Source organism: Gossypium hirsutum, chromosome D08, assembly GCF_007990345.1.
Source record: "Gossypium hirsutum isolate 1008001.06 chromosome D08, Gossypium_hirsutum_v2.1, whole genome shotgun sequence".
Classification (NCBI taxonomy): Eukaryota; Viridiplantae; Streptophyta; class Magnoliopsida; order Malvales; family Malvaceae; genus Gossypium; species Gossypium hirsutum.
In genome coordinates, this window is record NC_053444.1 from 45,103,475 (window position 1) to 45,175,563 (window position 72,089).

Below are 72,089 nucleotides of genomic sequence, written 5' to 3' on the forward strand. Positions count from 1 at the left end.
TCTTTCTGAAGTTGCAGTAGAGCAGATCACGACAAGTCCTATCTCTCTGAAGTTGCAGTGGAGCGGATTAAAACGATGAATCCTATACCTCTGAAGTTGTAGTAGGTCGGATTAAATCCACCATATCCAACTTTATCTCCCTGAAGTTGCAGTGGAGCAAACTGAAGATAACCAACCTTATCTCCCCGAAGTTGTAGTGGAGCCGGTTGAGGATACCAATCTTATCTCCCCAAAGTTGCAGTGGAATAGATTGAAGCTATAAGTTACAGATCCTATCTCTCTAAAGTTGCAGTAGAATAGATCATATCAAACCTTATCTCATTGAAGTTGCAGTGGAGCAAATTGAAGATAACCAACCTTATCTCCCTGAAGTTGCAGTAGAGCTGGTTGAGGATACAAATCTCGTCCCCCTGAATTTGTTGCGAAGAAGATTGAAGCTACAAGCCGTATCTCTCTGAAGTGCAGTGGAGTGGATCGAAGCAACAAGACCCAGTGGACTGGAATGAGGCTACTTGAAGAAAAGAAGCATTAAAATAAGTCAAGACTCGGTGAGACCGGACAAAATTGGTCTTTCTTTGTCTTTGCTCAGTTCTCGTTACACGACAACGAGCAAAGAGGGGCAGTTGTACAAGCCCAATTTTTATGCCCTGGCCCAAAAACAAACTAACACTTAAACCTACCCAAACCCAATACCCCATGTCCAATTACAACCCGAGCCCAATTACAATGCACTCCCCAAATGGCCCAAAACAAAAATAGAAAAGAAAGAAACCCTAACCCTAAGTGCCCCGCACCTAGGGCCTTCTGACCTTTCGCCCACTTGCCTTGCCACCGCCGCCTCTGACGCCTCGCCACCAACTCTGCCACCTGCTCCATCAAATGTCAAATACCTGCAAGAAGGAAAAGTACGTAAAAGCAACAGAGACACAGTAATAAAACAAAAATAGACAGTGTAATAAGGGCTATATAAAATTAAGAACCGATTTTGTAAGAGGGAGGGGGGTCGAAAAAAAAACGAAAACATCAATGTAAAAAACAGTATAACAAAAGGTTTATTTCTACTTTGGCTTTAATTTTTGTTCTAATTTTTACTCAATCTTTTTTTCATTTCTTATACATACGAAAAGAAAAGAAAAGAAAAGAAAACTTACCCGACTTTCGATTTAGCCGTCAGAGTTTGAAGCAATTCGCTGCATTTTTACGGCCATCAGCGAGCCTCCAATGTGCACTAACCCTAAAATCGAGCTCTACTCAGAATGAGGAGCAAAAATGGGGCAATTTTGGCTTTTTCAGCCATCGCAGATGGCGACGGAGATCGGCGGCCGGTGCGGTGGCCGATGGCCGAATTTTGGGCCGATGCCCTGAGAAGGAGAGGGGGTTGAGAGCATTTTCAAAAATCTTTTTAAGGAAAGGGGAAAAATGATTTTTTAAAGAAAATTTCAGCTTTTATAGAAGTTCAAAACGACGGTATTTTGAGCCGCATGCCCAGGCGCCAAAACGACGCCGTTTAGTGCTCAACCCGCGCATGCAACCCGACCCGACCCAACCAGGGGATCCACGTGTTTTTGAGATTTGGGTTATTTACCCTTTTAGTCCTTTCGCTTTTTAGTGATTTTTCAATTAAGTGTTTTTTTTTGTTTTCAATTGCACCCCACAATTTGTTGCGCTTTCAATTTGGCCCTTATCTGAACGATGCCGTTTTAGAAGAGAAGGGGAAATTGCCCTGTCAGTCCCTCTATGTTATTCGCGTGTTCAGAATAGTCCCTCCCCTTTTATTTATTTATGATTTGACCCCGAATTTTGATTTTAATTCAATTTAGCCCTTTTCTTTGTTATTTTGGTTATTTTCTCATTAAAATTAATAAATTTGATACTATTATTATTACTATTAATTATTATTATTTACTCATTTATAACTTTTTAATTCCAAAATTTTGTTATATACACAAATATATATACATACATTTTTATAATATAGGTACATATTTTTATAACTTATATACATATATACATACTTATATATATTTTTATCTTTTATAATTTATAAATATATCTATATATATCTATATACATATTCTTAATTTTCATATATATATACATGCTTATATATTTTTTTATGATATCTTATAATTTATATATATACATACATATATTTTTTTGCATTTTATAATTTTATTCAATTTCTTTACTTACTTATTCATTTACGTTTTCATTATTTTTTAAAAGAATGTTCTACTTTTATTTGCTTATATACTTGTTATTTTGTATGCTATTGATTTGTCCTTTTTATTTAACTTATTTTCGCTGCTATTGCTCGTATTATTTATGCTTACATCATCGTATTCATTTTTGTTTTGTTACGCATATTGACACCGTGTTTTATTTCTACTATTTTGTGTTAGATTAATTTTATTCAATGCATAAATTATGATTTTTGAATAAACGAAATCTCGTGTTTAGATTCGAGAAGGTCATACCCTAACTTACGGGGTTTCGATTTTCACAATAAATCTAAATACACGAATCTTTTCAAACTCAAGTTTTAAACGATCCCGGGAATTAAGAAGAGATCGTGTCCTAACTTACTGGACATGATCCCTTTTTTTTCTCAAGTTTTAAACGATCTCAGGAATTAAGAAAAATCGTGTCCTAACTTACTGGGCATGATCCCTTTTTTAAATCCGAGATAGCTAAATATCTTTTAAATAAGTAAATTTTTGGCATTCAGTCGCGCATCTGGAATTCAAGACATTGTGTCCTAACTTGCTAGATACAATTCTCTTTATTGATTAATGTGAAATATGCCCTTTTCCGAAAATTTTTAACATTTCAATAAATGATCGTATTTTAAATCTCTTTAAAGTTTTCAATCTTCGACACTAAGACATTAATTAATCAACTAGGTACCAATTTTGAGCGTTACGAGGGTGCTAATCCTTCCTCGTACGTAACCGACTCTCGAACCTGTTTTTCTGAATTTCGTGGACCAAAATCGTTAGTTGAATAAAATCAAATCGTTTATTAAAAACAACTACTTTTCGAGGTGATCCGATCACACCTCATAAAAAAGATTGGTGGCGACTCCCGTTTTCGTTTTCGTTTTCGTTTTCAAAATCCAAACTGACCCCGTTTTACAAAAAAATGGTGTCAACAGTTATCACAGTCTATCACCACTCTCTGACCTCCTTTGCGCCACAACAAATTAAGTCCCGTTAAAACTCCTCATAGCTCTGCCTGCAAAACCGAGCAGGTGCCCACATTTATTGCGAAACCAGGGAAATGATCACTACAAAAGCTGAAGGACATTTCCTAATGTTCAACCAACCAAATAAAAAAACTAATGGCCGGCTGGGGAAATTAAGGACGTCGATTTCAAATGCAAAAACTAAAAGCATGATTTAATTTGCCTCCATATTTACAACAATCACTGACAGGTACAAGATTTTTAGGCCTGTCGTCTTTTGACCATGTAGATTATGCATTGTTTACACTTATTTAGTGATGGAACGGCTTATGAATCGGATTGGGAGATGTTTTTCGAGAAAGGTAAATTGAGTTCAGATGCCCTTTACTTCTTGTAAGCTTATATTCTGGGATGCGATATCCAATGCTTACATCAATAAAGAATTTTTTTTTCTGAAAGATAATAAATAATTTATTATTTTGAAGCTTAAACTTATAATAAAGATTTGGGAGCTTGTCCCTTTGGTCTTACTACGTCCCTTATTTATTCTTGATCCTCAAGTATTGGACTAGATTTGTTCTATTGCTAATATCCTAGTATAACATAAATATAATGCATTGTTGTAAAATTAAAAAGAGGATTAATATTAGTCATTTTTATTCTAGTACTGTGATCTGTCCTTGACTTTGACCGGTGAGGAGGACTAACGATAAGTATAAACCGCGACAAGAACATATATATGTAGATTGATTAATTTTTGCTATTAGTCCCAGTATTTTATGAAAATTATGGATTTAATCACTATATTTTGATTTAATCATTTTTAATCCCGTGCTTTTCAAATTTTAAAATATCATTCTTCGTCAATTGATAATTGTTAAATTCATTAAGTTCTTCTATTTCAAAAAATTTGATGCAAGAAACATATTATCATATGCGTAATGCTATGTTAACTTATTATTTTCACATAATATTCACTAAACATTGAGTTAATGCATTAATAAATGTTATTTGCGCTAAGATTGAAATTTTAACATTCGAAAAGTATAAATATTTAAAATATTTAATTAGAGAATATAGACTAAATCTACAACTATACACATATTCCAGGATTAGTAATTGAATTTAACTAAATGGATTTAATTATTACTGTTTGAATCATGACTAAAATTTTTAAATTCAAAAAATGTAAAAATTAAAATTAACTAATTCAAAATATACATAACTTAAAATTCAACCAGTTAAATTCAAGTTTTTGTAAAGTATAGGGCTCGTTTTCCGATTCCAAGCATTGAGCATTCTCATTCATATACAGTGTTTTGTGGTTGATAGCAAAGTTGACATAGATGCTGGAATCGCGTACTAATGGGATAGATTAGATATGTGTTACGTCTATATGATTAGCCAGGCATGACTTAAAGGTCAAATGGTGGCGAAAGTAATGGAAGATGAAGCTAGCGAGGTAGACAAAGGGCAAAATATATGGGGGCAAAATCCCATCTTTTCACTGAATAAAGGCGCTGGAAAAGGCTAATGAACTGACAAGGTATGAGTGGTGGCACCGCCCATTGATATAAGCAAACAACCTGTTGAGTTTCAACTTGATTGGGCCGATTGATGTTGTTTCATGTTGTTAAGGATCTGTACAATTGATAAAAGATGCTACCACTATTTGAGTTATATCAAGTTTTTCACTTTAATGATGGTTGTTTTTTAGAAAGAGGGGATGGTTGAACACGATTATTAGGTGTTTAGGGTATTTTCATGTTATTTGTTTCTAAACCTAAATATTCACTGAAACCCACTAATTTTTCTTTTTCATAATTCACACCTAGAATAGGGCATAATAAATTGTTTCAATTTAATCCATCATGGGCTATTCAATGGGTTACCAAAACCCATATTTGACATCTCCCACTCAGACACCATGATTATACGATTCCCGCCATCCATAATTTTAATTTTGTCACAAAGACACACATTAGTTCATACTAAATCATAAGTATATGGTCAGCATACCCTCTGCCACACATTTGTTAGGAATATAAAGTGGTTCTTTTGTCTAAAGCATTTGTAGAGTATGCAATATCCTAGACCCATTCTGTTACATTAAGTATCTCATGATCTCTTTGATTTAGTCGGCTAAACTTAACACAAAGTGGTATTGAACACAGAATTATATCTTATTTTCATTGGGTTATATATATGTCTTTCTTATAATAGTGTATAGGTACAATTCAAATTAACATCCATAATGTTTAACTTTGTATCCAACACTCTACATATATTCACAAGGTTTACCTAGCTTTATAAAAAACGAGGTGTACTCATAGGTATCCACCAAAAAGTCACTTATAACTTTACCTTAATGCTAAGTATAAAGTTGAGCATAAATAATCAATGATTTCTTTCTATAAGCTCAACTTGTCTTTGTCCTCATTTACAGAAATGATGGCTTGTGATAGAAGATCAATCAATTAATGTTTGTTTGAAATACCTTATAAAAGGAAAATTGTTTATATTTTCATTAAACAAGTGTAGTAAATATGGAAATAGTAAAATTTGTAACGAACCGATTTTAATGGTGTTGAAAAATTCGATTTAATAATAAAATTTTTTATTGAATAATTATGTGCCAATTATGAAATTGAAAGGTGAATCATTAATTAGTATTAATTTAAATTGATTATTAAAAATAGTACAAGAATTAAATTGTTAAGTGATCAACCAAAAAGAATAAAATTTGATTTTACATTAAGTGTCTTAAATAGCAATTAGACTAAGAATATGTTAACAATTAAACCATTTTGTATGTAGCTTAGTGGAATAACATGGCTGTAGCCATTGATTTCCACTAATTTAATGTGGATAAGATTATGGCTTTAGATTATTGTTATTATTATTATTATTATTATTATTTTATGCGTAGTTAAGGGGGAGAGAGAAATGTATGAAACAAGTTTTCATTTTGTATCTTTCTTCTCCACCAAACCAATAGAAAGGAAACATCCATTACCGTTCATCAAATCGCTTAGGTAAGGAAGACCTTTCACTTGATTTTGATGAATTTTTAACTTTTTATCTTGGATTATTAAAGCCCATGTATTAGATTAGAAAACTGATGAGTTTTAGTTGTATCTCCATTGTTGAATGTTTAAGTTTAAGGACATGCATGAATAAAGTTAGTTCATGGAAAAGTATGTTAGAAATATGATTGATAGTAGTACGTCAAGCTTTGATTATTTGATAAATTATATATTATTGAGGACCTTATTGAAAAGTGTGAAAACTTGGGGAGTTTGTAGTAGATAGTATATATAGGAAGTCTCTGTACTATATTTATAAAGTTGGATTTAATTTCGATAAGGTAAGTTGTAAGAAACGAGTGTTTCAAATATTAAGGTAAATAAGGACTAAAACAAATAACATGTATTCACATATATAATATGTCGATTTGTATTTGAATTGTGTGATTAATAAATTTTCTGTATTTGAATTTAATTTTGTAGCTAAAGACAACGCAAGACCATCCCTTTGATAAAGGAAATCCAAAACCATTGACGAACAAATATTCTAGGTTTGTGCTCCATAGCTCGAGTTAAATAAATAATTAAATATATATGTTTGAATCGATATATATGATCGGGAATGGTTAACTATCAATAAGAATGTTGTAACAGTCCATCTTCAGTGGTGTCAGAAATAATGGTTTCAGGACCACGATTCCGACGAGCAAGTTAGAAATTTTATGTTTATTTAATTTTTGTAAGGTTATATGAAAGTCGAAATTTTCGTTAAGAAATTTTAAGATTTAAATAGTTAATTAGGAAAAAAGGACTAATTTGAAAACGGTGTAAAAGTTCATTTCTATTAGTTAAAAGAATCAAATGTATGTGGAATTTAAATTAATTGACTTAGATGGTAATTATACCATATCCTAAGTTAGTGGATGTTTATGGATAGATTTATTAAAGGACAATTTGGTAATTAGAAAATTGAATCAGAAATTAAGTAAACAAAAACCATGAAACCATTTTTTTCATCATCTTCCTTCTTCCTTTGCTGATCCTCCATTAGAGAAGAGAGAAATTTTTGGTCAAGCATTATTGACTTGCATGGTATGCAATCTTAGTCCCTTTTTGGTGATTTTTATGTTTTTGAGCTCATATTAGCTTAATCTAGCTAGCCCATGTAAAGTTATTAAAAGTATAGGGACTTTTCATGGTTGATTTTGAATGTTTTTTGAATTTAATTGATAGATTATTAAATTTGGTTGTTAAATAAACATATTTTGTTAAGTGATTTTTAGTGATTCTAAGGTTTAGGGATTAATTTGTTAAAAGAGTAAAATTCATTGGTAATAATGTGAAATTGTGATAAATATAGGTTGTTAAGGAACCCTATGAAAATCAACTAGCATGAGATTTTATCAATTGTGGTTAAATAGTAAGCTTTGGGTTTAGGGACTAAATTGTAGAAAAGTTAAAATATTAGGGGTAATTTTGTAATTTTATATTAAAATTAGTTGTAAGTTAGAATCTATAAAGTTGAGCTATTTGAATTACTTAATTGAGTTAAACTATTATTTAGATCAAGAAAATAATCAACCAAACTTGAATCGAGGGAAAACGAAAGTTTCGAATTAGTTTTCGACTTTACTGTAACAACTGTTGTGATTGAGGTAAGTTTGTATGGGTCATAAAATTAATAATTATTGTTTGGATTGTATGTTATTTAATTTTATGAAAAATATAATTTAAGTTATTAATATTTTGATGCTTTGGATATTTGAGGGTTTAATAGTCTTGGTTGAACCTTGAGAATACATAGGATACAAATGACATGTCATTAGGGATTATAAGGTTTTTGGTGTTGGTCCTAGATGTCCTATCGATGGTTGAGGTCCTGCATTTGTTTCGAATTCTCCACAGCTCATGTGAGCAGTATCGTGTAGCTAACATCTCGACCCACAGCTCGTGTGAGGAGGCCCATTTCATAGCTCATGTGAGCACTATTGAAAATGTTACGGTTACATGAAAAGACACACTTTGTGTGAGAATTCCCGAATATCTGATGTTATTCTATATGGTTCAACGGGTAAGTAAAGTTTAATGGAAAGGCATACATATGGAGTTATCCGTGTTAATAAGCATATGAAATGGAAAGTTTGGTATGAGCAAATAGATAGAAAAGGAAATCAATTAAACAAGTGATGGAAGATAGATGTATGGAATTCATTTCATAATATATGATATGTTTAATGGATGTTATAATTTTAAGTTGTCTAATAACTATGTGGATTGTTGTGAATAAGAAAGCAAATTGTCTATGAGATTTAATGAGAATGGTTGAATGACTTTATCATTTTATGTTCAGTTAAGTTTGAGTTTATTATACGAACTTACAAATCATTAGTTGCTTGCGTAGTTGTTTTCTTTGTTTTGTAGACCATCAAAAGCTCGATTAGTTGGAATATTATCGGAGCTCTATCATGCTATCCGTTAACCACTTCGGTAGTTTTTGGTTATTTTGGCTATGGTTATAACTGACATGTATAAGGCTTATATGTAATAAGAGTTTTTGATTATGCTATTTGACCAATGTGATGTGGTTATGTCTATTGTATATATATGTCTTGTTTTGACTTGTAAATGCATAAGTATGTTTATGATTTTCCGTCACTTTTTAATGCATTGTAAATATTTGGCTTATGACTTATTCATATGGGATTGAAGTGATTAAAGGATGTGTGAATATGGTGATGTAAGTTTAGGTTATAATGTAGCTTTGAATGAATTGAATTGATGTGTGATTTGATTTGCCTTTTGATGGCATACTGGTTAGGCATAGGATGAGTGGATATGTGGCATGTTTTTGATGTTTTGATGTGTCTTTTAAACATGTGAATGTTGGTAGAATTGGTGTGTCTTGGTGTGCAAGATTTGGTTTTGAAATGGCTTATTTTAGGGTTAACTTATGCTGCACATGGCATGGGACACGAGTTGTCACACGACTATCTTCCACACATAGTCACCTCATACGGCCGTGTGCCACTATTATTTTTAGGTGTAGGTTTCACACGGTCTGAGACATGGCCTACGACACAGTCATGTGTCTCAAGTCAGTATGTAAAATAATCTATGACATGACAATGTGATCCAACATCAAATGCACACACAGTTTGGCACACGGCTTGCGACACGATTGTGTGGCCGTATTTTGAATACCCACACGGGCAGACACACGGGCTAGGACACGACCGTGTGTCATAACTTCAAATGTCCACACTGTCTGGGTTATGTTACACGGCCTAGACACACGGCCGTGTCACCCCTATTTTCCAAACTTTCTTGTTTTCCCCAAAATTTTTTGTCTTGTTTCAAATTGATCCCTAATTGTTTCCAAGTTGCTTTTAGGGCCCCAAAGGCTCGATTTAAGGCCCGATTATTTAATTTTACTATGGTTATATTAAGCTATATGATGTAGATATTAAATTGTATAATTATTTTTACTTTGAAGTTAAACATTCTGTTTTGTACGATAACACTTCGTAACCCCAATCTGATGACGGAGACGGATTAGAGGTGTTATATTTACTGGTATCAAAGCTACGATTTAGTCGGTTCTCAAACTGAACGTAGCATGTATAGAGTATAGAATACATGCCATTTTATAACCTGTGATAGTGTGATGCCTCCTGACTTAAATTGAATTATGTTTTCATATAAATAAAAGATGTCGTTCAATTGAGCTGATTCCGATTAAGTTGAAAGTAATGCTCAAGCCTCCGTTCAAGGTTGAGCTAGCAGTGGGCCTGTTATTGAGGGTCGAGGAAATGAGGCGAAAGAAGTCTTCTTCCATATGATGTCCGAGTGGTTTACGGATTTTGTTCGAACAAATCCTATGGATCAACGAACTCCACCCCCTTCCGTACCTCAACAAGTTCCCCCTATTTCTCAAGGTTCGAAACAAGTATGTGTAAACAGGCCTCCAGCTTATAAAATTTGTAAATATGGGGTAGAAGAATTTCATGGTACAACTGAAAATGACCCGAAAAAACCTGAATTCTAGTTAGAGAATACCATTAGAGTTTTTGATGAACTATCTTGCTCTTTTAATGATTGTTTAAAATATGTGATATCTATGTTAAAAGATTCAGCATATCAGCAGTGGAACACTTTTATAGCAGTGGTATCGAAGGAACAATTAAATTGGGACTTTTTCCAAACTGAATTAAAAAAGGAATACATCTGTCAACGGTATTTCGATAAGAAGAGGAAAAGGTTTTTGGAACTGAAGCAATGTCATAGAACTGTAGCTAAATATGAAAGAGAATTTGTACGGCTTAACAAATATGCTTGGAATGTATTTCAACTAAAGTTGTTATGTGTACCCAATTTGAAGATGGTTTGAACGGAGATATCAAATTGCTTGTCAGGATACTTGAATTGAAAGAATTTTTTATTTTGCTGGATCAAGCGCATAAGGCTAAAGAACTTTGTAAAACAATAAGAAAAGTAGATTCTAAAAATTGAGACACGGGTAAACAGTAGATGGAAAAGCCATTTTCTTTTCTAGCAAAGAAATCGAAAGAACCTCATAGTCGTATGTCAACTCCATCTGGATTTTTCGGAAGAGATAGAAGGAAGCAAGCTAGTTCGAGACCCCAGGCTACTACTGTAGCGAGTGTAGGGAGTGTTCGAAATAACAAGCTTGAATGTCAGCAATGCAATAGAAGACATTTCAGAGAGTGTCGACTAAAAGAGGGGATCGTGTTTTAAATGTTGTTCATATGATCATTTTCTTTGAGATTGCCTTGAAAGGTTTGACAAAGATAAAGCTAGAATACACAATACACACCTTCAAAAGGGAGACCATCTAGGAATAGTGGTAATGTCAGGGATAATAGAAGTGGAACGAAAGATTCTGCAGTCTGAGCTGAGGCTTGAGCACTAGTTAGGGTTTATGCAATTCGAGCTCATGAAGAGGGTTCAGCACCTGTTGTGATTACCGGTACATTTTCTATCTTTGATGTTAAATTTTATTCTTTGATTGACTGGGGTCAATGCACTTGTATATATTCATAACATTAGTTTCAAATAAGAAAATACTTGTTGAGTTAACTGAGCTTGTGGTCAAATTAACTAATCTATTAGGCTAGTATGTGTTAGTCGTTAAAGTTTGTAGAAACTGTCCCCTAAAAATTTGGGATTGCAACTTTTCGACTAATTTGATGTTATTACCTTTCGATGAATTTGATGTGATTCTCAGCATGGATTGATTGACTTTGCATGATGCTATTGTGAACTGTAGACAAAAGCAGATTATTTTGAAATGTCAAAATGGTGAATTAGTCAAGGTTGAATTAGACAGATATGAGAGTACAGTAAATATTATTTCAGATTTGTTAGCTCTGAATTGTGTTTGAAAAGGTTGTGAGGCTTATCTAGCTTATATATTAGATACCAGAGCTTCAGAATCGAAGTTGGAATCAGTTTCAACTGTTTGTGATTTTGTGGATGTGTTTTTGGAAGAGTTGCTAAGGTTACTGCTGGTCAGAAAGGTTGGATTTGCTATTGAATAAGTACTAGGAACTTCATCGATATCGATTGCTCCATATAGAATGGCACCGGCTGAATTAAAGGAGTTGAAAGCACAGTTATAGGAGTTGACAGAAAGAGGATTCATTCTGCCTACTTTTTCTCCTTGGGGTGATCCTGTACTATTTGTTAAGAAAAAAAGACGAGTCGATGAGGTTGTGTATTAATTATAGACAGCTTAATAAAGTTACAATAAAAAATATCTATTGCCACATATTGATGATTTATTTGATCAGCTAATAGGTGCGACAATATTTTCAAAGATTGATCTCCGTTTTGGATATATCAGCTTCGAGTTAAAGACTCTGATGTGCCAAAAACTATTTTCAAGACCGGGTACGGACATTATGAATTTTTAGTTATGTCATTTGGTTTAACGAATGCACCTTTTTTTATAGATTTGATAAACAAAATATTTCGATCGTATTTAGACAGATTTGTGGTCGTTTTCATTGATGATATTCTGATTTATTCCCGAGACGAAGTTGAGCATGCCCAACATTTAAGGATAATATTGCAGACTTTGCGCGAGAAACAGTTATATGTAAAATTTAGTAAATGCAAGTTCTGGCTTTGAGAAGTAAAATTTTTGGGACACGTGGTATCGGCTAATGGCATTAGAGTGGATTGAGCAAAATATCTGCTATTTTGGAACGGAAGCCTCCAAAAAATATAACTAAGATCAGAAGTTTTCTACGTTTGGCCGGGTATTATCAAATATTTGTTAAAGGGTTCTCGATGATTGTTTCACCATTGATGAAGTTACTCAAGAAAGATGTAAAATTTGTTTGGTCCGATAAATGTCAGTTGAGCTTTGATCAGTTGAAAGTGATGTTAACCGAAGCCTCTGTATTGATTCAGCCAAAGTCTGACAAAGAGTTTGTGATTTATTGCAATGCATTATTTAATGGTTTAGCTTGTGCTTTGATACAGGAAGGCAAAGTTGCAGCTTATGCTTCCCGTCAATTGAAACTGCATGAGAGGAACTACTCGACAAATGATTTAGAATTGGTAGCTATTGTGTTTTCTTTAAAAATCTTACGACACTATTTCTACGGGGAAAATGCCATATATTCACCGACCATAAAAGTTTGAAATACTTGATGTCACAAAAAGAATTGAGTTTGCAACAACGTAGATGGTTAGAGTTGTTGAGAGATTATGATCTAATTATTGACTATCACTCAGGGAAAGCTAATATTGTCGCGGATGTTCTAAGTTGAAAGTCATTTCCATTGAGAGCTTTGAATACTCAATTGACGCTTGTTGATAACAGTTCTATTTTAGCTAAATTGAAAGCTAAACCGACATTTCTACAACAGATTTATGAAGCTCAGAAAAATGATACTGAATTGATTGATAAACGAGCAAAGATTGAAAAGTTATTAGATTTATATTTTCATATTGGTTCAGATGATAGCTTGTATTTCTGAAATTGATTATATGTTTCAAAAAATTTTGTTGTCAAACAGAAGATTCTTCAGGAAGCTCATAGCAGCAGTTACTCAATTCATCATGGTAGTAACAAAGTGTACGGTGATTTGAAACAAATTTATTGGTGGCCAAGTATGAAACGTGAGATTTCAGAGTTTGTATCGAAATTTCTAATTTGCCAGCAAGTTAAAGCCGAGCATCATGTACCTTCAGAATTACTATATCCTGCTATGATTCCAAAGTGAAAATGGGAATGGGTTACTATGGATTTCGTATCAGGATTATGGTTATCTCTGAAAAAGAAATATGCCATCTGGGGTATTGTCAATCGTCTGAATAAGTCTGTCCATTTCATACATGTACGTACAGATTATTTACTCGAGAAGTTAGTAGAGTTGTATGTCGCTGAATTGTCAGGCTTTACGGGGTGTCGTTATCTATTATTTCTGATCGAGACCCACGATTCACTTCTAGATTTTGGAATAAGTTGCACGAAACTTTAGGCACTAAATTACATTTTAGTACCACATTCCATCCACAGATCGATGGTCAATCTGAGCGGGTGACTCAAATACTTGAAGATATGCTTCGTTGTTGCATTTTGGAATTTGAAGGTAGCTGGGAAAAATTTCTTTTGTTGGTTGAATTTTTGTATATAACAGTTACCAGTTGAGGATTAAAATAGGACCATACGAAGCTTTTTATGGTTAGAAATGTAGAACTCTATTATACTAGACTGAATTGAGATAGAAAAAGCTTTTCAGTACTGAATTAATTCGTGAAATTGAAGAAAAAGTTAAGGTGATACGAAACAGTTTGAAGGCTGCTTTCGATCATCAAAAGTCATATGTCGATTTGAAAAGGAAAGAAATTAAATTTCATGCCGACAACAAAATGTTCTTAAAGGTATTGCCTTGGAGGAAAGTTCTCTGTTTTGGCCGAAAAGGGAAGCTTAGTCCAAGTTTCATCGGCCCATATGAGATCATTGAGAGAATTCGACCAGTAGCTTACCATTTAGCCATACCATCTAAATTAGAGAAAAATCACAACTTATTTTATGTATCGATGTTTCGATGGTATTGATTTGACCCTTCACACGTGATTTCACCCGTCGATGTAGGAATTCAGGCTGATATGTTGTACTATGAGGAACTAATCAGAATTTTGTTTTGGGAAGTTAAATAATTAAGAAATAAACACATAGCTTTGTTTAAAGTTCTTTCGTATCGTCACGGAGTCGAGGAAGCTACCTGGGAACCAAAAGAAGCTATGAAAGTATAATACCTAAACCTATTTTCTGGAAAGATTTTCGGAGACGAAATTTCCTTTAGAGGAGAGTTGTAACATCCCGTTTTTAGTGGTGCTAGAAATAGTGGTCTCGGGACCACAATTTTGATGAGCAAGTTAGAATTTTTATGTTTTTTAATGTCTATAGGGTTATATTAAGGTTGCATTAAATTTTCGTTAAGAAATTTTAAAGTTTAAATAGTTAATTAAGTAAAAAGGGCTAAACTGAAAAATGTGCAAAATTTAATTTCTATTAGTCAAAAGGATCAAATGTATATGTAATTTAAATTAATGGACTTAGATGATAATTATACCATATCCTAAGTTAGTGGATGTTTATGGATAGGTTTATTAAAGGACAATTTGGTAATTAGATAATTAAATCATAAATTAAGTAAACAAAACTCATTAAACCTTTTTTTTATCATCTTCCATCTTCCTTTGCCAAATCCTCCATTATAGAAGAAAGAAATTTTCGGTCAAGCATTATTGACTTGCATGGTATGTAATCTTAGTTCATGATTATTATGTTTTTAAGCTCATATTAGCTTAATCTAGCTGTCCCATGTAAAGTTATTAAAAGTATAGGGACTTGTCATGGTTGATTTTGAATGTGTTTTGAATTGAATTGAATTGATAGATTATTAAATTTGGTTGTTAAATAGACATGTTCTGAATTGAATTGATAGATTATTAAATTTGGTTGATTTTGAATGTGTTTTGAATTGAATTGATAGATTAATTTGTTAAAAGAGTAAAATTCATTGGTAATAATGTGAAATTGTGAGAAATATAAGTTGTTAGGGAACCCTATGAAAATCAGCTAGCATAAGATTTTATCAATTGTGGTTAAATTGTAAGCTTTAGGTATAGAGACTAAATTGTACAAAAGTTAAAATGTTATGGGTAAATTTGTAATTTTACATTAAAATGGGTTGTAAGTTAGAATCAATAAAGTTAAGTTATTTGAATTACTTAATTGAGTTAAATTATTATTTAGATCAAGAAAAGAATCAACCGGACTGGGATCGAGGGAAAACAAAAGTTTCGAATTAGTTTTCCACTTTGCTGTAACAATCATTGTGACTGAGGTAAGTTCGTATGAGTCATAAACTTAATAATTATTGTTTGGATTGTATGTTATTTAACTTTATGTAAAATAAAATTTAGTTTGTTAATATTTTGATGCTTTGGGTATTTGACAGGTTAATAGTCTCGTTTGAACCTTGAGAATACTCAGGATACAATTGACATGTCATTAGGGATTATAAGGTTTTGGTACTGGTCCTGCATGTCCTACCGATGGCTGAGGTCTTGCATTTGTTGCAGATTCTCCATAGCTCATATGAGAAGCATCGCGTAGCTAACATCCCGACCCACAGCTCGTGTGAGCAAACCCATTTCACAGCTCATGTGAGCACTATTGGAAAGTTTGCGGTAACATGAAAAGGCACACTTTGTGTGAACATTCCCGAGTATCCAATGTTATTCTATATGGTTGAACGGGTAAGTAAAGTTTAATGGAAAGGCATACATATGGAGTTATTCGTGTTAATGATTATATGAAATGGAAAGGTTGTTATGATCAAATGGATTGAAAAGGAAATCAATTAAACAAGTGATGAAAGATAGATGTATGGAATCCATTTCATACTATATGCTATGTTTCATGGATGTTATAATTTTAAGTTGTCTAATAACTATGTGGATTATTGTGAATAGGGAAGCAAAATGTCTATAAGATTTAATGAGCATGGTTGAATGACTTTATCATTTTATGTTCAGATAAGTTTGAGTTTATTATATGGACTTACTATGCATTAGTTACTTAGGTAGTTGTTTTCTCTGTTTTGTAAATCATTGGAAGCTCGACTTGTTGGAATATTGTCGGAGCTCTATCACACTATTCGTTAACCACTTCAGTAGTTTTTGGTTGTTTTGGCTATGGTTATTAATCGCATGTATAGGACTTATATGTAATATGAGTTTTTGATTATGCTATTTTGCCAATGTGATGTGGTTATGTCTATTGTATATATATGTTTTGGTTTAACTTGTAAATGCATAAGCATGTTTATGTCTTTTGGTCCTTTTTAAATGCATTGTAAATATTTGGCTTATGACTTATTCATATGGGGTTGAAGTGGTTAAATGATGTGTGAATTTGGTGATGTAAGTTTAGGTTATAATGTAACTTTGAATGAATTGAATTGATGTGTGATTCGAGATGCCTTTTGATGGCATATTGGTTAGGCATAGGATGAGTGGATATTTGGCATGTTTTTAATGTTTTGATTTGTGTTTTAAACATGTGAATGTTTGTAGAATTGGTGTGTCTTGCTGTGCAAGATTTGGTTTTGAAATTACTTGTTTTAGGGGCAACTTATGTTGAACATGACCTGTGACATGGGCAGTCACGTGTTCATGTGTCACTATTATTTTTAGGTGCAAGTTTGACACGGTTTGAGCACGACCTGTGACACGGCATTGTGTCTCAAGTCAGTATGTAACACGGTCTCACACACGGCTTACGACATGACTGTATGACCCTATTTTGAATACCACATGGGTAAACACACGGGCTGGGACACAGTCTTGTTTCGTAACTTCAAATGTCCACATGGTCTGGGCAATGTCACACGGCCTGGATACACGGTCGTTGGATCCCTATTTTCCAAATTTTCATGTTTTTCCCAAAAAAATTATCTTGTTTCAATTTGATCCCTGATTGTTTCCAAGTTGATTTTAGGGGAGCAAAGGCTCAGTTCTAGACCCGATAATGTAATTTTACTATGGTTATATTAAGTTATTGGATGTAGATATTAAATTGCATAATTATTTTTTCTCTGAATTTAAACGTTCCTTTTGTACGGTACGCTCTGTAATCCTAATCCAACGATGGAGACGGATTAGGAGTGTTACAAATGTGTTCAATAGGAATGTTTGTACTTAATTCGATGATTTGTGATCAATTGATTAAATGAATATACATATATATTCTTGATGATATTATACAATTAATAATGTTGATATTTTCCCTATTAACGTTGTCGGATAGAGTCACAGGTATAGTTGGCATACCATAGAGTTCGTATTAATAGGTGAGAGATTTAGTTTTGTGCGTGTACATTTTGTGATAGTTCTCTAATACCCTTGGGATAAAAAAACATATCACTAACTCAAATACCCTGGTGGTACAAGCGTATTCCGGTGTAATTAGTGGGATCAATGCACTTGTGCCTAATTAGCACTTTGATGTGTATTTGGTGTGATGTTGGATTGATCCAAGTATCCATTCTTATATCCAATTTGGTTAATAGGGATTATAATGTAAAAATGATATATTGAAAATTTATTGAATTGATATAAGATATTGATCTTAACAAGAGTCATGATTTTGATATGTCAAGCTAGATACAAATACGTTCAGGGTGCATCGAAAATTATTTTGAGAAATTGAGTAAAGTATTGATAAGAATAAGATGAGATGGTAAATAAATTATCCTTATATATGTATCTTTGATATTAACATGAAATGGTTAGTTGGTTAACTTGAGTTACTATGTTACTTAAGTTATTAAAATTTTTGTTATGTTTATAATTGAATTTGAGTTATGTTAGCATCACTGAGTAACCCTTACCTAGTGCACATATTTGTTTGTTTCTTTGTGCAGGTCTCAAATAAAGGCTACAGAAATTTTGCAGTTAAGCACCCAACTCTCCACCTCAGATCAGAAGCCATTACAATCCTATTTTGTTTAAGGTCTTACGGCATGTACCTAGGTTGGTTGGCTTGTTGCCTAAGTTATTATGGGTACTTTTGGTAAGTGACCTATAATGTTATATTGGTTGAATTTTATCTTTTTATTACTAGTTAATTATGCTTGATTATGTGAGTTTGAATGTGTAAATTGGTTGGTTTAGTAATGAAGTATTGAAATTTAAGTTTTGGTCATGTTTGAACATGTTTAGATAGGTTAATTGGATGAATATGTTTTGTAGTACATTTTAGGTATGTTTAGGTTCATTTGGTTAAGATTTTAGATACTTAGAAGTGCAGGATTTTGACCATTTGGTCACTGAGTCTTGAAACATAAAGAACAAGTCTCGAGATTGTTAGAACAAATCCACTTGAATTTTGCATTCAAGGGCTTGATGTCCCAAGACATATCTTTATAGTCTGGAGAAAATTGTTCCTAAGTCTCGAGGCAAGTGGCTTTTGTCTCGAAACAAAAGTAAATATATCTACATTTGGGAGCATGGGTACGGTTTCATACCTATGTGCGAAATAATTCTTGCACTGGAATTAGCGACCTCTCCAAAGTACATGACATGGTTTAGACATCATGGTAAGCCATATCTACTACCAGAGGAGCAAAGGACTAGGGAACATTGTCGTAGGAGTCCAAGACGAACCCGCATGAATCCTAGGTTTGGAGTACATGCCTCTGTGGAGTTATCTTCAACTCCAAACCCATAAGTGGCATCGATGGATGCACCACCTCCTCATCAGTATTGTTAATCTTACTCTGGTGCCTTCACTAACCCCATTTTTTATACACAAGCACTACATTATGCACCATCGTACCATATATCAAGCCTTCTACAGGTGTATTTTTTACACCATCTTTATCACTAGCACCATATAGAGAGCAAATACCAAAACAAACACCAACATATTTGCCATCTCCTATAATTTCAACATTCTATCCACAATTGGGTTATGCGACACCATACAGTTATCCGTCGATAGTATCACAAACACACCCGGTTACTCAAAGGGATGATATACAAAGACAACCTAGCATGGCACAACACTCAAGCACGGAGGAGCGAAAAGAAAATGAAGATGAAGATGGAGGTCAAGGTGAAGATGAAGATAACAAAGATGAGGAGCCAGAACACTAACTATAAAGAAATCCTACTCACAACCGATACCCACTGGATTGTGACACACATTCGGCCTGACGATGTGAATGATTTTTTTTTATTTTTTCATGTAAATCATTATTCACTTTGTTAACTTTTAATTTTCATTCTATTATATTTTTTCCATCCATAATGTACTTATTCAAATTATACAAAAAATTTTATCTATTGTATTTTACATCAATAATATACTTATTTACAATTAAATAAAAAATTCAAAATTTGGGTTATTGTATTCTATTGTAATTTTCATATCAATAGCGTATACTTATTTATTTACAATCTACGAAAAAAATGAAAATTTTATTTATATTATATTCTACGGTATTTTACATCAATAATATATCAATATTTATAATTTACCAAAAAATGAGAAGCAACGAGAAAATGAACAAATTGTTATTTTGTTTCTTTTTTTGTATGCCTATAAAAAAAAGAATAAATGTGTTAATTAGGTTTTGTCCTCGATGTTTTCACCAAATGTGGACATGTTGGCTTAGTATACCCTAGGTTCCTACAATAATTACATAACCTTGATCAGTCTGTCGTCTCCCGAATACCCATATTGTCTATATTTGAGTAGAATTTAGTTGACTTTTTGGCTTGCGACACAACAAAATATTCGGTACCAACTCAAATGGAGCGCTCGATACAGGCAATCACATACTTTCATTTGAGACCAGTAGGAATTCAAATTTTCATACTTTAGATATATATATTAGTTTGTACACTTTGTCAACATAAGTCATGCAATCCAAATGTTTCGAGGCACATGTAGCAATTGTATGTGCACATGGAAAACAAAGTGATTAAAATCTCCTACAGTCACAGGTCCTTTGTCCTAGGTATACACAATATGATCCTTAGGTAATACCTTCGTTAGGTCAATGGAACTCTTTAACCAAAGATGTTTGAATTGGATGGGAGCGACACACTACAAATATAGAGTTCACTTTTTTTACATTTCATCTAATTTTTTTCATCACATCCTCACACCAAACATGACCACCCTTTATCTATCCAAAATATTTTTCTGCTGCCTTTGGAAATAAGTTTACTAAGCGAAAATATGTTTCTTTGACCACCGAGGTTTCCAGTAAATGATGCGTCCCCTTTAATATGGAATATATGCATTCGACTAGGTTCGTTGTCATGTGCTCATATTGTAAACCTCCATCATATGATTGAGTCCACTGCTCATTGGGTATGCCATTGAGGTATCCTATGCCTAGTTCGTTTATAGCCCGCAAGTTCTCCAACATTTCATGGAAACGATGTTGGATGAGCTCACACCCTGTCGAAAAAAATAAAGAGTATATCCATGAATGTAAACACTGTATATGTTAAAGAATGATATTAGCTTATGTAATAACTTGTTTCCGCTAAACATTTGAATGATATTAGCTCATGTAGTTAAACCCTATATGTTGTATACAAAGCCTTTGATGTGTACAGTCCAAAAGGCTTCCACTTCGTTCAATTACAACCTGTATTCCGAGTCCCCTATCAGAAATTATGCATATATTGGGTTGCGGCACAACATGACTTTTCCAGTTAGTAAAGAAGAAATCTCAATCATTTGCGGATTCTCCTGAAGTTACTACAAGAACTATTGGCAAGATTTTTCAATTACCATCTTTTGCAATAGCCAACAACAATCGATACTCATATCTCCTGTACATGAATGTGTCATCAATTTTTACATGAATCTATCAAAAATTGATGCATTGTTTGAATGTCCAAAAAAAGATGGAAAACTATTTTCCCTTGGACCAAACGGTCGCAGAAATTGCAGGCTCCATTTGCAAATCGGTATGGAACCTGTGGCGTACTAAGTGAGTACCTGACACCATTTCCACAAACATATATATGATTTATCCCACAAGTTATGCATCCTTTCCAGAGGCTTCTACTTTGTAACCCATGCCTTGTAATATGACACGATGTAATCGTACTGACTACGAATATTTGACATCAAAATCGGCACAAAAATCCTAAGACTCATTTTCACCATAAGTAATATAATGTTACAGATCATATCAGAATTTAATTTGGGATGATCCTATGTCATACCTATAACAACATGAGTATTTCAAAATGAGTAAGACAATGTCAAATATCAGGTCAGAATCCAATCTCAGATGATCATATGATGTACCTACAACAACACAAGTATGTAGAACATTATATTTTTTAATTGTCAAGAACCCCATCTTCTTTCTCACAGATGTCATAATTTTCCATGAACATCTGTTATCACGTATTGTCGGGAAATGCGCCCACGTTGTAGTAAACAAGTAATTGTTTTCTATGCATTTCAATAATGAATAAATAGATAAAGTTAATTTCACATTTCACTATTATGTTCTTTGTGTTTCTGTCTTTAATGTTTTGCATACATAGCAAAATTGTGACAAGCAAATATGAGCTCATTAATTATCTAAGTTCAAACTGATGATAAGTGGCATTATAAAAATGTTTACATTGTGAGAAAGATAACTTACTTCAGTAGATAACCTAAAAGAGCCCATAATCCTATAAAAGAATCAAAGTAAGCATTTGATTCAAATACTTAGAAGGATTATTTTGTCGTCTACAATTCCAAATGATACAATGGAATGAACCAATTTGAATTAGTTTTGATTCTGTTTGTGAATTGATTCACTTAAGATGTTCATTGTGTGACTTAGCTAAATCCTAAGTTAGTCACCGACGATGCATATGTAACTCGTACATTTTCATATAAGTGGAGGCTTATGCTCTAAAGATGATCGATTCGATAGTCGGTATGTTGGGTACATGACTTGTGCAAGACATGGTTTTACTCGCAACAATGGAATTCATAGCCCGATTAAATAGTTAACCATATCCTCTCATTGCCAATATGTGGACTGATAAATATGGAACATCTCCATGAATTGCTACTTCTCGAACGAGCAATTTATCACAATCATTAGTTGACAGTGACCATATTAACCATTAAAAAGAGACAATGGTGACAATGAGATAAAATAGGATTGTATTGAGTGAACGTATCATATGAGGGTAACACTCACATGACTAGGTCATTGGACAAAGCAGCTGGATGAAGTGTTTTCGTAAAGAGTATACAATAAGAAATTTTCAATCATGGTACTTTTTGTGGACTAACTCCATGATTAAGTAAATTACGAATTATCAGAACGATGCTTTTGGACATAATTGCAATTACTCGAGTCTAATTGTATATGTTTGATTAGTCCATTTTCTAGCTCAAAAAAAGCTTGATCGGACTGTATTTGAATCAGAAGAAAATTCTATGACTTTGGAAATAATTTAATTACGTCGATTTTTTCAATGTGAAATTAAACTAGGCGATCGTGAGAATTTGTTCAACTAGAGAATTTGGAAAGTATCACTGATTTTTGGGAAATTAATTTTTATCAAGTAAAATTGAACTAATCAAATTAATTAAAATAAATATGATATTTTTGAAAATTACTTTTCAAGTCAGGCAATTGGATCAATGGGTAATTAAACTTGAAAATTGGACTTGAAAACAAACCGAGACCGAGAGCCAAAACTAGTTAAACCAGGCCCAGTGTAATAAATTGGGCCGAAGGTCCAACCAGTGGTTGGACTAGATTGGTCAAGTCTTCATTGGCCTGAACTGAACTAGCAATAGCCGAACCAACTATCACACCAGCTAGGCATGCGAATGCCTAGTCGATAGTGCCTGTAAACTCGAAATTATATAGGGTTTTTCTATATATTTTTACCACCTTTTGACTTAATAAATAAGTTAATCTTGAGTAATTGTTATTGAATTAAGTGAACTTTACTTAAATATTAATATTGGAGATGAATTTATAAATTATATGAAATTATGTTTTATTACATGATTTTTGTGCATAATTTATATTATTTTCATGTTAATTATTAATATGTGAATTTTATAATAGCCCGTTTTCAGTTAAATCAAAAAAGTGGTTTTGAGACCACAAATTCAAAGTAAAAAAAATTATTTTAATATTATTTTATGGTCTATAGCATGATAATATGGTGGTATAAAAATTTTGTTAAGAAATTTTACCGTTTGTATGCTCAATTTGTGAAAAAGGACTAAATTGCGTAAAGTGTGAAAGTTGTGTTCTATTAGTAAAGGTGTTAAATAGCTATATAACTTTAAAGTGGAGGTTCTTATATGGTAATTAGACCATTAAATGAGTTAGTGGATGTGCATGGCTTGGTAATTGAGTAATTTTTAAAGGTAAGGGTAAAATAGTAAAAATACAATTAATGATAAAAATAAATAAAATAAAAACCAAAAAGCTATCATCTTCTACCATTTTTCATGCCATGGCCAAATTCACCATAGGAGAAGGGAAGAAATTTTTGCTCAAGCTTTTTCTTTGCATGTAAGTTCTATTTCATCCCGTTTTCGTTGATTTTTATATTTTCGGAACTGTTGTAGCTTAATCTAGCTAAATAGGGGACTAAATTTCTATATGGTTGAAAGTATAGGGTTTTTACATGAGAGCACACTAGTTTTTCTTGAAGTTTAATGGAAGAAAATGAACCGTTGTTGTTAAATAAACAACTTTTGTTAAGTGAGCTTTGATGAAATTGTTAATTAGGGGTTTAATTGAGAAATATAAAGATTTTGTGATAAATGTGTGAATTTAAGGAATATATGGGCTGATATGAGCATATATAATTTTTGGCTAGGCTTAGATGTAGTGAAATTTCATGAATTTCATTTTTTACGAGCTTAGGGACTAAATTGAAAAAAGGTTAAATGTTTAAGGGTAAAATGGTAATTTTTCCATAACATGAAATTTGATTTAATTGAATAGAATAAATATTAAATTAGTTAAATTTGATTATATAGATCAAGAAAAGCCACGTTTGGAATTAGATCGAGGCAAAGATAAAGTAGTGGATTGATCGGTCGATTGTCTCCGTGTAAATTTCAGGTAAGTTTGTATGTTTAATAAGCATTAAATTATATGTGTTTAAATGCTTCATTGATATAATTGTGATGATACGACACCACAAAAATTCCCGACGAGGTATCGACAATGTATGGATCCCGGTTGAACCTTAGGAATAGATAGGATACAAATGACATGTCATTAGGGGTTACCGTGTTTTGGGTGCTGGTCTTGTACGTCCTACTGGTGGCTGAGTTTTTGGCATGTGCTGCAGTTACTTTACAGCTTGTATGAGCAGCACTATGTAGCTACGTCTTGATTGACAGCTTGTGTGAGCACTAGTGATGGCTCGAGAGTGAGCATCTATATGAGATATGAGATAGAAGTGGTTTTGACCACGTATTGACACTTAGTGTGCAAGATACCTGAGTATTCGATAGTATTCCAAATGGTTCAACAGGCACAGATGATGATACGAGGTTATAAGAGTTTATACGAACCAATACAGGTATTCGTGTGAAATACAAAAAGTAATTCATAGTTGATGTATGACTAAAATGATTGTGATTATGTGTTAGGCTTTGGGCCAATTGAAATTTACCTATGTTTTAATTATGCTTATCTAAATTGTGGATGAATGGTAAGTTGTATTTATTAGCCATATAAACTTAATAAGCTTAATTGCTTACTTTGTTTTACTTTTCGTGTTTTATAATGATTCGGAAGCTCACTCAGTTTGGAAGTTGTTTGAGATCGTGTCGCACTATCAAACTCTCATTTTGGTATTTTGAACTTTGTATATTTTGGTTAAATGGCATGGACAGGTGTTTTAACTAATGCGGTATATATATCTTGTTGTGTTTTGGCCATTTGAGATAGCTTGTAAGGTGGTTATATATTTTTATATGTATATATGTTCAAATGGCCCTTTGATATGTGGTGTATGGTTGCTATATGAATGCCTTGCTTGTGAAATTATGTTTGACATTAATTGGTTGAAATGGAGATGGCTATGTATGCTAAGTTTTAGGTACAATGTCTCATATATGTAATTGACCATTTACGTAACCTTTGAAGTATGTTTGGTATGTTTTAAAGTGGTCAAATGAATGTGTTTATGGATATCATGTTATGGTGTGAATGTAAATGTTATAAACTTGATATTGGTTGGACTTCAGTGCCTATTTATACCATGGTTTTATGTATTTTGATGTGTATAGTTTGACACCAATTTGTGTGGAAATATGTCTTGCAAAATGGCCTATTTTTGTCTACACAGGTAGAGACACAGGTGTGTGTCTCAGCCGTGTGTGACACACGGCAAGGTGACACAGCCATGTGTTCCCTGTAATTTCCTTAGAAAGTAAGTCAGTAGCTTCACACAGCCTAGCACATGGGTGTACGGCTTGTTCATGTGGCACAAGTCAGTATACGCTCTAGTTTTCACACGGCCTAACACACAGCCTGGCACACAGGTGTGTGAGGCCATTTCAAAGGGTACACTGCATGGCACACGAGCGTGTGGTCTGGCCGTGTGACCCAAGTCAGTGAGTTACACGGGGTCAGACATGAGCTGGGGCATGGCCATGTGATCCCTTTTTGATTGCCCACACGGCCTGAGACGGGGGCGTGTCTCTTGGCCGTGTAAGACACACGGCCGGGCCACACAGGCGTGTGTCCTCTGCACTTTGAAAAATTTTAATGTTTTTCTAAAAATTTCTTGAATACTCGATTTAGTCCCAAACCACTTTTAATGTCTATTTGGGGCCTCGAAGGCTTGTAACAGGGACTGTATGAATGTATTTGAATGGATTTTGATTTGAATGATAATTGATTATGAAATGTATGGTTGTTTAAGTCATAAGTCTAGTAATGCTCATAACCCTTTTTTGGCGTCGGATACGGGTTAGGGGTGTTACAAATTTTCACTATGTAGTGGGACCATGGAAGATGAGATTAATATAATGTTGCATTGACATGCATAGACCCACCTCATATTGACGACAAGACAAAACTAGGTCATAAGGATGTTTATTTGACTCAGTAAAAGTGCTACTACATGATGGCAATGTCTGATTAATTATTGAACTAAGAAATCATCCAAAAAGGAGGAGTCAAGCCCAATTTTGACAAAATCAAATGGCTTCCCAAAAAATCAGCTTTGGGATATTTTCTTGGACTTCCCTATAGTTGGAAAGACATCAAAAATCGACACACAAGTCTTACCTTTGAAACTAACCAACCCTGGCTAAATATAACATAATCTTGAGCTCAAATCAAGCAACTAAATCGCCTACCTTTCCACACATCATTGCCGGTCATAGGAAGGAGAGAATCAAGGGAGATGTAATGCTATTTTTAGTAAAGTTCACCCTTACCTTCACCTATAAATACCACACACCTTTCACCTTTCAAAGCATCTCTTCATTCATAACGCATCCCTCATCCCTCATAATTCTCACTCTCTTATTTTCATTTCCCTTTTCTTTTACCTTGTATAGCCATCCCATTTTTATTTTCCATTCTTTAGCCAACAAAAGCTTTGTCAAGACACCACCTTGGTTGGCCGCATTAAGAAACCTTAGCAAAAGAGCAACCGACAGAACGGAGGAACACATCAGTCAGAAAGATTCAAAAGGCTACTGAACTAAATTAAACTTTACTATTTCCTTCTTGTTATTTAATTTCATTATGTTTGCTATGCATTTATCGTTCTTGACATCAACAATGTTAGCTTAATTTTGTTTTCTAGGATGATTATGTTAATTCAATAATATTTATTTGATTCATGTTTAACATGTTTGTGCCTTAGTCGATTATGTTTTCAATTAAAATCAAGATTTATTTCATTCATACGTGATTGGGTGCATTCAGATTAGCTAAGCGATTCTAACTAGATGACTACTAGTAGACACATAATTGAAATGTGCAATGCTCAATTTAGATCATTAAACCCGACTAAATTAAAGATTCATAATATCTTTAGTTAGCTCTATTATCTTGCATAGATTTTAGGTTTATGTGATTAAATTGTTTCAAACGTAAATGTCCCTATTACCTCACAGAATACTAAGAAACCCTTCGTTTAAGATGACCAGTAAAATGCAAATTTCACTAAGTAAAAGATCCGAGAGGACTTAATTTGGCTTCCAAACTCATGAAAGATTGAGTTGCCATGGAATATTTCTGAACATTGTTAAGCATGATGAAAATGAGTTGAGTTGATTAATATAATTACCGCAGCCTATTTTATGTTGATTGTTTTTGTTGCTAAAGTCATTCATTCATACATTTAGAAAACTCACATTTAGATTAAAATTGTATTAGGGATCAATCTTTGCATCTAGTTAATTTCACTTAGTTTAGACATCACAATTCAAATTATTGTTTTTTATTCCAAATTGTGAATTTATAATTTTACAAATTATCGGTTAACATACACAGTCTCTGTGGAGACGATAACTCATTTTTGCTTACTTATTACTTGAACGATAGTGTACACTTGCATAAATATCGTTACAAGTTTTTTGCGCCATTGTCTGGGATTGTTGCCACAATCATTCTTTGTGAAATTATTGTTGCAGGTTGGTTTTATTTAATTTCTAACAATATTATTTCATTATTTATTCTTTCTTTATGATTTATTTATCAAGTGTTTATGAGCACAGATCGAATCATTGAATTATTACCTGTAGACCTTGAAATTGAACGGACATTTAGACGAAGAAGAGGCGAGAGATTAGCTCTAATAAAAAACGAGATGGACCTTGGAAATCAAAATGATGGAAAAGGTAATGGAGTCAATCATATGCACAACCCAATCCTTATTGCTGATTATATGGATCGTGCAATAAGACAGTACGCTGTGCCACTATTCGATGAATTAAATCAGGGAATTAGGAGGACAGATATCGAGGCACCCCAATTTGAATTGAAACCAGTGATGTTTCAAATGCTCCAAACAGTGCGCCAGTTCAGTGGTATGCCCACAGAAGATCCATATCTTCAGCTTCGATTATTCATAGAGGTGAGTGATTCGATTAACATGGCTGGTCTGACTGAAGATGCATTAAGGTTAAAGTTGTTTATGTACCCGTTGCGAGATAGAGCGTGAGAATGGCTGAATTCATTGCCACCAAGTTCAATATCTACTTGACAAGAATTAGCAGAAAGGTTTTTTGTAAAGTATTTTCCACCGAACAAGAATGCAAAGTTGTGAAATGAGATAACTACTTTTCAACAATTGGATGACGAGTCTTTATATGAGGCATGGAAAGATTCAAAGGATTGCTTCGAAAGTGTCCTCATAATAGGATTCCTCATTGTATCCAATTGGAGACATTTTATAACAGTCTCAATGCACATACAAGATTGATGGTAGATGCTTCAACGAATTGTACGATTTTGTCTAAGTCTTATAACGAGGCTTGCGAGACCATCAAAAGGATCACTAGCAAATATTACCAATGGCTGACAAATCAAGCAGTTTTAGGAAGACGAGTAGCTAGAGTGCATGAAGTGGAAGCACTGACTTCACACTCTGCTTAGGTATCTTCTATATTCTCAATGTTAAAACAGTTTACCACTAATGGGTTGAATAATTTTGCAGCTCAGTCACCAAGTCAATATGATGTTGTTTCCTGTACGTCTTGTGGGGATGGTCATTCTTTCGAGAATATCCCTTCAAACCCCGAATCAATTTGTTATGTAAGGAATCAGTATCAAAATAAAAGTGGACAAGGACCACAGTCTAGCTTCTACAATTCATTATGGCAAAGTCATCTGAACTTTTACTAGAGTAACCAAAGAAATGGACCGAATAATCATAAGTAGCATAGACCCAACCAATCCAAGGGTTTAGCTAACAAGCTCCAAAAACACCTTAAGTTGAGTCATCAAATAGTTTTGAGGACTTGTTGAAGGTGTACATGGCGAAAAATGACACTTTGATCCAAAGTCAAGTAGCAACACTGAAAATCTGGAGAACCAGAGGGTCAGTTAGCTACTGAGCTTCATAGTAGATCACAAGGAGCCTTGCCAAGTGATACAAAAAATCCAAGGAGTTCTGGTAAGGAACATTGCAAGGTAGTTGCATTACGAAGTGGTAAGATTTCGAAACCCAATGAGGTTGTGGTTAAAGATGAGCCTATTGAAAAGGTGGAAAGTCAACCAATAGTTGAAGTTTCTACACCAGAAAAATCAGATGCTGAAAAATCTGATGAAGTAAACCCTAAACTAGTAAATTCTGAGAAGTTAACACCTTCTTTTGCAGATTTACCTTCTCAGAAAATTTGTTCATATCAACCTAGAGTTCCATATCCTCAAAGACTTCAGCAGAATAAGCAGAAACAAAAGGTACAATTCAAGAAGTTCTTAGATGTTCTAAAGCAACTGCATATCACCGTTCCATTGGTAAAGGCTTTAGAATAGATGCCCAACTACGTGAAGTTTATGTAGTATATTGTAAGACCCTATACTCGGCCTGGTCACCAAGCCCAAATACGAGATGCCACACCACCGTCTCATCTCATTTAGTACATCAATTAGGAAACTATATCCAAGTAAAATGATCATGTTTTTTTAGTTAGAATAAGTTTTATGTCGTCCAAATAGTTAATTAACATTGTTACATGCAAACCATTCGTTAATCAGTCTTACATACAGTTAGAAACATGCATAAGGGCTAATTAGAAAAATTTCATATAAATGTCAGTAGGTATCGATACTAATATCCAGGTATCAATATTTTCCTTCAGTGTTATCGATACCACTTGGAAAAACGATACCAAAAGAGCATATTGTTTCTCAATTAAAAATCCAACTATCGAAAAATATCGGTACCACCAAAAAAAGTATCGATATTTCTTCCCCGAGTATCAATACTCAAGCAAATGTATCGATACCAAATATATATTATGTTTCTTGTATGTTTTAATTTACAAAGGCATTAATTTTCAAGGTCCAATAACGATACCTCTACTACTGGAGCTAAAAGATACAGCATAGTAAAGCAAATAATTCATCTCAAATAGTTCCTAAACAACATACATCAAATACTAAGTTAAATAACTGTTCATAAGGCTTAATCAACAGTACGAAATACCAAAAACAAGTCTGAACAAATATCGTCCTGCCAACATCAGTGTCTATAGTCCGAAGTAGTAGTAATAACATGATGTTCTTAGAAACCAATTCAATTGTTTAGAAACCAATGTAACTATAATAAGTCTATCACATTGCCTATTTTCCCAAATCAATTAAAAACAATGAAGCTCCTATGAAGAATATCCAGACTTCCTTAGACCGCTCCCTCGGAAACCACACCGCCCACACCGTGTCATCACTAATCTGAATATGTTGAAATGAGTTGGTGAGCTTTAACAAGCTCAGTGACTGCAAAGAATTTCCACACGCAAACATGTCACCACGCAACACAGCCAATCATTTACTCACAGTTACCTTATTTCTAAGTTTAACATCTTATAGTATTACATCATGAATCATCTAATAGCTCATTTTCATTACACATGCATACTCATTCAAGCATAGAACATAATCCACACAATCACATAAAATATGATGAACTGATATAATATGGCACTTGCATTATGAAACATATAGTGATCTCTATTATCACACATCAATACACAGATCTCCATTAGACCACATAGACTCATAAAGTCAAACAAGTCCCAAAAATGAAGCACATAGCTAACACTCTCATTATTTTCCCTCACATGCCCCGCTGAATGGAACTTAGCTCTCATTCCCTTATCCCTCCAAACATGTCCCAGGGCCTCAGCACCCAAAACCACTATACATATAAGTGAGTACTCACAATCCTATGACATGCTAACTATATCCAATGGTTCCAAGATCACAAGGCCAAAATATCCGAAAACAACACATATTACTTACCAATTATCTGTGCACTATCACTGCATATTAGCATCTTTTGTAAAACAATAGCATATTCATATAGCATATATAACACAAATTCATTTCATGTATATGTTCGCACATTACACAATTATCACTATATCCACATATCACCTTTCATGCACAATACATAACCACAAAATAACAAGATAATTATGGATTCAAGGAAACTTACACTCGAAACTTAGAGTAGGGGTTTAGGCTACATCTAAATTCCCAATCAACATATGACTCGTGTTTACGAGTAGCAATTCCAAACACTCAACACTTTATGCTTTTGTCAAAAAACTAAAAGCTCAACTAATGCTTCCCTAGCTCGTAGCAAGCTCTAATGAACATGAAGCTTTACACACATAAATCATACAATAACCATAGTCAAATATCAACCATGAATCCTCTCAAACCAAATAAAACACAAGCTTAAGCTAACTTCCTGTAACTTAAACTATTAACATAACAAACTTTATATACTAATATCTTGATCTATACTCAACCTTTTTGCTTAAAATCATTTTTGTTCATCTACTTAATCATCTACGTCTAATTTGCAACCATCAAACTAGACAAATCTATTCAATTCATGGTATCAATATTTTTCGGCATCTTTTAAGCAATTTTCACAAAATTCATTAAAACATGAGAAATCATTAACGAAACATCAAGGTAAGATTAAAAACCTCCTAATCATGCTAAAAAAGTTAAAAAACACTTTGAAACTAAGTTTTGACTCAAAATCTTGGAATCTACCATTAATGGCTCGATTTTTGGCTTTTATTTAAAGCATGCGATTTGACGGCTAATAATTTAGTTTTAGAGTCTAACTAGCATAAAAAAACCAATAGATACATGAATGATTACCTTTTTTGAAATAATTAACGAGTTTTGACGTAAATTTAAAAAACCCTCGTTTAGAGAATATGATGAAATCTATAGAGTTTTGGGTGTTTTTCTTGGAGATTTATGATGGTAAATAACTTGGGATGATAGGAAATCGAGGTATTGTGATTTAGGAATTAAAAATCAATGGATTAGTGAGTAAAAGAACAAGGGGCGACACAAAGAAGAGGGAAGGAAGGTTTAATGTGAAATCTGTAGATGGAGGGTGGCTTTTAGTTTCAATTTAAAAAATGGGTTAAATTGCTACATAAATTCTCCTTGTTTTGACTTTATTACAAATCAGTTCTCTTTCAAAATTAAGGGTTTTTGGAACACTTTTTCAAAAACTGATTTAACAGTTAAGATGTCATAATCGAAAACATTATCGAGTACCAACCTTATTAAATTTTGAGCTCATCTAAGCCAAAATTCTTAAAATACCCCTAAAACTCCTAGGCATTATTTTGAGGTGTTACAAATTTTCTGTCCAAGAAGAAAAGGCTTAGTGAGTATGAGACTGTTGCTTTGACAAAGGAGTGCAGTTCTTTCTTACAAAAAAAGCTACTTCCGAAATTGAAAGACCAACATCAAAGAATCTTACTACAGTAAAGCTTTGTGTGACCTTAAATCAAGCATCAACTTGATGCCCAAATCCATTTCCAAACTGTTGGGAATAAGTGAATTAAGACCCACTATTGTGACACTTCAACTAGTGGATCGTTCATTAGCATATCCAGAGGGAAAGATTGAGGATGTTTTAGGTAAGAGTTGATAAGTTTATTTTGCCTACTGACTATATTGTGTTAGACTTTGAAGCAAATAAGGAAGTTTTAATCATCTTTAGGGGACCTTTCCTAACCAGGGGAAGGATGTTGATAGATGTGTAAAAAAGGAGAACTCACAATGAGAATTCAAGACAATCAGATAACATTTAATGTTCTTAAGGCCATGAAATTTACTGATCCGATGGAAGAGTGTCCAGTAACGAAGGAATTAGAAACCATAGTTTCTATGGAGAGCAATCTTGAAGAAGACCCATTGGAGAACACTTTAAGGTCTGAAACCTTAGAAGATGAAAAAGGTTGTAACAGCCTGATTTTGGACCTAGTCGGAACAGTGGCTTCGGGGCCAGTAATCGGACAAGAAAAAATTTAATATTCTTATATTTTTATGATCTACAGATGTACGGAATGATTTTCTAAAAATTTTGTTCGAAAATTTTGATTTTTTGGCACTCAATTTAGTCGAAAGGACTAAATTGTAAAAAAAGTGCAAAACTTGAGTTCTAGAAGCTAGAGGTGTCTAATTGCTATGAAATTTTAAATTAGAGGTCTTTAAAAGGTAATTAGACCATTGGTTAATTTTTTGGACAAAAATGGCCATGAAATAGGTGAAATAGAATATTTTTAAGTTAAGGGCATTTTAGTAATTTGGTGATTAAATGAATTGAAAAGCCAATTTTTGCTCATCTTCAATGCCTTGGCTGAATTTCACATGAGAAAGACATAGCTAGGGTTTTTCAAGCTTCCAAGCTCGATTGTAAGTCTGTTTTATCCTCATTTTTAATGTTCTTTACATTTTTGAGATTCTCGTTGCTCGATTTAGCTATTTCTACCATTATTTTGAGCTTGAGTTTGTGTTTAAAACTTTACCCATGGATGACTTGCATGTGTTTTGATATTTTATGGTAGAATATGAAATTTTAAAGTGTAATAAACAACTTTTACTAAGTGATTTTTAGTGAAATTGCATAAATAGACTTATTTGTAAAAGTTGTAAAATGTGTAAAAAAAGAAAAAAATGTGATTTAGTGAAAATTATGGGATGCTATAAGAGGGAATATGAATCAGTTAGGCTTGAGTAATGAGAAAAATGAGTACTTTTCATTTTACGAGCATAGGGAAAAATTATAAATATGTGAAAAGTTGGGGGCAATATGTAATTTTTGCCATAAGGTGTTTTTGGGGCTGAATTGAAAATGTGTGTATTAAATGAGTTAAATGTGTTATTATAGATCAAGGAAGACGAGGAATTAACCTTGACCGGGGAAAAGGCAAGGTTGTGGACTAAGACGCAAACATTTGATATTTTGGACCGAGGTAAGTTTGTATGTAAATAATGTATTGTTTTTACTTACGGTTTCATATTTTGATATATTTTGTGAAATGTGGCTGAATATTTGATGTATTTGATAAAATATTGACAAGTGAGAAATTTCTCGGTTGAACCTTAAGAATATAATAGGATACAAGTGACTTGTTACTAGGAACCTATGTGAAAACTATGTGAAATTGAGATTAAGTGAATCAGGGTGCTGGTCTTATAAGTTCTACCAGTGACTGGATAATTCAGCATGTGTCGCGGATACCTGACAGCTTGTGTGAGCAGTACTGAATAGTTACGAATGACCGACAGCTTGTGTGAGCAGACCCGCGAATGTGAATAGCTCGAGAATGAGCCTATGTATGATAACTAATGTGAAGTAGCTTTAACTACAAATGTGGCACTATGTGCAATATTCTGATGTATTCGTTAATATTATGATATGTTCAACCGGAAATGACTAAGTGTAAATGATTGTGATTATGTGATGAATGAGTGCAGGTACATGTGTATATATATATTCATGAGCAATGTGCTCGATATGTGATCGAATTTTGGTAAGGTTGATGTGGAGTAAGTATGACTATGAAAACTTGTAAATATTTGATAATGACTAGCTATTGGAATGGCTAGCTATGGACATGCTTGGTATACGTCTGTATAAATGAAAGTTAATACAAAGAAAACATGAAAGAGTAAAATTAGTAATAAAAAAGTTTTGGACAACAGCCTTTGTATAACTTTGAAAAATCACCAAAAATTGTGAAAATCGAATTAGAGGTTGAATAAGATATTTGAATTTTTATGAGATAGTGTCAGAGTGATTTTGGTATCCCTTATTTTGACTTTGGAAACTCATTAAAAATTGTATAAAAATAATTATGGGTTAGAATTTATATGTTTAAAATTCTTAATGAGTTTACTTTTGATAGAAACAAACAGTAACATCATCCGAATCCCGTACGAGGAGATAATTATTTTTTAGTGAAGAAAGGTCAAAACTGTCAGACAGCAAAACAAGGATGACTTTAAAGAATAAACTGTACTTATTGGCTAAACCATAAATTCTGAAAATTTTATGGTAGAAGGTATGTGAGTCTAGTTTCAGAGAAATTTAGCATATCTTAATTCGAAGTTCCGTATCTCAAGATATAAATAATTTATTGACTATATCTCGCATAGAAAGCTTGATATGAACATGAATGAATAGCGAAACTATGTGCAAATATGATTGTATTATCTTGGAACACATTATGAGGATTGATAAAAGCATGCTAATAATTTTTTTATTATTTACATACCAACTTACTAAGCTATATGCTTACTCCCTTTTCTTTCCCTTGTTTTATAGTGTCACTAAGCTAGCTCGGGGTACAGAGATCGTCGAAGATCCATCCACACTATCAACACTCTTTTGGTAGTTTGAAAGCAATATTATGAATTATGGCATGTGTAGAGGACTTGATTATTTTGTTATGTGTCATAATTGATTTGGCCTAAAATGTTGGTCTATGTTATTTGATAGTTCATTTTGTATAAGGCCATTGATGTTGGCTATTATTGGTTAAGTTGTACATTTATGATAATGTCTGTTATGTGTTGATAAATTTTGTATAAGTGTGTAAATTTTTTGATGGAAAAAGGCTTGGTAAATAGCCTAACTTTCATCCACACAGCTGGCCACATGGTCATGTGCTCAGGGTGTGTGCCCCTGTTTTTTTAAGAAAATTTTCAAATTTTTCAAAAGTTCTCGGTTTGGTCCGAACCACTTTCAAAGTATGTATTGGGTCTCGTAAGCCCATATTAGGGACTTTATGATGAAATATGAAAAGTTTTAATTTGGATGAAATTTCATGACTCAGTTTTGTATGATTGGTTATGTTTAAGTCCAGTAATGCCTCGTACCCTATCCCGACGTCTGACACGGGTAAGGGGTGTTACAAAGTTAATGAAAACATGGCTTTGACAAAAGCCAATCCGAGGAGTTATGCTCAAACACTGTGGTTCAAATCACTAGAGTTGGAAGTTCAAGAATTTACACAACCCAATTTGTCAATTGAGGAAACACCTAAGCTTGAACTAAAGTTACTTCCATCCCATTTAAAATACGTTTATTTAGGTAATTGTTCTACTTTCCCTATGATTGTTTTAGCAGAACTGACATAACATTAAGAGGAGCAACTGATTGTTGTTTTAAAAAAAATTTAAAAAGCAATTGGCTGGACCATAGCTAATATACGAGGTATAAGCCCTTCCTTCTGTATGCATAAGATTATTTTAGATGAAGGTGAACAAGGTGGAATTGATGGGTAAAGGAGACTTAACCCTATCATGAAAGAGGTAGTACAGAAGGAAGTGATCAAATAGTTAGATGCAAGAATTATCTATCCCATCTTAGATAGTTCTTGGGTAAGTTCAGTACAATGTGTACCAAAAAAAGGTGGGATCACAATTGTTGAGAATGAATGTAACAAGTTAATCCCCACGATCAAATGTTAGACCAACTGGCAAGTAACAAATTTTACTACTTTTTCGATGGATATTTGGGATACAATGAAATAGTTGTAGCTTCGGAAGACCAACATAAAACTAATTTTACTTGTCTATGCAGTACATTTGCTTTTAGGCAAATGCCTTTCAGCTTATGTAATGCACCTGCCACATTTTAGCAATGTATGATGGCAATTTTCACTGAGATGGTTGAAAATTTTGTTGAGGTTTTCATGGATTATTTTTCTGTTTTAGGTAACACTTATGGTGTTTGTTTAAGTAATTTGGCTAAGGTACTAAAAAGATGCGATGAGACAAATCTTGTCCTTAACTGCGAGAAATGTCATTTTATGGTTAAGGAGGGAATTGTCCTGGGACATAAAATTTCCAAAAACAAAATTGAAGTGGATAAAGCAAAGGTGGATGTAATTGAAAGATTACCACCTCCAGTTAGTGTGAAAGGATTTAGAAGTTTCTTAAGCCATGCTAGTTTTTATCGTCGGTTTATCAAAGATTTTTTAAAAACTTTTATTGTAACAAAGCGTGTTTAGAAGCTTTTGAAGAATAAAAAATCTGATTAATCTCAGCCTCAATAATTGTTACACCTGATTGGAACTCACCTTTTGAGTTGATGTATGATGCAAGTGATTTCGCTATTGGAGCTGGGATGGGTCAAAGAAGAAATAAAATGCTTCATCCTATCTGCTATACAAGAAGAACTTTGACAAGAGCCCAGCTCAATTATACGGTAACTGAACAAAAACTATTTGCTATATTTTTAGCTTTTGACAAGTTCTGTTCATATCTTATAGGTACCATAGTTACAATGTTTATCGATCCTGTGGCTATTAAGTATTTACTCACGAAGAAAGATGCTAAACCAAGGCTAATTCGTTGGATACTTTAACTCCAAGAATTTGACCTTGAAATCCAAGACAGAAAGGGTGTTGAAAACCAAGTAGTTGATCATCTGTAGAGGCTTGAAGAAAATGAGGTAACTTCTTCACTTGTTCCAATTAATGAAAATTTCCTTGATGAACATATCTTCGAGGTAAGTCGGATTCATGAAACACCTTGGTTTGCTGATTTTGTCAATTATTTAGCATCTCGAATAATTCCTCGAGAAATGACATACCAACAAAGGAAGAAATTCCTTCATGATAGTCGGTATTATTTCTAGGAGGATCTATTTTTGCTTAAACAATTTGCAAATAACATAATCAAGAAATGCGTAGTTGGAAGTGAGATCGACGAGATTTTGTACCACTGTCATTCATCTCCAAGTGGGGGACACTTTGGTGGTTACCGCACTGCAGCGAAGATTTTGCAAGCAGGATTCTTTTGGCGTTTAGTGTTTAAGGATGTGTATACATATGTGGAAAACTACGATAGAAGCCAAAGAACTGGAAACATATCAAGGAGGAACAAGATGCCCTTAACAAATATTATAGAGGTTGAACTATTTTACATATGGGGTGTTGATTTTTTTAGGCCCATTTCCTTCTTCTTATGGGAACAAACATATTTTGGTAGTTGTGAATTATGTATCCAAGTGGATTGAAGCCGAGGCCTACCCAACAAATGATGCTAAGATAGTCATGCGATTCCTACATAAGCATGTACTTACACAATTTGGGAATCCTAGAGGTATAATTAGCGATGAAGGATCTCACTTTGTAAATAAATGGCTTAAGTGGTTGCTTGACAAGTACAACATGAGCTACTGCCTATCACCTACTGTCAAATGGGCAAGTTAAAAGGGTGAATCATGAAATCAAAGGTATTCTTGAGAGGGTGGTGTGCCCTAATAGAAAAGATTGGTCTCGAAAGCTCGATGGTGCTCTATGGGCCTATCAAACTGCTTTTAAGATACCGTTATCTATCGGCTAGTTTTTGGAAAGGCATGTCATTTGCCACTTAAACTGGAAAATAAAGCTCACTGGGCTTTGAAGCAATTGAATTTGAATCTTAAACAACCTGGTGAAAGAAAGATGCTGCAGCTTGATGAGTTGGAAGAGTTGAGGTTATTTTCATACAAGAATGTCAAGATGTGTAAAGAAAAATCTAAGAGATGGCATGATAACCGTATACAACCTCATGAATGCAAAGAAGGTTAGAATGTAACAGCCCGTTTCCAGTGAAATCAGAACAGTGGTTTCGGGACCACAAATTTAAAGTCAAAAAATTAATTTTATTATTACTTTAATGTCTACAGCATGATAGAAAATTCATATGAAAATTTCGTGATGAAATTTTATCCTTTACATGTTTAATTTGATGAAAATGACTAAATCGCGTAAAGTGTAAAAGTTGGGTTCTAATAGCTAAAAGTGTTTAATAACTATATAAATTTAAAGTAGAGGTCCTTATATGGCAATTAGACCATTAATATGTTAGTGGATGATAATGGCTTGGCATTTGTGTAAATTTTAATGTTTTTAATTGTTAAATTAGTAAATAGGTAAATAATGATAAATTAAGTAAAATAAAAGATGGATATCATCTTTTTCCATCATCAACCACCGAAATTAGACCTAGGAAACTCCATGGAAGGAGCTTAAACATTCGGCCGTCTTTCTCCCTTGCATGTAAGTACAATTTTGCTTAGTTTTTAATGATTTCTATGTTTTTGAAGTCATTGCAGCTTAATCTAACTAGCCTAGGGACTAATTTGAAAAAATGTTAAAGATTTAGGGTTTTACAATTGATAAATATGTATGTGTTTTGATGTTTGATGATAGAAAATGAATGGTTGTTGTTAGATAAACAAGTTTTGAAAAGTGATTTTGGTTGAAAATGTCAAATAAGGATTAAGTTGATAAAAGTGAAAATTATGTGGTGAAATGTGTGAATTAATGAAATATGTGGGCTGTTATAAGCTTGTATGATATTCAGCTAGCATGGGTTGAAGTCGAATTTAATGAATTTTCATTTTTAGGAGCTAAGGACTAAATTGTAAAGAAGTCAAAAGCATAGGGGCAAAATAGTATTTTTTCTAAAACATGAATTTGAATTGAATTGAATAGATTAATGACTAAATGAGTTAAATTTGATTATATAGATCAAGAAAAATAATGTACGGAATTAAATCGGGGAAAAGATAAAGTATTGGACTGAACGATCATTTTCATTCGTACGAGTTCGAGGTAAGTTCGAATATTAATAAGCTTTAAATTATAAATATGTTTACATGCTTAATTAATATATTGTTTGATACGATATTACGAAAATTCTCAACAAGATATTGGTAAGTGTATGGATCCCGGTTGAACCTTAGGAATAGATAGGATACAAATGACATGTTATTAGGGGTTACCGTGTTTTGGGTGCTGGTCCCGTACATTCTACCAGTTGCTTAGTTTTCCAGCATGTGTTGTGGTTACTCGACAGCTTGTGTGAGCAGCACCGTGTAGCTACGTCTTGACCGTCAGCTTGTGTGAACAGACCAAGTGATGGCTCGAGAGTGAGCATCTATATAAGATACGAGATAGAGATGGTTTCGACCATCTATTGGCACTTAGTGTGCGAGATACCCGAGTATCCGATATTATTCCAAATGATTCAACAGGCACATTGATGTTACGAGAGTGTATGAGTTCAATACGAACCAGTACTGGTATGTACGTGAATCATGTGGAAATTAAATCAATGAGATTTGTGATTCCATAATTAACTTTGTTAGTGATTATGTATTAGGCTTGTGGATCAAATTGAGTTGCATTATACTATGTTTAATTACTTAAATTGTGATTAAATGGTAAGCTGAGTTTTATGTTATACGAACTTCCTAAGCTTAATTGCTTACGCTGTTTATTTTTTGATGTTTTATAGTGATTTGGAAGCTCGCTCGGATTGGAAGTTGTCGGAGATCTCATCACACTATCTAGCGGTTGTTTTGGTAATTATGAATAATGTATTTTGGTGATATGGCACGTATAGGTCATTTGGCTAATGAAAGCCCATATGTTTTGTTATGTAATTAGCCATTTAATGTGGCTTGATTTGGTATATGTCGGTATGTATATATATAAGTGGCTCGCCTCATCTTGTATGATTTATGATTGCCATAGGAATGCTTTGATTGTGCATTGGTAGATTGGTACTTAATAGGTGAACTTGATAAATGGTATGCATGTTATGTTTAGGCAAGATAGTGCATATATGCAATTGACCATTTAGGTAGTTTTTGGAGGTGATTTTGGCATTTTTTTAAAATGATCATTTGAGATGCCTAAGAGCTTATGATTGTTGGTAATGAAATTGCATGATGTAGACTTGGTTGTGATTGGTTTGAATGCCTATTGATGATATGGTCATATGCTATTTGGTATGTGTAGGTTGTTGCAAAATTTTTAGGTAAGGAATGTGACCTGGAACATAGCCTATTTTGTCCACACGGGCAGAGACACGGGCGTGTGTCTCAGCCGTGTGTGACACATGGACAGGTGACATGGTCGTGCATCATCTGTAATTTCTTAAGGAAGCATTTAGGTAACCTCACACGGCCTAGCACACTGGCGTGTGGTTTGGCCGTGTGGCACAAGTCAGTATACCCTCTAGTTTTCACACGGCCTAGCACAAGGGCGTGTGGTTGCCCATATGACCCAAGTCAGTGAGTTATACTAGGTCGGACACATGCTGGAACACAACCATGTGATCCCATTTTGAATGCCCACACGGCCTGAGACGTGGGCGTGTCTCTTGGCCGTGTGAGACACACGGCCTGGCCACACGGGCGTGTGTCCCCTGCACTTTGAGAAATTTCAATGTTTTCCCAAAAATTTCTTGAGTTCAAGATTTAGTCCCAATTGGTTTTAAATGTCTACTTGGGGCCTCAAGGGCTCGATTAGGGACTATGTTATTGAATTTGATTGACTTATGAATTGAATGATTTGTTATGAAATAAAATGTATCATTGTTTGATCAAAAGGTCCGGTAATGCTCGATAACCCTATTTCGGCGACGGATACGAGTTAGGGGTGTTACACAGAAAGTGTTGTTTAATTCAACGCTAAGGTTATTTTCGAGAAAGCTCAAATCTTGATGGAAAGGACCTTATACCATCTACAAAGCTTATCCATATGGAGCTGAAGAATTATACGACAACCATGGAGGTACGTTTAAAGTTAATGGTCAACGTCTCAAGCACTATTGGGATGGTGAAGTTGGGCGAATTAAAACTTCGTTCAAATTAATAGACCCTTAATTTTTATGATCTAACTTTTTAATAAATAATTAGAATTTATTTTTCTTAAATTAGTACATTTCATTAGTTCTATCTAAGGAGATGGGAACTTAAGCGAGACCGTTGTGACCCTCCAACCTTTCTTGGGAATTAATTTAATGTAATCTTTTGAGAAGAAATTTTCTAATTAACTTTGAAAATTTTATTTCTATTTTAGTCTTTGTTTTTTTATGTTAATTTTATTTGTTTATGTTTAATAAGGGGTTCAACTTGGCCCAAGTACTAATCATTTTATTTTATTTTAAGCAGTCTAGTTTGTAAAAACAGTTTGGGCTCAAGGCCTGAAACAACAAAGAGGAGAAAATTCACCCACATTGCCTTCCTAGGGTTCCCTAAAAACACTAATTTTGCCACCATTTTTACCCTTCCTCTATACTTGCCACCCAAGTCACCTTTTGTAGCTAAATTTTTGCTACAAGTTTGCCCTAATTCATCACTATATAAACCCCTCTCTACCACCTTACTTGTCACAACCCTTCAAGCAGTTAGCTTAAACCCTGGCCACTCATTCTTTTCCCTTTTAGCCATCGCCCTAAATCCAAAAGAATCTTCCCAATATCCTTCCCTTGTCACAAAAACCCTAGCTTATTGCCGCCGCGAGCCTTATGCCGAAGTAACCATATCACCGTTATATTCCTATCGCTGTCACAAGCCATGTGCAAGTCTATCACCACCGAAAAATTAATTGCTTCATCCATTGCCAAAATCTTACCTATTTTTTGGGAAAATCACCATGTCTCGTAAAAGATTTAGATCTTCCAAGATCTCTGCCGAAAATCCCATTATGATTCAAGATAAGGAAGTGAAAGAAAGATTTGATTCCATATTCAAAAATCAACCTATGATGCCAGAAAAAGGTTTCAACTTGGAAAGCAATGATAAGATGGTTGTGCCATTACCAATTCAAAAGACAATCATCGCACTCAATTGGAACTATTTTTACAATGCACGATCATTTCCCGAAGAGGAGTTACTTTAAGAGTTTGATGCCAACTTAACTAGGCAAGATGCTATTGAAGTTATTGTTCGTAAGAAGAAGGTACCCCCAACTTCTAAGTCCATTAATGATTTGTTTAACCTACCTGATGTTGAAGAAGATGAGTACTTTGCCGTGATGACAAATATAAATTAGGATTTTCTTCAACAAGTGCTTAATGTTGTGAAAAATATGGGATCCTAATGGATTATAAGAAAGTATGGTGGTCATTCCTGCCGAAGGGAATATATAAAATCGTTAGCTAAGGTATGGTTCTACTTTGTTCGATCTAGTTTCATGCCTATCTCGCATAGTTCACCATATCGATGGAGCGAATACTTTTGTTGTATGCAATTATGACAAAAAGGTCTATCAATGCTGGGAAGATCATTCTCAAGGAAATTCATGATTGTGCTAGAAACAAGAATGGAAGTGCTTACTTTCCATCATTGATAACTTCACTTTGCTTAAGGGCCCAAGTTAAAACAAAAACAAACCTGAAGGGCCCGTATGTTCAAGGTTGCATCACAGCCCTGGATCTTGAAAGGTTAGTGGAGAATATCCATGAACTAACAGAATCAAAAACTGATGAGTCATCGGACAAATTTGAAACTGAGGCTAACTCAGTTACTGAGATAGAAGAAGCAAAATTTGAGGAAGAATCAAACAATCCATAACCTATAAAGGAATCGGAAGCCTCTAAATCAAGAGAGGAGATGAATGCTAATGAGCCAGTTGAACCAAATGTTAATCCTAAGTTGACCATTCCTATGACCACTTCTTCAAACACTGTGAAGAAATCGAAATTTTCAATTATGATGGATATGATGAAATTTATGCATAACCAACAACATGCTTATTGGAAATATGCAAAATTTAGAGATAATTCTATAATAATACTTTTAAAAATATCTCTAACTGTTTTGTTCTTGAGTTCCCAAATTATATCTTCGAGTTATGGAACGAAACTGAGAATGAAAGCGAGGATAAAACATCAAAGGAGGAAAACAAGAAGGATAAGTCAAAGAAATAAAAGGGGGAATTTCTTGTCTTTATTTTTTATTTCATTTTAGGATTTTATTTTTATTTCATAGTTATAATTTTTCTTTATCATAATAAAATAGCAAGCATGAATAAAATAAGCTCTATGCTTCTTTAGGAGGGAAAGCAAAGTGATGTGCTAATGGGAATGAAAATGTCTAGGATTGGATTGTTGAGAAAGACTTGGTACTTAAGCATTCTTTACGACTCACCTCTCTTTTGTTACAACCCTACCTGGTGTTCAGTTTTCATTTATTACTTTGTTTTTGCAATGAGGACATTGCTTCTTTTTAAAAGGGGGTAAGACAGTATTTCGCATGAATTTTAAAGTATGTTTCAATCTTTTTACTTAAGTATTCTAAAATAAATGAATGTTCAGGGAGAATTTTTGTTCATAAGTGTGTTTAAATGCAAGCATGATTTATGATCTTATCTAAGTTATTCTTATGTTATCTTGAGTGATGGAATGCTTGTATGTTCTTTAGTCTTATGTAGTATTTGCCATGAAAATTTGATTTTTTAAAAATAGACATGTATGAAGGTTTAAATCTTTAGAATTGACTTAGTAACTTTCTTGAGGCGAAATTCTATGAGGTATACGAATCTAATATGATATAGATGAACTTTCTTGGGATCGTTTGAGCCTTTCAAGCCGACCTTATTAATTTAACTCTTGAAATAATTTTTTAGCTCAATGGCCTGTTTATTGCAAATTACCTACATCATAAGCCATATTATCATCTTTTTGATTTTATCCTATTCTTTTGAACCTATCTTAATTTAATTTGTCTTGACGATCAAAGTTTGAGGAAAAATACAAAAAGATGTACAAGCTCTTTACATTATTCAAAAAAATGAAAGAACAAAGCTAAGTTTGTTCAAAAGAATAAAAAGCAAAAATAAAGTTTGCTCAAAGTCTTAACTAAATTTATCCCACCGGTTATGCATCTTTTCCATAGCCTTCTATTTTGTGACCCATGCCTTGTAATACAACACGATGTAATCGTACTAACTACGAATATTTGACATCAAAATTGGCACAAAAATTTGAGGACTCATTTTCACTATAGGTAATATAATATCATAGATCATGTCAGAATCTAATTTGGGATGATCCTGTGTCATACCTACAACAACACGAGTATTTCAAAATGAGTAAGGCAATGTCAGATATAAGGTCAGAATCCAATCTCAGATGATCATGTAACGTACCTACAACAACACAAGTATGTGGAGCATTATATTTTTTAATTGTCAAGAACCCCATCTTCTTTCTCATAGATGCCATAATTTTCCATGAACATCTCTTGTCACGCATTGTTGGGAAATGTGTCCTTGTTGTAGTAAACATGTGATTATTTTCTATGTATTTCAACAATGAATAAATAGATAAAGTTAATTTCACATTTCACTATTATATCTTTTGTGTTTATGTCTTTAATGTTTTGCATACATAGCGAAATTGTGATAAGAAAATATTAGTTTATTGATTTTCTAAGTTCAAATTGATGATAAGTGGCACTGTAAGAACGTTTACATTGCGAGAAAGATCACTTACTTCGGTAGATAATCTAAAAGAGTCTGTTATCCCATAAAAGAATCAATGTGAGCATATGATTCAAATACTTAGAAGGATTATTATGTCGTCTCCAATTCCAATTAGGGAGATGGCTAATCTTGGCTAACAGAGTAGTTGACTCCATAGCTAGAGACATAGATGTTCTCATTGGAAGAATGATACAATGGACTAGACCAATTTGAATTAGTTCTGAATCCTTTTGTGAATTGATTCACTTGTGACGTTCATTGTGTGACTTAGATGAACCTTGAGTTAGTCACTAACCATGCGTATGTAACTCATATGTTTTCATATAAGTGGAGGCTTATGCACTAAAGATGATCGATTCGATAGTCGGTATGTTGGGTACATGACTTGTGTATGACATGGTTTTACTCGTAACAATGGAATTCATAGCTTGATTAAAAAGTTAATGATATTCTCTCATTAGCAATGTGTGGATTGATAAATATGCAACATGGCCATGAGTTGCTAGTTCTCGAACGAGCAATTTGTCACATTCATTAGTTGACAGTGATCATCTTGACCATTAAGAAGAGATAATAGTGATAATGAGATAAAATAAGATTGTATTAAGTGAATGGATTTAACTCAAAGGAATCAAGGATATCATATGAGGGTGACATGCACATGACGAGGTCATTGGACAAAGTAGTTGGATGAAGTGTTTTCGTAAAGAGTATACAATAAGGTGTTTTCAATCATGATACTTCTTGTGGACTGACTCCATGATTAAGTAAATTATGAATTATCAGAATGATGATTCTGGACATAATTGCAATTACTCGAGAGAAATGTGATTCTATTTTTAGTAAACTTCACCATTACCTTCACCTATAAATTCCACACATCTTTCACCTTTCAAAGCATCCCTTCATTCATAACACATCCCTCATCACTCATTTATCATTCTCACTATCTCACTTTCATTTCCCTTTTCTTTTCCCTTGCATAGCCGTCCCATTTTCCTTTCCATTCTTTAGCCAACAAAAGCTTTGTCAAGACACCACCTTTGTCGGCCACATTAAGAAACCTTAGCAAAAGAGCAACAAATAGAATGGAGGAACACATCAGTCAGAAATATTCGAAAGGCTACTGAACTGAATTAGACTTTACTCTTTCCTTCTTGTTATTTAATTTCATTATGTTTGCTATGCATTTATTGTTCTTGACATCAACAATGTTAGCTTAATTTTGTTTTCTAGGATGATTATATTAATTCAATAATATTTATTTGATTCATATTTAACATGATTGTGCCTCAGTCGATTATGTTTTCAATTAAAATCTAGATCAAATTCACTCATTCTTGATTGGGTGCATTCAGATTAGTTCAGTGAGCTTAACTAGACGACTGCTAATAGACACAGAATTGAAAAGTGCAATGCTCAATTTAGATCATTAAACACGACTAAGTTAGAGGTTCATAATATCTTTATTTAGCTCTATTATCTTGCATAGTTTTTAGGTTTATGTGATTAAACTGTTTCAAACGTAAATGTCCCTCTTACCTGACATAAATACTAAGAAAAACTTAGTTTAATATGATCAGTAAAATGCAAATTTCACTAAGTAAAAGATCTGAGAGGTCTTAATTTGGTTTCCAAACTCATGAAAGATCATGGAATATTTCTAAACATTATTAATCATGATGAAAATGAATTGAGTTGATTAATATAATTATCCTAGTCTATTTTATGTTGACTATTTTTGTTGCTAAAGCCATTCATTCATACATTTAGATAATTTTCATTTAGATTAAAATTGCATTAGGGATCAATCTTTGCATCTAGTTAACTTCACTTAGTTTAAACATCACCATTAAAATTATTGTGTTTTTATACCAAATTGTGAATTTATAATTTTACAAATTATCAGTTAACATACACAGTCCCTGTGGAGACGATAACTCATTTTTATTTATTACTTGAACAACTGTACACTTGCACAAATACCGTTTCTGTGCCCCTACCATGGCAGCAAGCTATTTGAATATACAACTAAGGGTCTCAGCCAATCCCATCAACCTATCTGAGGGACGCATGCACCCCACATGGTTGGTCGTGCAAATGACTGGCTTGGGCAGGCACCTACTGATTGAGAAAAAATAGAGGTTTGGTGTAGTGTCGGTCGTTCAAATGGATAGCCCTGCCCTAGCCATGACACCAGTAGCCTCATGAAGAGGCACCAAGCCAGCTAGGTGACCTCAAGTGTATGGTTCAAACTGTAATATAGTTTTCGTACAACGAAGTACAGGGAGTACTTTGAGGATCTTACCCTAGAAACTGCAGTTTGGGAAAAACTGCTAATAAGACAATTATCGGAAATAATTACTAATCTACTCGAGTCACGAATTAGTAGTGTTAATATATAAACAAGATGATAATAATAAACAAATTAAATTGAACTAAGTTTAAATCAAATCCTATATTAATATAGCAACTTTTCCTACTCCTTGTTTTAACTACGCTAATTCTTTTAGCCTAGATCCAATATCTTTACCTAATTAACTATTGATGTAAGGCTCTATTCAATCAGCTAGGCACTAGCCTAATTGTGCCTCTCAGCGTCCATCTAACTTAATGAGTCAGCAAGAACTACTTATCCCTCAATGCCATAGGTCAAACTGGGTCAGGTTGAAGGATTCACAATAGACTATATCAATTTCGGGTTTATCTCTACCTACATGACTTCTTAGGGTCTTCAATCCTAAGGTTTAAGTGATTTTTTTCAAACCAACTTATCCATTTAGAAACTCTACCTTCCAAAAATTAATTAGGCGCATGCAATTGAAACATGCATAATATAAATAAACACTAATTATTCTAGTATTTAACCAAGTATTCAATTAGCTAGGTTAATGAAATAGATATAAATAACAGAACAAGAGGAGGAGATGCTCATGGATTAATCGATGAAAGCATGGCTCTGGAACAATCTTTTCTCACGAAAGTCTCACTTCAGAATAGAATCTTCCAATTACAATAACATCATGTAAAATAAGTAAAAACTAAGAATGAAATAAAAAAAAATCTAAGAATGATCCCCTTCCATCTGTATATAATGTTGTTTATATAGGCCAAAAATCCACAAGACTAAAATGCCCCTTTGTTTATAATGTGAATTAAGGTTTTAGGCTCTAAAAAGACCTTAAATTTCCCTTAAAAATCTCAACCAACATGTGTAGGGACTTTGGGCCGCGCAAAAGCCGTGTTGCAACACGGCAGATGGATGTTGCAACATAGGTCAGTGTCGCGACACAGAGGCAATTTCGTTCCAGGATTGTTTTTGCTTTTGTCTTCGATGTTGCGACATTGGTGTCTTAGTGTCATGACATGGGCAACAATTTTGACACAAATGTGTATCTTTAGCCCTCAATTTGACCTACATAACCCCATAACCTTATTTAGATATCTAAGATGTAATAAAAACTACTAAAAAACATAAATCACTACTTCAAGCATGAAAACATAGATATATACTAAGATAATTTATTCAACTATTAAATAAGTTAAAGTTACGTGTAAAATGGGATGTAAATAGTAGAGTAATCCGTGACGGATCACTGGCCCATTCAAGAAAAACAGCGATGATTCGGGGTGTCGGAGGGAAGTTACTTCGATGATGGAACCACCGAGCATGAAGGTTGCGACGGCAACAATCCGGCGACCGACAAATGGTTGGCGGTAGAGTAATGGAAAAATTATATTCCTAGTAGGACTCTACCGGGTAACTTGATTTCAAATTAATTTTTCCAAAAATAATATTATTTTAATAAATTTAATATTAAATTTAATTTAGTATTTATCTTGATAGTATTTTATTAATTTAATATTAATATGAGTAATTTCAATCCTAGTTGAACCCTTTAGACTTTCCCTATATAAAGAGAGTTTGGGTTATCATTCTCACACACTTGAATTCAAGAAAAGTTGTAAAGATAAAAGTCTCTAAAGAAATTATTCCAGAAAATTTCTAGAGATATTTTCTATTATTTACAACTTGACCCTAAAAGTTTAGAGAAATTATAAAATTTCCCTATTGGTAATTTTGTGCAAAAGATTGTTGATTCGAAGTAAGCTCACACACAACAAACGTGAGCTTGATGATAGAAGAGAAGATCACTCGGTCGAAGTGTTCATCCTAGATGAATAAAAAAAGTATGAATGTTGATTAAGTGTTTATTACTTTAGATAACACAACCAAGTTAAAAGGATTTTTTTTAAAACTCTGGTTTTCCCTTAAACCTATTTTTCATTGCATTTTACAAACCCAATCTTCCAACACGCATTACGCACTTGGCCTCAAATTTTTTCGATTGGAATTTTGTCACTTGGTAGTTGACCCTATGTGTTATGTTGTACCGCTTCACTGCTGCAAAAAAAGCATCTTTCAAAGAAAATTGCATTCCAACTTGTTATTCGCTAACATTTAACGAAGAACTTGCATCGTCTAATCTTCTATGAGGAAGTTCTAGAAATTCTAACCCACCTTCAGCATATAAGTCAATATTAAGCATGTGGGGCGAAGGTGCATATGGCGTGAATTCTGGATGGGTTCCACCAGTATTGTCCGAACCTTCATCGTCAGAACCACTCTCTACTAGGAACTGACTTTGGGTCAGAAAATAATGCAATTTTCGAACGATTCAGGCCAGACACCCGAATTGGATCGTTATTGGATTTAGATTCCTCTTTGTTCTCAACTCTTTGTTTGTTATCAACCCCAGTTTCATGTCTAGGGTTGGATGTCCCTTCACCAGCACAAGTTGTAGGGAGTACACCATCTGTTCTTGTATAACCTATGTTAAAACCAATATCACTTACGAATTGCCCACCTGTGTAACCTGATGACATACTCGTATAAGTGTTTTCTACATAAAACATCGACAACTTGAATTTGAAATTTAAAGCACTCACTAAATGTCGTGCCGAGTGTCAAAGTTTAGTTTATCGACAAACCCAGGTTATCAACAAACCTTGACTATTGCATGGAATGTGTGCCAAAGTTGAAATCGAGGGCTGAAACCAATGAATGCCTTCCCATTGATGATTCATTGATTTCATGATAAGAGCTTTGTAACAATGTTGTGAACCCACTGTACAACCATGCGGTTGGACTTTTTGCTTCTTGTTTCATTTTAGCATTAACTCAAACTATTGTCAAACTCGGACCACCTTCATCGACGCCAACAATGAAAAATATGGCTCATCTATTTCACTAGGGCAAGTGGGAGACTGTTGGATCTAGTGCCCTAAGTTTAGTATATTCGTTTGTAAACTTGTAATTTTTCCGAACGGGTTGATTAAGAAATTTATTCATGAATTAAATTAATATACTTTGTATTGTATTATTGTCTTTACATGGTTTTTGAACACAAAGCAAAATAGAAGCAAATGTTTCTCATTGGTTGTCTAAATGTTTAACTAATACTAAGCGGTATTACATGGTCGGATCATATTACAGAAATGTAGCCTGCATTAGTATATGAACCTAAACATATCTTTAGTCTAATCAAAAATCAGCAAACCGATTGAAAGGCTAATATATCGTCTATCAAGTCCAATTGGGGAAAACCCTAGTATCATTAACAAGGGTTGTCACCCCAATGTAGTGGTGTGCATTCGGTTAACCGACCGGTTAACCGACCTGAATTAGTTAAAACCGAACCAAAATTTTTTTAAAAAATATTAACCGAACCGAATTTTTTCGGTTAAACCGGTCGATTAACCGAATTAAACGAAAATCATATGATTTTTTTTGGTTAAAATTAATCGATTTAACATATTTAACCGATTAACCGATTTAACTGACTTAACCGATTTAACCGTTTTAACCTATTTAACCGATTAACTGATTTAACTGACTTAACCAATTTCACCGATTTAACCTATTTAACCGATTTAACCGATTTAAATCACTATATAATTAAAAAAATTACATAAGTCTTTGAATCACTACATAATTAAAAAAATTACATAAGTCTTTGAATCACTACATAATTAAAAACATTACATAAGTCTTTGAATCACTACATAATTAAAAACATTATATAAGTCTTGAAATTAACACATAATTGAAATGTAAGTCTTTAACATTCTCTATTTATATTATATTCATTTCTTCTCTCCAAAAAACCTCCATTTGCATTAAACCTACAAAAAAAACATGTGCAAAAATTTAGCATATAATAGAAATATACGCATTTTAAAAAATTTATATAAACAAACAAATAGATTATAAGTTAACAAGAATAAGATAGTAAGCATACCCTTCAACTCACGAAAGCATAAGCTCATGAATTTGGGGTAGGCTCTGATGCATTCCAAGAAAAATCTAAACATTGAATCAATTAAATAAGTAGGAGTGATATGGTAAAAAAATTGAAACTATTAAAATAAAATAATAAATATACCATTTTCGATCTTGTCAAGATCTTGGATTTGTTCTTCAATCTTTTTGATTTCTTCTTGTGATGATGATTTTCGAATCCAATCTTGAGTACACACAAGAGCTTGTACAATTTTAGGAGTTAAAGAACTCCTATATTGATCAAGCACACGTCCCCCGGTGCTAAATGTAGACTCTGAAGAACCCGTAGAAATCGGTATCGCTAACACATCTCTGGCCATTTTTGAAAGAGTGGGAAATCTAGGGATGTTCACTTTCCACCACAATAAAATCTCAAAATCTTCAACAAATTCCTCATTAGACTCAGCTAGATATTTATCCAACTCAGATATTTTATCCTCACCACAAATTTCCAACTCACGCTTTTTATAGAAAGCTTGCATTCGCCTTTTCATTTTTTATTATGGTTCACCAAGAGAAACATGTGTTGGCACACTCAATTGGCTACAATTATTATGAAGTGGAGGCTTATACTCATCAAACAATTCATACAAAGATTCCTTCAATTTTTGCATCATTTCACAAGCTTTTTCAGAACTAGACATTTCACTAAGTGCAAATTCAAGATACTTTAGTTTTTGTCTAGGATGTAAAATACAAGCAACAAACATAAGCAAATTCATCTTATCAATATCACCCCAATACTTATCATACTTCTCTTTCATCTTGATGGCCATAACACAAAAATCAACATTACTTTTTAACTGAGCATCTCGTAAAAGAATATCAATTTCAGAAAGCTCATCAAAAAAATTATTGAACGTGACATATGAAGTGTCAGATATACGTAAAGTGACTTCATAAAAGTGTTCCAAGAAATCCTTCAAGTTTCTAACATTATCCCAATCATCCACACTAGGTCAACCCTCTCCCCTTTCAAGTTCAGCCCTAAAGTTTGTATCTTGCTCCTCAAATCTCTCAAAAGCTCTCTCAAAGTTCTGAGCAGTGTCTAACATTAAGTAGGTTGAGTTCCACCTAGTACAAACATCAAGACACAACATCTACTTGAACTCTATCTTTTCCACCATAACACATTCCTTAAACTTTTGTATTCTAGTTGGAGATTGTCTCACATATCTAACAGCCCCCCTAACACATTCAACAGATTTATTCATTTCCTTTAAGCCTTGAACAACAATCAAATTCACAATGTGTGCCATGCATCTCATATGAAGATATTTACCATTTTGAACTAAACCCCCTCGAGGGTTAAATTTCTTTCTCAAATAACCAATAGCAACATCATTTGAACTTGCATTATCAACAGTAAAAGTAAATAACTTACCAATCCCCCAATTCAACAAGAATTTCTCAATCACCATCCCAATGAACTCACCCTTATGACTAGAAATTGGACAAAAGTTTAAAATATTTTTATTCAATTTCCAATCATTATCAATAAAGTGAGCAGTGATGCACAAATAATTAACTCTTTGCAAAGAAGTCCATGTGTCAGTAGTTAAGCAAACTCTAGAACAAGAACTTCTCAAAAGTTGTTTTATCTTGATCCTTTCATCTAAATACAATTGATAAACATCCCTAGTCATAGTAGTTCGTGAAGGAATATGAAACCTAGGAAATGCCACAAACATAAATTTCTTAAAAGCTTCACTTTCAACAAACTTGAAAGGTAATTCATCAATCACAATCATTTGTGCTAATCCTTTCCTACATGCTTCTTGATCAAATCTCCAAGTTGAAAGATTCACTTCCTCCCCTTCAACTCCCTTTCTAGGTAAAACTAGTTGTCCTTGAGTATTTTCAACAACATTACTAGGATTTTTCTTACATGAACCAATATGATATTTCAATAACCCTGTACCATTTTTTTCATATCACAACAAAATTCCTTTTGACAATAATTGCATTTAGCCTTACTTGCACCCTCACTATTAATAATCTTAGTGAAGTGAGACCAAACTTCTAACCTTTGAGGAGCGGCTTTTCTTTTCCCGGTAGTCCCCTTTGTTTGGCTTGAAGCTCCAACTCTCGAATTTTCAGAATCTATCGAAGTAGGAGGTGTAACACTACCCTCAATAGATGTTGGTTCAGTTGACATTCTGCAAAAAAATAAAAAATATAATAAATTAAAATAATATCAAGCCATCAATTCGAAGAGACAAAGGTTGAAATTGGTTAGCAAAAACACAAGCATTAGAAGAGTCAACAATGAAAATTAAGGCATTAGCCACTAGATTGATATTTTATTTTAAAAAATAATAGATGCTGACATTGATATTTGCAGGCTAAAGATCCAGCCTAATAAAATGCCAATGTGACATATTTTTAATTAGTCTAAAAAAATAAAATAAATTTACAATTAATTCATATTTTGAAAGACATGTGGAAGGAAGCAGAATTGGATAGATGACGTGCTACTGCTCAAGAGAAGATGTGGATATAAATTTGGGTTCAGATTGTTTATAAAATTTTTATTTAAAAATAAATAAACTTACATTACAAACTTGGGAAAGAAAACATGAAACATGCAGTATTGCATGAAACATGAAACATGAAACATGCAGTATAATGCAGTATTTACATTATAAATTTGCGTGCACTATAATGTACAGAAGAAAACATGAAACATGAAACATGAATTGTTCTCCCAAACGAGTGTTGTGTGTGTATATATATATTTTAATTATTGTATTTACTCTTTTCATAACCTTAAAATTATAATCGATTTAAACATCGAAAAGTATCAATATCAATTTTAATGCTCCCGTAGCTCATCTTTCTCTCTTTATTTTTTCTTTTCATTACCTAACAATTAGACTCAAATTCATATCTATGTATGAACAATATCAAGAAATACATCAAATATAAAACCAATTTACTCTATTTCAGCTTAATGGTATCTTTCACCAACTATTTTGATTAGCAACCTTGAACAATCACCGACAATTCGATAGATCCAGCCTGGTGGCACTTCCATTGGTGTTTGCTTACAATGGAATCATAAAAGGATAATAATTTCTAATATTGCGATGAAATATTTTTCATTGAAAATAAAACGAACCCTTCGATATTAGCAAACCTTATATTGAAATTAAATTTGATTTTGACTGTTAGGAAACTTCCAATGACTAATGCATGGATGACCCGAAACTTAAAATACAGTTTTTAATATGGTGTAATATTTTTCAGTAATCTCAACAAAGATTACATTAATTAAGTTATACGGTTTACCGAAGTCGTATAGTATTTTAGTATAATTTAACCCAAAACATTAAAATATAAAATCCAAACACTTAAAAAAAGAAGAAAGCAATGAATGTGCATATGCAATGGTGTCTGCAGCAATTATAAAATGCCCACATTGTACTTTGTTACAAAAACCAGTTTGGCAATCTGTTTATGCTTGGTTCTTTTAATGTATCTTTGTGCAGATCCTATCACAATTATGAGATTTCTATTTCCTAATTTATTTAATTAAGCCATTTAATTAAATACATCAGACTTCAGAGTTTGATGCGTAGTGTTGAATGAACAAAAACAGAGCAGAACTCTGACCCTTTACAAAATGAACAAAATAGCAAGCAAGTCAGGTATTAGACATAGTTGGGCCAAGTTGAAGGCGACATAGCAACCAGCTAACCTAAGGCTCACGTACTTTAACTTAGCTCTTTGTGGGTGTTAATTTTCCAGCTCTTTGCAGGTGTTAATTTTCCAAAGCCACTTCAAAGTTCAATCAGTGCGAGAAATGAAAAAAAAAACCCTGAAATTAAAAAAAACAAAAGGAAAAGGAAATTAGAAGAAACCAAACCTGGCCTCTGGGTATTAGTCAATTAGTGTGCTAGAAGAGAAATGGATAGCAAAAATGGTGGATTTTCCCGACTGAAAATCTGAGATTCAGATTGAGAAATTAGAAGTGGAAAACCCGATGGCAGATTTGTGAGTTGTGACATTGTGCTTGGCTGCTTGCTGTCTGCTGAATGAGTGCTATTGAGAAAAGGCTTAGTTCTTGGGCTTGGAGCCTAGAGGAGAAAAAATATATTGGGCTGGCCGACTAGGCTTAATTTAAGGCCTACTACCTTGCAAAATTCGGTTAAACCAAATTTTTTCGGTTAACCGACCGATTTCGAACCGATTTAACTGTTAACCGAAAATATAAAAAACTCTTAATCGACCCTCGACCAAAAATATTTGGTTAACCGACCGATTAACCGAATTTGGTCGGTTAACCGAATTTTTTCGGTTTTAACCGAATTTTGCGGACCCCTACCCCAATGTGTGGGAGGCCCAAAACCCTCATGTAAGAAGGTCGAACGGCAAAACCCTAGTATCATTAACCAGGGTTGTTTCCCCTTATATCCTAGATAAGCTAGGATATTGTTTTCCTAGTAGAAATAAACTTATACAACTTTATAAGAGTTCTACCTTCTCTTCCTATAAATAGATAGCACCAATAGAGCTATTGACAGAACTTTTAAGAGACTGTTATTCTGTCAGAAATAGAGAAAATTTATTCTCAACTTATAAACATATTTTTCAAAATAATAATTTTACCGATTTCTATTAAAGAATAGAGAAATTCATTTTTAACCCCAAAAATAAAACTTTTTCTAGTTCTATATTTTAGTTTAATTGGTTCGAGCCCACACTCAAAGCGGAGAAGCTCGTTTGGTTGAAAATCGAAAAACATCAAGGATCCTCTTATCAGAAAACACAAGTGTGTATTCGGTTAAAGTTTATTTTTTTTTAATTATTTGCATGTTTAGGGGAATGTATGTGAATGAATGTAATATTATATATATTTGTTATATAATTATTATTTTTTTCGACGGTTGTGGTTCTTAGAAAATAGACTGTGGACTATCATCTCCACGTAAGATTATTTTTTATTTATAGAATTCTTGTGAGCCAGAAACCGATATAGGATATAAATGTAATTTTTCAAAAAAAGAGTCCATGACGAGGAGAAAATGAAACGATGGCAGTCGAAGATATAAGGAATGCATTGTGATGAAAAACTATGTAATTTTCGTTTTTCATTTATTTTCTAGAAATAGAACCATGGAAACCTTGGCTAGCAATTTTATTTTATTACCCATCTATTTATATATTTGTTTAATAATTATTTATGATATAATTGTGATATATGTATATGATATGATCCACAGTTGATCTATTAAATATAAGAAGTGTGGTAATGAAAAAATACATGTGTTATATTATTTCATTTGCTTCTTTAGGCTATTCGATTACTATGAGAAGTGTGGTAATGAGAAAGTGCATGTCTAGGATTGGATCTGGCAAGGAAATGCTTGGATTTTAAGTTGTCAACTACAAATCACCTCCCTTTCCTAGAACATACTTGGTGCACGGGTCACATTCACTTCTTCAGTTTTTCCCTAAAAGAAAAACTGTGGAGAATCAAAATTGTTTGATTGACTCTTGTCAATGAATGAATGTGAATATTATAAAATTGTCAAAGCATGTCATGCATACATGAGATAAGCATGTCATATTGTTTAGGAAAGAATGTCACATGTACTTGTCATGCATATATTGATCATACATGATTGAAACCGGGAATTAAGAACCTTGCATGTTTTTAAAATATTGAGTGGGAGAAGGTTCTTAAACAAAAACTACGGCCTCCATCAGTGATCTCTTGTGATGGCATGGCAACTGCACTACCCCACAGTAGGATTGCTATGTGAATTTCACTAAGGAGATTTCCTGAAAGTAAAAAGAATTCTCTTGCGATCAAATGATAATTAGACTGACCCTATTGTAGGCATTGTCATGCGATAAGTCAAGAAATTCTATCTTCAAAAGAAGACAACTAGTCAAAGCATGGAACTCAGTGAGATTGTCCCACGATGACTCATTTGTGGTGCATGATACGATTAGTGTTGAGTTGATGGTTATTAACTCAAGATCTTCTAGTTAAGTAACTCCCCACAGAGCTCTACTTAAGTTAGAATAATGGTCAAGCATTACACGATTATTAGGACATGTGAATGCCTAAGGAATTAGGTTCTTGTAGTAATTGGATGGAAATTCATGTTCTTAATAGTTGATCAGGATCACCCCACGATGGCTTACTTCAATGGGTGTGGGAATTATTGTTGCAATGGTTTACAAATGTTTTCAAGGTTTAATGTAAGATGCATGCATCATCTTAGTGTATATCGTAATGTTGGAAAACATTTTCAAACATTTGCTTAATACAAATATATTAATATATGAATGCTTTATTTTCAATTAAAAAATGACACCAACTCCCTAATTAAACAAACTCGCTGAAAACAAACTAAATAGAAATAACTATAAGGAATGGAAAAAGAGCTTGATAATTGTCCTAAGTTGTGAGAAACTTAAAACAATTCTTGATAATAAGTGCCCATCGGCCACTTAGCAGAGGCTAGAAAACATTGGGAAGAGTCTAATGAGATAGCTCATTGCAATATGCTGGCAAGCGTGACCAGTACTCTATATAAGAAACTGGAGAGTTGTAAAACTGCTAAAGCAATTCTAGTTAAGCTAGAAGACATGTTCGGAGGCCAAGATGCCTTGGCTCGATAGTCTACCATAACTAGCTTAATGAATGCCCAAAAAAACCCCAGCACTCTGGTCAAAGACCATATGATCACTCTTTTCGGCTACTTTGTCGAGGTCGCGGACAATGAGGCCAATCTGAACTAGAACACTTCAAATTGATATGGTGTTCAAAAGCTCAAAGGATTTTGCTAGTTTTCGGGCCACATATACCATGGCAACAAAAATCTGACGCATACATAACTCATGAAGGAGTTACAATTCTATGAGTTGATGTTGATCGACGGTCAGCCGATCCAAAGAGTAGAAGTGAATATAGCCGTCACTTCTTCCTTAAAAAGGAAGGGAAAGCACGCTAAGAAAGGCAAGGGTAAGGTCTCTAGTCCACCACAAGTGGAAAGGAAAAGAACCAGAAAGCCTTAAGACTTATCTAAGTTTAAATGCTTCTTCTGTAGCAAGAAAGGGCACTTCAAGGCAAACTATAAAGAGTGGAAGGAATATATAGCTACCAAAGGCAAAGGTATGGAACTCTTTATCATAAAAGCTTGTTTAGTGGAAGATTTAATATTCCACTAGGTCATTGATTTAAGATCCACAAATCATGTTTTTGTTTCTTTACAAGGGTTCGAGGAGACAAAATATCTCAGAGATAAGAGCTTATCGTTGTGGATTGGGATCGAGATAAGTGTGGCAGCTGAATCAGTAGGAGATGTACATTTTTATTTTAATAATTTTAGGAAGATTATTTTAAAAGATGTTTTCTATGAACCAAGTTTCAAAATCAATTTAATTTCTGTTGCATGTTTATTTAAAGACGGCTTAAACGTGATTTTTAATAATGGAATTGCAATATTAATAAATTGCAATCTTATCTGTAATGGATGAGTGTCAAATAATGTCTATTTTTTCAAACCAAAGATGTATACACTGCTTGAGACTAAAATATCGAATAAAAGACTTAAAACTTCTCACTCTAATAAGAGTCGTACCTTTGGCATTTGAGACTTGGTCATATTAATCGAGAAAGAATCATTATACTTGTGAAAGACAGCATCTTAAGTTCACTTAAAGAAGTTGATCTTGCACAATGTGAACCTTTCTTGGAAGGTAAGATGACAAAGTGATCTTTTAATGCAAAACGAACAAGGGCTGAAAAACCCCTAGAACTTGTGCACACTGACGTATGTAGCCTCATGAGCGTTAGTGCGAAAGGTGGTTACGAGTATTATGTAACCTTTATTGATGACTATTCCAGATATAGGTATGTATACCTGATGCACCGCAAGAATGAAACTTTTGATAAATTCAAATCTCAGAGTAAAGAGGTACTCAATAAGCTTTCAAGAAATATACAAAACCCTACAAAAATGATTCCAGGACCAACTCCTAATAGTAAACTTGTCAACAATCAGTAGCATGGGGAGCTTCATTGCAGTAGGAGGGTCTCTCGTAGGCTTAAGTTCTTCCAATCTAGCGAAAGTGTTTTTAACACTGACTCTACCGAATAGGAAGATGATGACCCACTCACATATAAAGAAGCGATGCAGAGTGCTTATTCAAGCTCCAAGAAATATTTATGAAAGCTGAGATGGAATTTATGTATTCCAACTTAGTGTGGGAACTTATAGACTTACCAAAAGGGATAAAACACATAGGGTGTAAATGGATCTACAAAAGGAAAAGAAATGCAGACAGAAAAATGGAAACTTTTAAGGCTAGACTTGTGGCAGAAGGTTATATACAGAAAAAATGTATCGATTATGAAGAAACCTTCACCCCAATTGTCATGCTCAAGTCCATCTGCATATTACTATCCAATGCGGCAACTCTCGATTACAAGATCTGGAAAATGGATGTCAAGACAATATTTTTGAATAGTTATATTGAAGAAAGCATCTATAGAATGTAACCCACCGGATATATAGCTAAAGGAAATGAGTATAAAATTTGCAAACTAATTAGATCCATATATGGACTTAAACAAGCATCCCGCTCATGGAATCAAAGATTTGATCAAGCAATCAAGACTTTTGGATTTGAGAAAAACATAGATGAACCTTGTGTTTAAAAATGTTTAAGGGATGCAAAGGTGGACTTTCTCATTCTATATTTCGATGACATTCTACTCATTAGAAATGATGTAGGGACATTATCATTGGTTAAACTGTGGTTAACCCAATAATTTAGCATGAAGGAATTGGGAGAAGCTAATTTTGTTCTAAGTATTCGAATCCTAAGGGATTGAAAGAACAAAGTGATAGCACTATCTAAGACTTCATACATAGACAATATATAGGAGCGTTATGCAATGACCGATTCGAAGAAGAGAAATCAACCTTCCATTTCAGGATTTCATATCTCTTTAGAGAACTGTCCTAAGACAGCAAAAGAAAGAGAAAACATGAGAAAGGTTTCTTATGCTTCGGTAGTAGGAAATCTCATGTATGTTATTCTATGCACACATTCAGATATATGTTTTGCAGTGGGGTTGGTAAGTTGATACTAGGCGAATCTAGGTCCAAGACACTAGCAAGTAGTTAAGGATATACTCAAGTATTTGCGGAGAATGATGGATTATATGCTTGTGTATTCCGGAGGAGACCTTACTCCTATTGGATATACTGATTCTGACTTCCAAACATGTTGGGATTTAAGGAAATTGAAATTGAGCTGTGTTTTTGTCCTAGGCGATGGGTCCATTGTGTGGAGAAGTGTAAAGCAGACTTGTACTACTAACTCCACTATGGAGGCCAAATATGTGGCTATTTCTGAGGCTACCAAAAAAGTAATATGGCTTTGAAAGTTCCTCAAAAATTTTGAAGTCATTCCTGGTATGGAAAAAGCTATCACATTTATTGCGACAACAGTGCAATAATACTAATACCAAGGAGACAATAAACCACAAGAGGACAAAACATATTTACCAAAAGTACCATATCATAAGGGAAGTAGTTACAGAGGGAATTGTGGATGTAGTTAAGGTCGCATCTGAGGACAACCTTGCGGACCCTTATACCGAGACTCTACTAGCTAGGAGTTTTGAGAAACACGTGAAAAGCATGGCAATGCAGAATATGGCTCATCTACTTCCCTAGGGCAAATAAGAGACTGTTGGATCTGGTGCCCTGAATGTAGTATATTCTTTTGCAAACTTGTAATTTCTTTGAATAAATTTATTAATAAAATTATTCATGAATTAAATTAATATACTTTGTATTATTTTCCTAACATGGTTTTTGCACGCAAAGCAAAATAGAAGTAAATGTTGCTCATATGTTGTCTGAATGTTTAACAAATACTAAGCGGTATTACATGGTCAAATCGTAGTATAAAAAGATAGTTTGTATTAGTAGACAAATCTAAACATGTCCTTAGTCTAATCGAAAATGAGCAAACCAATTCAAAGACCAATATGTCATCTATCAAGTCCAATTGGGGAGATGTTTTGTCTTGGGCATCGGAACGGATGACTCCCAGAAGGTAGAGACATAGGTGTGACTGATAAGATTGACAGTATATCGGACAGGACCCAAGCAGAATAGATCCTAAATTTATTTATGGATTTATTCACTTGTGATGTTTATAGTGTGACATACCTAAATCCTAAGTGGGTGTCGAACTATTTGTGCATGACTTGTACACTTTGATTTAAGTAAAAGCCTGAGTTCAAATAGATAAGAAACTGAAACATGGTGCGTTGGGTGTACAACTTCTGTAGCATGTAGCGTCATTCACAATAGTGGAATTCATAGCTCAAAATATGGATAAAAGATATCCTCTTATTGGCATTACATGGTTGATGGAAAGTAAACGTGGCCATAGGTCGTTCGTCTTTGTGATGGATGACTTGATCACTATTTAATAGTGATTTACTTTTCATTAATGAAGATGTAATTGTTGGAAAAAGTAACGGTTACCATGAGATAAAATAGGATCATATTAAGAGAACGGATATTATCCCAAAGAGATCAATGATATCCTATGAGGGTAACCACTTATGACAAGGTCATTGGACGAGCACTAAATAGTTGCTTTCGTAATGGTATATTGTTGAGGAGAGCTTAGTCACGATACTATAGTGAAATGAATTCGTGACTAAATGAGTTTATAATTAATAGGTGAAATTTTGAAAATTAATTATAAATCATTTGAGCTTCAACTACATATGTCCAATCAGTTCCGCTAGCTCATTAAAACTAGAAATGAATTACATGTTTGAAATAGAAAAAGATAAATGGGGAACATTCAGGAATGATTATGGTTTTCTCTGAAATGGAGAAATGAAATCATTTGGAAGTGAATGTAGGTTTCCAAAAATGGAAATGAAAATGAAATGGAAACTTGCAATCCTATATAGGATTGCTTAAAAAATGATAGAAGAATAAATTTATGTTTTTTAACTATTTTGAAGCTCGAAAATGAAAATAAATCATTTAGTCATAGTGAACATGTTGAGTTGTGACATATTGAACTAATTTTCTCTAAATTTTATCGGGGATAAAATCGTCACAATTTTATCGAGGGTAAATTTGTCAAAACTATACCATGGGTAAAATCTTCAAAATTTTACTAGGGTAAAATTGGGATGAGAAAATTATTTAATATGTAAATATTAAATTTTATTTTGGGAAATAAAAAAATTAAATCGGGTTGGATCATATTACAAAGTATTGGGTCAAAAAGGCTCGTAATTGGACCCGATGTGAGAGAGGCCCAAAACCCCTCATGAAAAAGGTGGGACAGCAAAACCATGGTGTCATTAACTAGGGTTTCCGCCCCCTATATCTTATCTAGGATATTGTTTTTCTGGTGGAAATAAACTTCTACAACTCTATAAGGGTTCTACCTTCTCTTCCTATAAATAGATGGCACCGGTAGAGCTATTGATAGAACTTTTGAAATATTTTTATTCTGTCGAAAAATTTTGTGTTTTGGTTCAATTGGTTCGAGCCCAAACTCAAACTAATTCATGGTACGAGAATAGTGGAGAAGATCATTTGGTTGAAATCCAAAAGACATTAAGGATCCGCTTATTAGAAAACACAGGTGTGTATTCAGTTAAGGTTTATTGCTATAAATATACAAACCGAGTCAATTTTTAAAATTTTAATTTTTCGATGTACAAGAAAATCGTTTTCATACCGAGGTTTTTTCCAACAATATGCCAATTAGCTTCAAAATCAAACATGAAACAAGGTTTATACAAACCATTCATCCATAAGTCCTTACCATAGTCATACCAAATAACTTTCAAACTTGGTATTCTTATTAACCATACACAATTAGCTTGATACTATCATTGGTACAAATTAATATAACCATTAACAAACCAACATTAATCATAAACAAGACTCAAAACTATCTATCATTACATTTCACACATATATAATAACACCCTATTACATGCCACATAACTGAGCTTGAAACGAGCAAAAGACTACCATGTTAACAATAGGATAGTGTGATCTTCGAGTTGATCCGATTGACATGCTTTGCAAACCGAAAATCTACAGAGAAAGGAAAAACAACAGGGTAAGTTTATCAAATGCTTGGTAAGTTCATACGAAAATTGACTTCACTTATCTTGACTTCATAATGAATTAAAAAATAGAAACACAACATATATAGCATGTTATTCCCTTGGCATCTTTATACAGTCTTATGCAAGTTCACAAAACATTCAACAAGTTAGTATAATAGCATAATAAGATCATGGTATTAAAATCATATGCATGTACCAAGTAGTCTCATGCTATTCAATTACATACATTTTATAAACATATCAACTAAATTCATTCTCAATATTTCCAACCAATTCCTTTCTGATTAAATACCATTTCACTTGGAGAACTATAGTAAACTAACTTCGTATACAAGGGACTAATTTTCTCACACAAGTTGTAATATTCGTACTTGCTCACACAAGTTGTGGTATTTGGGTTGCTCATACAAGTTGTAGGTCAGGTTTAGTTTTACAAACTTTATTCAAGGCTGCTCACTCAAGCTATAGAGAGTCTGCAGCATGTGCTAGATCTCATCCATTGATAAAGAAATATCCTACCAACACCCGATTTTCTTTTGAACCTTAATAGTAAGTCAGTCGTATTCTAATCGTTTACTAAATTCATACAGGCACCGTTACAGTTTTTGTAACATTTCAACTCTATAACCGTGTACACACTTTTCATATATCAAATAACAATCCATATATATTTTAAACCTGGTAACATCATTACATAAATACTATTCAATTACATAGTTGTTCACATCTATTCAATAGCATCTGCTTAATTAGATTTATCATTTAATTCATATTTTATGATTGAGTCCATTTGATGCCAAAAATATTATAATCACGACAATACAACTATAAAATTACACAATATAACACAAACATATTATGAGTTAATACAGTAAGTCTAATATGAACTTACCTGGAAAAACAACAAGCAATTAAGGTGTCAAGGACTAATTGCAATTTTTCCTTTTTCTCGATTATCTTCCGATTGACTCAAATCTCGATCTATAATAATTCATTTCAATTTACCAATTCTAAATATCTTTTAACAACCTATTGTAAACATATATAAATTTAATTTCATTTTTTATGAGATTCTCTAAAGTTTTGTATTTTATTCAATTTAGTCCATAAAATCGAAATAGTGATAACTTTCACATTTAAGCTTTGTTTTTCAATCCAATTTCAATTTCATCTTTCTATAACCATATATTATCTATAATTACATAAATTTCATATCAATTTTGAAATATTTACACGTTAGACCCTGTGCTCAAAATTAACAAATTTCACTTTACAAGTTAGTATTTTTTTCATATCTAAGCTTAAAATCTATCCATTTAACACTAAGAACTTCAAGAAATCAACAATGGAAACTTTTGAAAACTTTAAAATTTTTACAAATTGATACATGCATCAGCTAAATCAAACTCCCAGGATCTTAAAAACATAAAAATTACAAAAAAAAATGACTTGAATTACCTTAAAAATCAAAGGACTAAGCTTGGACGTTCAAACCCTATTTTCTTTTCTTCAAGGTTCTACTATGGTGATGGAGAGATGAAAAAGATGATGAATGTTCCCATTTCTTTATTATATTTTACTTATATATCTTAATTAAGCTTGACTAATTATCATTTATATTGACTAAGTTTAATTAGTTTAACTACAAGCCAAATTAACATAAGATAGTGGATTCCAACATCATCCACCACCGTTTTCTTATAAAAAAAATGGTCCAATTTCTCAATCGGTTCTTCAATTAATTAAAAATTCATAGAGATTCACTTTTACCACTTTTACAATTTAGTCCTTGTATCTTATTTAGTCACTAATTTGGCAAAATTTTCTATCCAAAATTTAATTCACCTATATAATAACTTCATAAATATTTAATAAAAAATTTTACAAGCTCAGTTTATGAAAATGAGATCCGGATACCTTATTTTCTAATATCATTAACTTTAGGGTTGAAACACTTGTACCTTAACTAACTATTCAATTAACAATTTCGACAAACCAAAATTCAATATAATACTATAATTAACTCATAAATATTAAATAATGATATTTACATACTCAATCATCGAAGAATGAGGTTCAGAAACTACTATTTTCTATACCACTAAAAAATGGGTTGTTACATATAACTCTAGTATAATTAATCCACTAGAGCAATGCAAATCGAGCATCACCTCTGTTAAACTAAGCTTTATTTGATAATATGTTTTGATATAACAAATTAAAGTGTTTTTGAATCAAAGTTAAAGTTGAACAAAATTGACAAAATAATTTCTCGAATGAAGTTTAAGAGTTAAAATTTTTCAATCCTTACTTTAAACTCTTAGAAATTTTTTGAATCGACTTTAAAATCAAGTTAAAATTATTTTAATAAAGTAAAAATTCTTTTAACTAGTCAAACTATTTTTCAAACAAGTCAGTATAGCTCCAAGCCAAAAAGTATGGATAATGTTCAAATTATTGATACCCCTTTTAAAAACGATACCAAATTAACATTCAGTTTTTGAAAAATTCAGCTAAGTATCGATCTGGTATTGATACTTTTCATATGTTACCGATAAAATTTGTCAGGTATGGATATCTTCAGCTCCAACGGTCACTGAATTATTCATTTAATTCAAAAATTATTGATACCTTTTTAGTTGGTATCTATACTCGATGTTATAAGTGAATTAAATGCATTGGTTTTTACATCACCTAACAGCTCTATTCATATCTTCAACAACCACAACGGTTAGAAATCAATTAAGGGGTATAAATACCAGTTTCCAAATATCCTACAATAATAAGAAAGATAATTCAAGCCTAAAAGATCAATCAATAAACCTTTGTGCTCAACTTTCATACTTTTCTTGTACACATTTGTGAGCTCTTATTGTTATTCTTTCAGCTCAAGTGTTTTCTTGTTTATTTGTGCTTAATTGGCAAACAATTTAATCTTGTAAGGATTTCTTCTTAATTTTCTATTTGTATTTTACTCTTTGAAAGGGTTTGTATCTTAAGGTTTGGGTAGAAACCTTAAGGGAGTTTGTAAGGTTAACCCTTGTCTTCAAAGGTTATCAAATTAGTGAATTTGGGAAATTCATTAGTTACGGAAAGCTAAGGTAGTGAAGTAGGTAATTGGGGTTGAACCACTATAAATCGAAGTGTTCATTGTCTCTATCTTTTTCTTAGAAACCACAAATTTTTAAGAGGCCAATTCACCCTCCCTCTTGGTGATTTTGAGTTGAATTATCAAGCTAATAGCCACGAGCTCTATGTCGCCTCTGAGCTAAAATATATCATATCTAATGGGGTTCAATGACGTTAGATATCTATATTTCAAGCTTGAAATTCTTCTCCGGCTTGAATTTGCCACTTTCCTCCTAATTCTTGACTGAAGCTCGTGAATTTTATGCTCCGGTTGAAGCCAATTCTATAGATTTGGCTGATGCAAAAACAAACCCAATTTTGGTATCATAAATGTAACACCCCTAACCCATATCCTTCTCCAGGATAGGGTTATAGAGCATTACCGGAGTTTACAAATTAATTTTCAGACATTTCATTTCATCAAACATTCATATTTATAACCAATCAAAATCAAAACATTTATGAGCTAACGTTAACCAATTTCACTTGTACATGCCATTATAACCAGAATAAAATCATCCAAAATTATTGATAGAACCAATGGATAATGTGATATATCTCCAACAAGCTTCCAACTCAATCGAGCTTCCGATAATCATTTCAATGCATCAAATAATTATACATATTACCAATAATAATTAAATTCCAATAATAAAACACACACACATATATATATAATATTAATTACCAAATAGCATTCACTTCAATTAAAATTATACAGAATATAGTTCATACGAACTTACCAGGCTAAATTGCAGAAATACCAAAATTCAGGGACATTTTGGAAATTTTCTATTTTTCTCAAATTTCCACCCAAACTTGATCTAAATTAGTATTTCATTCAATTTACTAATTTAAATAATAAAAAAATTCATTTCATGCAATTTAGTCACTTTTTGACATTTTTACAAATTTACCCTTAAAGTTTTACTTTTATTCAATTTAGTCCCTGATCCTAAAACGTGAAAATTATCCATGCTAGCTGAATATTCATATATATATTTTCCTCCTCCTCCTCCTCTCCATTCCACATCCTTAATTTATATAATATGCTTATAAGTAACATTATCTATGATTCCACTATTTACTTGTAAATTTATTCAAAACTGTCCATTTGAGTCATAGCCACTAAATTATTTTTATCTTGAGCTACAGAACTCAAAATTAGAATCCGATAATTTTCCCTAAAACTATACTCATATATATTCTTATCATAAAATTTTCAGAATTTTTGGTTTAGTCAATAAGCACAGTTTATTCTTTAAAGTCACCTCTATTCTGCTGTCTGATAGTACCGACCCTTCTTCACTAAAACTTAATTATCTCCTTGTACAAAATTTGTATGATATTCCTGTTTATTTCTATTGAAAATATACTCCTTAAGGATTTTAAACATATAAATTATAACCCATAATTATTTTTTTAAAATTTTTTATGATTTTCCAAAGTCATAACAGGGGAACCCGAAATCATTCTGACCTTATCTCACAAAATCTATTATATCTCATGATTTACAATTCCATTACTTACACCGTTTCTTCTGTGAGAAACTAGACTTAGTAATATTTAATTCCATATTTTTTTCATCCTCTAATTTTATTTCCACAATTTATGGTGATTTTTCAAAGTTAACCTACTGCTTCTGTCCAAAACTGTTTTAGTGCAAAATGTTAATTACTAAGTTTATAACTTCCTTATTCCCTTTCTCTATAATATTTCCCATCACTTTCACTTATTTCTCTTCACTAATATATCAATAACATAAGAATTTATATAAGAAAACTCTGCTATAACATCTTTTCCATGCTATTTCAATAATATCAAACTTAAAAATATATTGAAATCTCAATGTTCTTACCTTGTCGTATTGATTTCAACCTTTAACTTGATTTTCTCTCTCCTCCAGCTCAATTTCTTGAATCCAAATTGATATTCTAGCTCCCCATAGTCTCCTTGTTATCTTTCTCTCTTGATGACTATGGAAATTCTTTTGATTTCTAAGTGAAAATGGTGAATTTTTTGGTGGAAGGACCAAATTGTAAAGAAAGCAAAACTTTCTTTCTTCTCTTCTCTTCTAACGTGAATTGCATGGAAAAGATGGTGGGTTGGTTCCTTTTCATCTTTCTTTCCACTTATATATATACTAAATAATAAAATAATAAAATATCATTTAAAAATCAAATTAAAATATTAATAAACTAATATTTATTTATTTATTTAATCTAAAATATCTCGAACATCATCATTATCTTCTAGATTTCTCTCTCTTCTAAATGACCATTTTGCCCTTTATGATCTTTTAAAATTCCATCTTGGAGCCATTACTTAATTTGGTAAAATTACGATGTAGTCCCTCATAATTCTTCACCTATTCAATTTGGTCATAATTCATCCATTTTCCTTAGTTTCTAGATTATTCCACCCTTAAAATATCTGCACTATTGGTCCTTCAACTTTTTCTTATTTTCACTTTAACCCCTCAAATTTTGAGTATTTACCCTTGGGCAACAAAACTTTTCTCACTTTGGCGATTTAATCTTTTCTTGAATTAATATGTCATAATTTACTTCTTAATGTTAACATAACTCAAAATTACCCTTTTTATCACTTTATTTCCTTATTTTACTATATCAGGAATACTATCTTACTTTCTTACTGTAGTAATTTTCGGGGTATTACAATAAATTTGATCGTCGTAATAAATAACGACTCTAATTCATCTACTCCTTCAACCAAATAACTTGTTTCACATGTTTAAAACGAAAATATTATTTAGAAAAAAGAAAGAGTATGAATTATCCAAAGACAACAACAACGAAACTTACTTGAACTAATTTAGTTTTTTGGATTGATTTTTTTTTAAAATTCAAGTATTTAACATAAACAATCTTCTCCTTATGCAAATCTCCTTATGGAAATAATCTACTCGATATTTCAATATGGAAGTTGTCCAACAAAATGGTGGCTCATTTTGTAGCAAATACTACCCTCAGATATCAAATATAACTTCAAAATCTTGGAAAAGATTGGTCATGACAAGTTTGAGTAGTTTTTAAAAATTGCGTCCTTTTGGAAGCGTTTTTAAAAAAAATTAGGAGGTGTTGTTTGAATTTTATTCGGGATTCTCTGGCTCGAGAATCTTTGGTTTAGGGTTAAGGTTACGATATTGGGAATTTTTATGGGTTTTTTCCTTTTTATTTCAACCTTAACCCTAACCAATAAAAAAATTTTAAAACCCGATAATCTCGGGATAATTTTCAAACATCATTGGAATCCAAGGATAATTTTCAGATTAGGTTCCCACATTGTTTTTTTTTGCCAATTTCCCCCTATTGCCTATATAAATGGGGGTTTTGCTACCCTTACTCCAACTCTCTCAGCCACCGTCCCTTACAAAATAAAAAATTCTCTCCTAAATTGTTTTTTTTAGTGTTGAAATTTTTGGACGGAAAGATTTACTTGGGTTTGTGTTTGAGGGAGACAGCGTGATAGTTTTAAGTTGTGTTTTGAGTTCACAAAGATATAATGGTGCTCGGAGACCCTCACATTTCATCTACGGTGTAGGGATCAAACCATCACCTTATGAGCCCATCGTATTGCAACTCAGACTCTAGTTCATGGTAGTTATACAGTCACGAGTTGAAGTATAAATATGGCTCCCGATTGATAGTGGTTATATGATCATGGGTTGGAGTATAAGTCAGGAGCCTAATTAATGGTGGTTATGCGGTCATGGGTTCAAGTTTCATGTCACCCGAAGAGGATGCTTTATAAACCCCATGCATAAGTTTGAGGCTATAACCATAATGAAAAACTAAGGGGCTTTCCAGTATAATCAGCTTATTTTTTTTCTCCATCTCCACTAAAGCAATATCCTTAACCTCATTGTTCAAAACTTGTGACAGAGTTGGGGACAAGAGGACTTTCAAGAGGAATAGTGATTGTGACGGTGGAGAAAAGCTGAAAGTCCTTTCGGGCCGGTAGCAGTTGCTAAGATTAAAGAACTCATTAATAACTGCAACCGCTGCCACCCTGACTCAAGCTTTAGCTTCTTTCCACCGCCACAGTCACTCCCATCCTAAAAGTCCTCTTGCATCCAACTCTGTCACAGGTTTCGTACAATTACGTTAATGATACTGCTTTTAGTTGAGATGGATAAAAATAATAAGTTCATTATATTGGAAAGCCCCTTTGTTTTTCCCTATGATTATGGTCTCAAACTTATGTATGGGGTTTATAAAGCATCCTCTTCCAGTATCATGAAACTTGAACTCATGATCGCATAACCATTGACAACTAGGCTCTCGAGTTATACTCCAACCTGTGATCGCATAACCACCGTCAACTAGGAGCCCTAGTTATACTTCAACCCATGACCGTATAAGCACCGTGAACTGGGAGTTTGACTTGCAATGCGATGGACTACTAAAGTGATGGTTCCATCCCGACACGGCAGATGAAATGTGTGGGCCTCTGAGTGTTATCGCATAACTGTGAACTCAAATATACCTTAAAACTATCACAATGTCTACCTCAAACACAAACATAAAATAATTTTTTTCTCCAAATTTCCAACACCCAACACACAAAAAAAAAGTTCTAAATGTGTTTTCTATTTCTCTTCAAAATCAATTTATTTCCCTAAATATCTAAAAAAAACCAACCTAAAACTCTACATATTTATAAATTTGACATATATTAGGCAACCATTTTAGGCATTGTTGGGTAATTTTTTAAATGCCGTCAATTATGTTTTTGAAACATTAATACAACTGACGGTAATCATTTAAAAAAACGTAATTTATGCTGCTTAAGCGTTTTTCTTTCAAAGTTGCAAAGCGTTTAGACATTATTATTAACGGATAAAATTTAATTTAATTTTCTCAACTTTTAATTTGTTT

General features: G+C 33.2%; 1 protein-coding gene, 1 long non-coding RNA gene and 1 other non-coding gene across 3 annotated transcripts in view; 1 reads left to right on the top strand and 2 right to left on the bottom strand.

The window, feature by feature from the left end:
* Window positions 1-28,557: 28,557 nt before the first annotated feature.
* LOC121220557 (small nucleolar RNA R71) lies at window positions 28,558-28,663 on the bottom strand. The gene has a single exon (XR_005917773.1). It is a non-coding gene; the product is annotated as a small nucleolar RNA R71 (small nucleolar RNA).
* A 22,875-nt stretch (window positions 28,664-51,538) lies between these two features.
* Window positions 51,539-55,906, bottom strand: LOC121220097 (uncharacterized). Its single transcript, XR_005917267.1, has 3 exons — window positions 55,777-55,906; window positions 51,868-51,932; window positions 51,539-51,751 (listed from the first exon to the last, which is right to left on the bottom strand). It is a non-coding gene; the product is annotated as an uncharacterized lncRNA (long non-coding RNA).
* A 5,180-nt stretch (window positions 55,907-61,086) lies between these two features.
* LOC121220343 (uncharacterized) overlaps window positions 61,087-72,089 on the top strand; it is a 12,663-nt gene continuing 1,660 nt past the window's right edge. Inside the window, exons 1-2 of the mRNA XM_041100031.1 lie at window positions 61,087-61,302; window positions 61,385-61,579. Coding sequence (XP_040955965.1) covers window positions 61,087-61,302; window positions 61,385-61,579 — 411 coding nt within the window. The remainder of the gene's footprint in view (window positions 61,303-61,384; window positions 61,580-72,089) is intronic.